The following is a 62,184-nucleotide window of genomic DNA, read 5'->3' as shown; positions in this document are numbered from 1 at the left end:
CATAGAGGTGCCTGCTGTCAAGGCTCTTGCTCTGAGGGATGGGAAACAAACCAGACCTACAGGAGGGCTCCACAGCAACAGCCCTCAAGACCCGGAGGCAAACCACACAGCCGCAGAGGCAGCAACCCAGAAAAGGACCACACACCTGACCAAGCAGATTTCTCCCAGGAATGCAAGGTTGGCTGGTTTAACATTTGAAAAATTAGTATAACAGACAATGTCAATAAAGGACAGAGCCCTTGATCATCTCAGTGGATGAGCATAAAAGCTGACCAGGATCCGGTCTCTAGTCCTGAGAAAGCTCTCCTGCTTGGGGTGAAACGGGCTCAGGGAAAGGGGTTACGGTCGGGCAGACACCTTTCCCCATTCTGTTACAGGGTTTCACAGGCCCCTGGACATGTTTCGTGGGCCCACGCAGCTCCAGGCCTCTCCCTACCCATCTGCAGCAGCAGCCCTTGGCCTGGTCAGGCACGCAGGCAGCCTGGGCTGGGGGACCTCAGGGAGTTCTGATGGCAGGCAGCTGTCACAGAACCTCCCTGGGAAAGCACTGAGAGTCGGAAGGGCAATTGCCAACTGATGGGTGGAGGCAGTGGGTCTGTGGGTCTCCTAGGTTTGCTGGGACTTCTGGTGCAGGGTGAGTCTGGTGGCTTCGTGTGGGGGAGGAGTTAGGGAAAATGTAGGGGACATGTATTTGTCAGGATGAACACACGGTTCCTCTGAAGAACCGAACCAGCAAAGCCTGTCTCACCTTGCCCACCGGGAGGATCTTGCCAATTCTTCTAGAAGACTCTCTGCTATGGATTTTACAGGAAGTCATCTTCCTGGAGCCAGGTCAGGGGCCCAAGAGCAGAGGTGGAAGAGTGGCCCAGGAGCATGGTGGTGTCCCCAGGAGCCCACGGCTGCTGTAGCAGTGACCTCCAGGGGCAGGAGTTCTTGGGGTAGGCCAGAGCATCCAGGCACAGCCAACAATGTGTTCTACACAGAAGCACCAGGGCCAGTGCCGTCACGTGGCCCTGTGCTTTGGAATCAGCTGGGCAGCACCCCAGACCAATTATGTCAGACCTCTGGAGGGACCCTGAGCAGCTCTACAGCCCCCTAGGTGACTTCAAGCTGCAGCTGGGGCTGGGTCCATTTTCAGGGATACCAGTGGAGAGATTTCCCAGGACCAGCCCCCCTTCCCCTCTGGTTCACCTGGGACACAGGTTCCCTTTAAGAAGTGTCCTGTCCTCACCATCCCTCCCATGCCTTCTTGAGTGCAGCAGGAAGTTGGATTTGAACTGGTTTCTGGTTTGGGTTGAGGGGATCCATCTCAGCTGCTGGGTGTCAGAGCAGCCTTGTGCCTGGCCAAGGAGCTGGTGAAGTGAGCAGGTAACCTCTGCTAAAGAAAGCAGATGTCCCTGGAAAAGCACCTGGTGCCTGAGCCCAGGCTGGGTCAGGAACTGTCTCTCAACCCTCAGGTCAGTGCCCCCAGCAAGAGTCACACCAAGACCAAGCTGCTGATTCAGCTGACGAGTCTCACGTGGCGCTGTGCCCAGGATCCCGCTCTGAGTTTCCCTCAACAAACAGCAAGTCTCAGCCTACAGCTGAGACTGTCCTTAGTTTTATCTTCATTAATGGCAAACTGTGCTGGCTCTCCTCTTTTGTAGTGAGTTTCCGTCATTTAAAAAGCGGGGATGAAGCCCACCAGGAACACAGAGCAGCTGCTGAACTGATGTGGCACAAATGACAATGCTGGCTGTGGCCTTGGGGATCCTGGTCCCAGACGGCACCAGGTGGCACCTTCCCCAAGCCTTCAGGTCAGCACCTGAACCCTGAGGGGTTAATTCCTCCGCAGGGTCGCCGTCTTCTGTGAGGGCTGGGCAAGGCAGGCTGTTTCAGTGCCCAGCGAGTCCCAGGCATGGCTGCTGTGGGGTTCTGAAGACGTGTTCAGTACACATGGATTCTGGTGGGTCTAGGAGCCACCTGCCCTGGCAGGAGGTGGTCCAGCCCTTGCTCAGAGGCCCTCCCCAGCAACAGGTGCTCTCCTCCTGGAGAAGCCAACACAGCTTCGCCTACCACAGAGCGTCGCCAGGCAGGTCCGCAGCTGTCCTCTTCTTGCTCCCAGATGCTGCCTGGCGCACACCGCGGTCCCAGCCTGCACACTGGGAAAGCCATTTGTTTCTAGCTGCTTTATCAGTCTCCTTTAAAAGGGCTCCAGTCTGCCGTCAGGAGGTCCATTTCACTTACAGTAACAAGACTAAAGGTACAGCAAGACTTTTATTGCAAAAAACCAGTTGAGGTTTACATGGCCTTAGGCCTTAAGGCCAGATGGTGGCCTGGAGTGGGGAAGGACAGGAACATTGTATTCTGAACACAACACAAACACAAGAGGAAACTACAACAGTGGGGAATTCTGCCCGATTCCATTCAGCGCCTCTGTTCTGGCACGGACCATGGACCTTCCTGCTGGGTCCTCGTCTTGGACAGGGCATTTGAAATCAGGACTTGAGGATTTTCAGGTGGTAATTTTGACTACATGCAACTTTTACCTCAGACATTGACTTCTGAGCACAAGCCCACCTAAGTCGTGGGATTTCAAGCACATTCAAGTCCCACTGGGTGCTCAGTATTCAGGCTGGAGCAAGCTGATGGTGCAGTAGCAGCATGCAGACAATCACCACAGAGTGGCTGTCCTGTGCCACAGGTTTGGATTTGATTTTGAGCCAACCTCCCAGCAGACTGCTGGATCCACCCAGGGTATGGGCTGCAATGTCTTTTCTCTGGACTCTCCTGGTGACCAGTTGGTGATTGTCATGTTGGAAATATCACCTCAGGATAATGAGAGCAGACTTTTCCTTCCTGTGGTCTTTTTTGAGATTTGTCCGGGTGAGATGTCCTTGTCAATATTTAGGTGAGCCAATCTTGTAACCAACCCTTACCATCTTGGTGAGCCGCGGGGTGGTTAAGAAACGCGGGGCACAGCAGGTAGAAAACCCAGTGCCTCACTTTGCTTTATAAAGCTGACACAGTGCGTTCTATTTAATTTCATTAGGTACAGATTTTCCATCATGCAGGCTAAGAGGCACAGTCACATGGAAATGACCTTGGGCCCTATCTTGAGGGGTCAGAGCTGGCAGTTTGAGATATAAGTATAGGAAGACTCCTCAGCACTGCAGCCATCACCTGGCAAGCAGCAGTTGGTGACAATTAGTCAAGTGTTTTAGATGAGGAATTTCAGTCTTTAACAGAGGGGTTTTGAAAAGCAGACCCTTATTTGGTCCATTTCTGAAATGGGCACCTTAGTAAATGGGCAGGCGTTTGGATCACATAGACACAGCCACAGGCAGTAAGAGGGACAAGTCCATTTCTACTCAGATCTTAAGAGGGGACCTAAAGCTGTTGGATACACTCCTCCCCATACCGGCCCAATGACAAAGAACCAAAGATGGGATTTTAAATAAATTGGTTTGTGCTGAAGAGGGAGGGAAACCTTAGTCCTGAGTCTGACTCTGGGACTCATTGCTACAAGAAAATTTGAAGTGCAAAAAAGCAAAGCTCTCTGGGATGAGTAATTAGGTTTCTTTATTAGAAATCTGCAGAATTGTTCTGCCTACAGTTCTAGGCATTCTAATTGCAAGGTGGTTTTAAAGTTAAATGATCACCAGGTTATTCCAAAAGCAAACAGCCGCAACAAACATTCTTTTAAATGGCTTTTATTGAGACAACTTTTAGGGCTTCTGCAACAATTCCAGTTAGGAGTCTGTTTATTTTCAACTTTTTAAGTGGCTGAAACCATTCTCTCAATGGCAGAAGACCCTTCCACCACCAAAGCAAAGAGGCAGCCTCATCTGCTCAATGTCCAACCAGCAGAGACCCTGGGCCACTCACACCCATGCTACTGAGCAAGTGTCTAGTTCTGCATGCAGGACACCCACCCAGGCTCAGTTCTTCCCACGTTTAAATCAGGCAGAGTTAATTCCCACAAACATGAGATGGCTTCAATTCAGCTGCTATTTCTGACTTGGTAATCTAAAGCACCTTAAATTTGGGGCTACCCTGCCCTCAATGTTGGCTGCACACAATTTTGTAACATAGGCGGTAAAACAGATCTAGAAATTCTGTGCTGGCCCCACAAACCCTACATGTTTAGTTCACTCTTAAACTTCTGCCCGCATTGTTTTTGAGAAGCGTTAATAATCTTTTAGGGAGCATCTCAGGCAACAAGAATACTTCTTGGGAGAGAGTGTTAGAAAGTTATGGAAGTCAGCCACTTTAGACCTCTTTAAGTCAATGTCTCCAGGGGTGACTGACTTGCCACGATATGGACTGGAGCATCCCATCATTTTTGCAAGGATGGAAATGCTGAACTAGTCCTGCTCTTAGCCCAAGTTGCTCTGGGGAATCTGCATAGCAAACGTATCAGCTCTGCACCTCAAGGCCCTGAATGTGGCTCTCCAAAGCCTATTAAGAGTCAAAGGCCTGTTTAGCACAACTGTTCCCATGACGAGGTGAAAAGTAACACTTCATTCGTTTAGAAGAAAAAACTAATTGGGCATTAAGATTCTGCTTGCAGATCAACGCCAATTTTTGCTTACATCCTTTTGTGACATTCATATATGTGTGTGTGTATGTATGTGAGCACAGGCTTTGTCCCTTAACAAAAGGGGAACCGAAGAACTAACGGGTGTTTATACTTTTACAGCTGAAAACACAAAACCAAAATAATCTGTAACAAGTGCCTTGAGAGAAAGCATTCTCTATGTAAATGGCAGATCTCAGTTTTCCACAAGTTTCCCTGGTGAATGTGGCTTCTGTCTCTGATGAAAGAGTGCCATAGCATCAAATGGCACAATATATAATAGACATACAGGTCTGTCGTGGTAATAAAGCAAATATTTACATTAAGCACAATACAGCAATTTATTTAGATGCTTAAAATGAATACAAAGGGAAAAAAAGATCACAAAATTATACATACTACAACAGTGTGTCATATATTAGATGGTATAAATGAACGCACCAGGGTGGTGCTTAACTAAAGATAAACTAAATATCCAAAAGGCAGCACTCATTGGTCTGCTGCTGTAACACAACACACTTTTATACAGATCTAAAAGGTGTCAAAATTAGTAGCTGCAAAGTCAATTCTTGATGTGATTTTTAGCTTAAAAGGTTTCAGAAACAGATCTGAAATACCAGTTTTTGTTTTTGACAGCTGTAATGTCAAGGATATTCAGAACAAGAAAACTTCTATAATACAAGAGAGTCCAGATATATATCTTACGTGGCTGGCCTCTGTTGCAAGATTGTACAAGGTTATGTGCAAAAACTAAGTCTGTCCAAAGGTCCATACTAGCGCAGGTTCAAGCTTTTGCTAGGTAAACTAGATATAGCATTTATTACACAGCAAGGGCAACACTAAAAAAAAGAAACAAATCTATGATGGGGCACACAATAACAATATCATAAGCATCACTTGAATAGGTCTAAAAGACTGTACAAATATACATTTCAACTATTCAGAATGAATACATGAAAAAAAAAAAAAAATCCAATTTCCCCAAGTCTACTGTACACATGAGACTGGTAGCTTGTATGTTGGCCCTACACGACCATGTGGATCAGGTAACGCTTCTCAAGGACATCCAACCAAACATTGTACAGAGGGAAAGGAATATTGAAAGGCAGATAAAAGAAACCTCTGCTTTTCCTCATGTGCGTTCGTGAGCCACCAGCTTAGGGTTTTTCACATTTAGTTACCGTGTCTGTCAGAGAAGGTTCTGAAGCCGAGATCAGCCAAACGTGCCATAGACTTAGAAATGACCAGTGGGACTGCAGTGGCCATGTGTCCCCACAGCCTGCTGACCAGTCCTCCCAAGGCAGTACCAGTTAAAGAGCTTTGCAGTCAGACTGAAAGAGAGTTCCTGCCGCTGCAGCGTGTCCCCAATGTGGCCTCCCAGGCGCTCACGCCTGCTGGCTGCTCAGTTTAACTCCGGTTAAGCTGCCGTGCATCGGCTCAGCTACTCCATCAGTCATGTTGTCAAACTGCTCCCCGTCCTCACTGTCAATTGTGCTATTCTGCCACTCAATCTGGGGGTTAGGTAAGCGCTCACTGTTGTCTGGTGTGTTCTTCCACTGTGACTGGTCCTTGGACCAAAACCCTTCCACTTTTCCATAGGAACTATTCTTCCACTTCAACTGCTCTCTGTCACCTTGCACGGGAGCCTTTTTTTTGGCAGCTGGCTTACTGCTCCTGGCATCTTCACTCTGGGAAGACTCATCAGACCAGGTTCCTGGTTTTACCTCACAAGTGTTGTCCTCGAAGTCCGACAACTGTTGGGAGCCAGGCCCACTCTCAGAGGGCGAGGCCCCGTCCTTCCACTCAACCACATCATCTTGGTCGACCTCGCTGTCAGAGGCGTCCTGCATGAGTTTGGCTGGCTCCTCAGTCAAATGAACAGTTTCATATTTTGAACCATCCTCCTCTTTTTGGTCTAGCTTCTCATCAGATTCTAAAGCATCCTCAGGAATTATCTTCGGTACATGCTCCTCTGGGTTCTCATTAGGGATTTTAGGCTCAACTTCAAAAACAGGATCAAAAGGGCTACCACTTCTATTGGAGTCTTCTTCTAAATTTTCAAAACTATCTGAGGAACTGTCATCCTCCTTCCCAAGGTTAAGCTTTTTGTCAACAGTCTTACTAGCATTGACTCTGGAATCCTTCTCATCGTGATTTTCAAACAGCCACTCCGCGTCAAAATCCATCTCATGTTTGACTTTATTTAATTCTTTCATGTTAAATCCAAGCAACACACCAGGCTTGTACTTTTCACAATCACGAACACACTTCTTCCGTTTGTTACTAAAATGGGACGCAATGTCGCTCTTCCACAACCACAAGCTGGCTGCCAACTTCTCAATTTCTCTCCTGGTGGGATAGGGCTGTTTGTTGAAATACTTTGTTAGAAAGCTTTTTCTGGCTTCATAGGAATCATCTTCGTGACCCTTGGGGTCTAAAGCTAAAACGACAGGCTCTTCAGGCTTCTCTTCAAAGCAGCCGGGTGAATCACTGTCATCATCCAACTTTCGTTTTTTCAGCAAGGGAAACTCCATTTGCTCATAGGTGCGCTTCACAGGTGCCAGACCTGGAGACTGATTAAGCCGAGAGGGTGCGTTCGTCTTATCCTGGCCGTTCTGGGTCTTTCCGACACCCCTGCAGTGCACCAGATGTAGAGTGATAGTTGAGGCGGTCATGTTGCTGGTATACACACCCAGGCAGTGGATGCATTTGTAGGTGAGCTTTTTCTCCACTGGATGAACCGTCTGAATAACCTGGTGCCTCTCTCGTAAATGATGTGCAAGTGCATCAGATATGGGTCCTTTCAGGATTGAAAAGCAAAGAGGGCAAAGGGTTTTTCCAACATCTTTCTTATAGGGCACTGCAGCTTGAGGTGAACTTTTGACAGGGATATCTGCCTTTTCCTGAACTTTTGGTTGTGGCTTTGGAGGAACTGGAGGGTTATTCTGGGCATGGTAAGCAACAGATTCAGCGGGGGCGTCCCTCAGGTTATAGGTGGTTACCAGGAGATGGATGTTAGTGTGACTTCCTTGCTGCAATGTCAAATCAAAACTCAAAGTAGAATCCGTTTTAGGTCCCATCTCTTCGTCTATGTGAACCATTCGCATGTGTGCAGCCATCTTTTCCACATCATTGAAAGTTGACCGGCAGTATGGACAAGACAGACCATGAATTAACATATGGTTGAGCAAGGTGTCTGTGGGCAAATAGCGATTACAGTAGAGGCATTTGCTAGTAAAATTGTGTATCTTCATAATGTAATTGGCCACTGCTGGGACTTTCTCAGCTTTATGTTCTTTTTCGAAGTGCACACTATAGACATTTTCAGGAAAAAGCTCATTACAGATTGTACAAATTTTCCACTTTTGAGTTGCAGAAGTATTGGCTGGGGGGGGACCTGTGGCAGCTGCAGGAGGTTTGGAACTGGACTGACCTAATACTCTGGAGGCCTGTGACTGGGAGAGGGAAGGAGACTTTAACTGGCCTGATGAGAGAGAAGAGGCATTAGCAGCCTGTAGGGAGTATCTTGCTGGTGCCTGGGACCTCTGCTCTGTCCCAAGGCCATAAGATCTTCCATTTCCACTGGGGAGTAACTGTTTCACAGACTGAGACTGCTGAGGGATGGAAACTGGTGCATTGCCACCTAGACCCAGTCTCATTGATTGACCAACGCCGTAGCCCTGGCCTACAGACTTGACTCCATAGTTATTCTGCTGCAGGTGAACATTGGACATCATGTTGACTCCTGTGGAATTTAAGTTAGGCTTTGGTATTGACAGTCGATTCACCATCTGCTGTGATGGTAAAGACCGGACATTTCCAGAAGCAAGGGCACCAATTCTTGGTGGGAGTCCCATGCCCTTTTTCTCTTGAGGTTTGGGAGCAATTAGCATCAAGGGTTTGGATCGGGGAACCACCACATTTGTGTGTCCGATCATGGCAGTGACCTGATAGCCTATGCGTTCGTGGTCTTCGATGACATGTTGTACCAAAGCTTCATAGGACTTTGGCATAAAAAGGCATCGCTTGCAGTGAATACTACACTCTTCCCGGGCACTTGAGCCTAAGGGGACTGCACCATTGAGAGACTTTTCTCCTGCCTTTGCTATGTACGGTGCTGCCACATGCTGAAAATGTTCCCTGTAAATGTGCTTCCTAACTATTTCATAAAGAGGATCTCGGTAAGTGCACTTCTTACAGTAATAAACAGCTTGCTCTACACTGTCAGCCTGCTTAGGTTTAAGGCCATCGTTTTTGTTTTTATCTTTGAAAGTGCTGAGGCTGCTACTTGGTGCGCTGGCGTTTGGAGCATGAAAAATTTTAATGTGTGTTTCCAAAGTCTTTTTGTCTGCATTGAAGGTACAGTAGGGGCAATTAAGGAGAATTCTATTTTCAAAGTCTTCACTATGAACATTCCGGAAATGACTTTTGTAGGCAGAAAAGAATTTTGAGGAAAAGGGACAAGCACTGCAGCAAAAAGGTTTTGTCCGATAGTCCTAAAGAAAACAGAAACTGGAATCAGAATGCCAGTTCAGGTAGGCAAAAAACAAGACAACTTGCTACTTTTAGAATAACAACTCTTAATGCACTGATTTCAGCATGGTTGATTTCCTCTTGCAGAATAAATTTATGAAAGAGATACTCATATAAAAAAGCTATTTTAAACCAGCTATTTTAATTTGTGTCCCTACGTGTAAATTAAAAAACTCAACACCAAGTTCTTCCTCACTGTTTAGAAAAGACTAGAGTCATATTTATTGGTTTCTGACAAAACAAAGACAAATGGCTTCAATATAAACATTTTACAGTTAGAAATAATCATGAGTTGAGTGCAGTGGTACATGTAATCCCAGGTCTGCAATCCCAGAGGTTACAGACCCAGAGGCTCAGGAGGCTGAGGTTGGAGAACTTCCAAGTTCAAGGCCAGCCTCAGCAACTTAATGAGGTCTTAACCAATTCAGTGAGATCCTACCTTAACATAATAAAAAATAAAAAGGACTAGGGATGTAGCTCAGTGATAAAGTACTCCAGGATTCAATTCTTAGTACCAAAATAAACAAACAAATAAACAAAACAAACCATGAAATCATCCTCAGTTTGTAAATCAGGAACTTTTAGGGCTTCAGATTTATGATATAGTAAAATTCAGGGCTCAGAATATTTAATGCAATTAAGACAATTTACAAAAAAATATTTTTAGTTGTAGGTGAACACAATATCTTTATTTATTTATTTTTTTAAAGGTGGTGCTGAGGATCATCGAACCCAGTGCCTCACACATGTAGGCAAGCTCCCTACCACTGAGCCACAACCCAGCCCTGCAATCAGACTTTTTTAAGAGATAAAGATATATCATTTTGAAAGTATACTATAGTATTCACACTTCACTGCTAATTAAAAACCTACTGATTTGTAAAGTCAGCTTTTTTCTTTAAGTTTTGCTATTCTTTTTCAAATAGGAGTAGCTTCAAAAGGGTAACGAAGTGACAGCTGCTTTAATTCAAATTAATATGTCAAATAAAAATGTCCTATAGACTGTGAAGGTTGCCTGATGTTATGCATTAATGCATATGGATCACACTGATATCAAATGATGATATGACTATATCATATAATTATATAATTCTGATATCATATGACTGTTTCAGAATTATGACAGTTAACAATTATATAGTTAAGTGCTCCTAAATGGAGACAGGGAAACATGCTCAAGGAGAGGTTGTTTCTCCCTAGAAATCTGCTTTTTTTCAGAGGCCACCTTGAACCAAAATGAGATTCTCTGGTTTTCCTCAAGACTCAACTCTTCTCTAGAATTAGGCTGTGAAACTCTGATTCATAAAGCTGACGTATGGTGTGCCCACCTAGAAAGCTCTCCATGAGAAGACTACTGGTTAATAACTTTCCCTAGAATATGAGTAAGAAAGAACCACCTAAACACCTGTGTTAGAGTCTGAAAGGATGAACTCCCTGTTGAGTATGTTCCAACAGATGAACAATCACTAGTGCAGGGTTAGAACTTTTAATTTGAATTAACAATCATTTTTTCCTACGGATAAACAAACACCGTCTATAATCCCCTCTTTCTTATTTCTTTCATTTATCTGTGATTGTTGGCACCACAATTATTGTTTTTAATGCCAATTTACAAAAAGTTAAATATCTGTCACTGCCATACTACAGTCACCTACCCCACCCTCTCAGAAACTGGGTGCCACCAACAGACAAATAAGAAAACCTTAATAGAAGAGTATGACCTTCCTTCTCTAGCAAACATAAAGATGGCAACACAGACAAGATAAACAGACTGATGGAGAAAACATTTCAGAAACAAAAGTATCAAGGCACTTGTAAAAGGGCAGTCTGCTACACCCCAGGCCTTCAAACTTTTTAAAAACAAAATCTTCTTTTGTTCTTTCACTTGGAAGTTCAGTACAGTGACAAAAAGACAAAAAGTTCTTTACTTTTCCCTACCACTTAGGAAAATACAGAGTTTTGCAATCTTCCATGTTAGGTTATTATCCATCAACACTGCATGACTGTGAAAGGCCTAGAGCCGAAGTTGGGGTGTACCGAGGATTACTGCCATTTGGGGAAGTCTTTTGTGCCACTTACCTGGTTTTTTGTAAGTGAAGGGTCCCACAGTCCTACATCTTCCCATGTAGTGTTTTTCAAATAAAAGTCATTAGGTTCAAACTGCTTAAAATCCTAGAAAACAGTGAAAGAAGTTTACAAAAACATAGTGGCATCAACTTTACATTTACATGTAAATCCTACCTCTTAGCCAGGGTTGGGGAGAAGCACAGGAAAACCAACCCCAAGACCTAAACTAGGAATGGTAAAGCTCTTATGATTTACAGAAAAGCATATGGCATTAAACATTTTATAGCTATACTCCCCTAGTGGTCAGCCAGGCTTCCAGTGAAACTGATGGAAGTTCTATTTAAGTAAAAAATCCAGTCACATGTCAATACCAGTAGAGCACCATGGCTCATCAAGGGTAACACTGGAGGGGGGTCTCTGATGGGTCAAAAGGGCCAACAAATGTTCACTAATAGCTCTGCAGGTGCGATATTCTGGTTCTGTGGGGGGAAAAAAGATATTTTGGGGGATGGAGTGGGAGATCAATCAGGAAGAAAACTCAGGACTTTTAAACCCAAAAAGGAGGAAAGAAAGCTATTCAAAGATAGTAAGCAATGTGATGTTAAGTTTGTAGTCTTCTGTAAAAAAACTAAATCCCCCCAACCCCCACCCCCCGCCCCCACAAGATAAAAAAATCTTAGGATAAAAATCCCCTTGCTTCTAAATGGTTCACAGTTTGGGGTGGAAAAATCAAGTACATGCAAATTCCAGAGTATATAATGTATATAGTAACAGGAGGAACAAATCAAACATAGGATAGAAAAGGTACCTTAATATTTGCATTATTTATTTCTGTGAAGATGACCCCACGGAGTGCAGAGTTGAATGGACTGTTTTATCTGGGCCGATCTACCTGAACTTGAGCGGTTGAAGAGGGGCTACTTCCACACTGGGGACCACACAACTAGAGAAGCCCACTTTTGAGAAGCTTCAGTCTCCACAATATGCCCCTGGAGTATTATTAGTGGGATTCAGGAAAAGAAAACTTGTTCTGTGAATGAATTGCTTTTATACTCCCAATTTTATTCAAACATGTTCCAAGCACCTCATGTATGCCAAGCACTGTGTAGGTGCTGGGGATAAACCGACAAACAAGGTGGTTATGGCCCCTGGCCAGGAGAAACTTACAGGTTAGTGGGGAAAACAGCTTGAAACATTTCTTTTCAATCAGAGCTTCTGACCAATTAACCATAAGATTTGGAGCAATGAGAACTGGAAAAGGAGGAGACATTGTACTGGTATCCCACTGGGCTGTATAAAGCTCACAGAATAAAAAGGCTAGAAAAACAGTTTGTAAAGGCCAAACTGTTAACAAGGGGAAGAAAATAGTCTCTGATGGGTCAAAAGGGCCAACAAATGCTCAAATCCTAAGGAAAGAGACGACAAGCACCCAAACAACCATGCCTCAACAATCAGAAGGTCACCAGAACATTCAGGCCTATCAGAATGAGAACAGGCTCGAGTCTACAGCCCCCTTCCTCAGCTGCTCCCCTCCTCCGACTGCAAACTGTAGATAAGAATTCCTATGCTCCCCCCCACCAAAGGTGGTGTTTGTTTTGAGGACTAAATTCATAGACAATCTTAAAGTACGTAGTGCAACTGTCTGACATGCTCCAGCCCTCCATGACAGCTGTGTCTGCTTCAGGATGCAAAGATCAAAGAGCCCATTTTAGGGACAAAGGAACAAGTTATGCTTAGAGTTTTGGCGAAGCTAATGCTATGGTTAGAATTCAGAATCACACCTAACATTTAGCGATCCTGACCATTGACACAAAGTAATGGATCAGAAGTGGAGTCACGTTAAAATTAAAAAAACGGCATGCTACTTACTTCTATATGTTCTTTACAGTATTCCAACCCAATGTCACTAAGTATTTTTTTCACAGTTTTCCGGGCTTTTCTTAAACTGCCAAGATTGTTGACAGGAAGTTGGAACATAGTTTCTATTGGAAAAAAAAATTTAAGTCAAAGTCAAAACATGTACAACTTGTAATATTTACTAATCCACTGATGATAGACTCCCAAACCCTGGCTCCATCTCACAAAAAAGGTGAGTAGATATCCTTATCTGGTATTGTTTGAATACTTAAAGCAGGCAGGCAAAAATAAGAGCTCTTATTTTTCCTATTTTTAATTTGAGATGGGGCTTTGCAATGCTGCCCAGGCTGGCTCAGAACTCACACTCCTCCTGCCTCAACCTCCCAAGGAGCTGGGATCATAGGTGTGCGCCACCACACCTGGCAGATGTTTTCTATTTTTTGACAGGATATTTTATGCTACAGATTGACTTCTGAGTCTAATCTGGCACAATTCTGATAGGCTTTAAAAAACCATTCCAGTGATGATCTTAAAGTTGAGAATTAGGAAAATTATACCAACCAATTATTTTTAAATCAAGTATGAGTGCTTTTCTCCTTGTGATGTTGAACCTCTGAAAATAGAAAGTGCTCAGCATTCCAGCATGATTACCACACAATTGTGTCATGAAAAAAAGGTTTTTGTGGTTTGGGAACTGTCCTGTAGTTTCTTTGTATTCCCCAAACTAAAGACACCAACAGCTGTGTGACTCACTCCTGAGCTGGCAACACACCTGGACAAAGGCACTCACTATGGCCACTGAATGAATGTTGAGATGGGGAAAGAAAAGGATGAGGGCTGTAGGCTAGCTTAGGGCATCCTTTGGAGAAAACCAAAAGCCTGTATGTAAGGGAATTGAAAAATTGTTTGTCCTAGTACATTTTATCAGAAATCTAGATCCATTTTCCCAAGTTTCTTAAAAACCAAGATTTGTGTTTAATAATAAAATAAAATTAGTAAAATTTAGGCACTTGAAAGATTGTATATTTTCCAAAGTGACCATAAAACTTTCATAAAGTCTGGCAAGAATTTGTCATCAATTTAATAATCCAAATCCAAAGCAATTTTTCAGAATAAAGTAGCTCTAAGAGCAAAACCAGCAAAAACAAATGCCAAAACACCAGGAATTCAAATTTAATATATGCAAATCTGGCCTTCTAATTAATAAAGGCTGTTAGGCTATAATACCACTACCATTTGTAAACTTCAAGTCAACTAATCCAATTGTAATATCATGTTACTTCATTTATTAGTCTACTCCAAAAATCAACATTAAACTATGAAAAATGGAAGGGAGGGGTGGAACCTACTAAAACAAACAACTCCCAGAAATTCTGAATTTGGACATCTTACTAACACTTAGAAGTCTGAAAATATCCTATACACAGCACTAAAAGTTTAACTGAACCCCAAAGAGAAAAGCATTAATTGAAACCACTTCTCAGCCTTATCAAGCTAACTTTAAACAGTGGCTTTGGTGTCCCTGTTTTCTCTGCCATGTCAGTACAGGAATATAAACAAAGCCGGTTCCCTTCTCATTATCCTCCAGCCAGGAGCTCCTCCTCCCACAAAAGGCTACATGCAAACGTCTTAGTCTTTTCTATGCCTACCACAACACAAACGACTCCTCAAGTCTCACCTGACTCTACCAGTCAATGTTAGAATTATGAGGGACCATGTGATACAGAACAAGGGTCCTATATTTTTTCATCCTATTACTGTTAAGAAATCTAAGTTCAAATCAATTGTTGGTTTCAGGATTCATTAATGTTATGATTTTACTTTTGTTTAAATTACCACAAGCCTCAAACCCCTTTGAATTAGAAACTTAAGATACTTCAGTGACTGAGGGCTGGGATCAGAATAAGAAATTGTCTTTGAGATCAAGGGCCCTTTCTTCACTTTTGAAGGTAAAGAAAAACAAAATGTTTACAATCATTACTCTTAGGAAGGAAGATGGCTTACAATAATGTCAGTCTCTATCCTAGAGATGAACTTTTGACAGCAGTTCAGAGGGATAGGTGTATTTTTTCCCTTGGTGGCTAATACACACTCTTTAGCCTTCTTGGTTATCACGATGGTCATTTTTACTATTATCCCAATCCTAATCCCAAGAAGAGCTTTCTTTCATCTTATGGCATTAAAAAAGGAAAAAAAAAAAAATGGATCATTTAATGGAGCTACACTCACTCATCTTCAGAGCACCTACACTTTGCCAGTCACTTTGTTGGGATGAGAGGTAAATGCCACACAGCCTGCCCCTTTAAAGATGCACTGCTGCTGGAAACGGTCCCAGGGGCAAGCAGAAGGCCCTGAAGCAGCAGAGTTCAGACACTTGTGCCAGTGGAGTCTCCTCTTAGAATCACCCTGCACCACACAGATGTGCTGTCAGCTTAGGAGGTCCCCCTCCACTGGAGCAAAATGTATATAACCAACAAGTCTCCTTATTGGGTGACCAATAAGAGTATTTAATCTCTGTAGATACTGATAAAAACAGAGTTGAACATATGCTCCAAACATGACAGTGATGCTAAAGGAGAGTGGGGACCTGCCACCACCTGAAGAAGGCAGAGGGAGAAAAGATGCCTAAAGGACAGCACTCCTCAGTGGCCCTGCCCCCAGGCTTTTCAGATATATGAGCAAGCACATTATCATTTCTGCTTAAGCTTTGTTCCAACTAAGTCTTGGGAGAACCACTGGGCAGTGCCATAGGAGAGGGAGTAATCAAGAGGGAAAATGGGGCATTTTATACTGAAGAGTCGTACTTGTGAATGGGTCTAGTTAGAAGTAGAGTTTGTCAGGAGATGTAGTTATTCTCAAAAATGCCTTTGTTCTATTTCATTAATCCAAAACAAAGAGAGGTATGGAAGGGGTCAAAACACTTCCTAAATTCTAAAAGATGTGGGGGAAAGTTTAATAACCTACTAGTAACAGTTAACAGTCGCAAATGTTGTATTTATGACCGAAAGTAGCTTTCTGGTAAGCATCTGCCATCTGATGAACTAGATTAAAACCATTGTTTTTTGAGAATGATTTGAATACATTTTTTTTGACTGGACTAACCATTCTCTTTCCTATGGATCTTGGCAAATTATACCCAAACCTACAGATGAGGTCCCAGACATTAAAGTGTATTAATCCAGGCCACCTCCTACTCATGGTGCTTTCTTAGAAAGCAAGAGTCAATGGCTGGAGATTCACCTAGGCCCTAAGGTGATGGATAAATGAAAACCACATAAATAATACCCACATTCCAACCCCCCTCCACCCCTCCAAATATCAAAAGCAAAAAGCACTTTTTTTAGTTTAAACACCAAGCAGGTAAATAAAGGTAAAGAGAGCTGGATCAACGGAAATAATCCCTCCGTAGGCCGACATCAATAATCCACCAAAGAGGCCATTAACTGACAAACCTATTGCAAACAACTACTCTGCCAAAAGCTCTGGGTCTAGTCAGTCCGTACTCAGGGTTGAAGGAGGAAAATCCAACAGATGACAGTGCCAATTTGGGAGCTTAGGTTAAGTTTGCAGGACACAATACAATACCACCTGTAAACCCTTGTCCAGGCATAGAAAAATCAATCCAGGAAGAAAAACAAGCCTCCAAATTAAATGTGTCCATAGTACATATTAAGCTATTTCAATTAAAAATCTAATACAGCGTTTTCTAGAATGTTTTCCTATTTTAATGTGCATTCTTACTTATGTTTCCAGAATTTTTAAAAAGTATTTTTTAATTGTAAAATGGATGTTTTAGTTAATTAATTTATATGCGGTGCTGAGGATCAAACCCAGGGCTTCACAAATGCCAGGCAAGTGCTCTTCCACTGAGCCACAACTCCAGCCCCTCCAGAATTTCTAACAGTATATGGTGCTTATTTAATGTCAGTATACATACAACAGCGAATATGACAATGTGTCCAATTATACATTGTAGGTATAATCCGCTCTTACACTGAGAACTACAAGGATGGTTCGTTATTTCTGGTAACACCTAAACACAAGCTGCTTACTCCAAATAAGTGGTTTTCTTTCTTTCTTTTTTTTTTTTTTAAGAGTATATTCTTTTTTAAAAAATATGTATTTTATTTTCTTTTTTAAAAATGTGGTGCTGAGGATTGAACCCAGGGCCTCGCACGCGCAAGGCAAGTGCTCCACCACCCAGCCCCAGTCCTCAAACCAGTGGTTTTTCAATCCCCGACTTTTCTGCAGTGCTGGGAAGGGACCCAGGCAGGGTCTCATTCATGTTAGACAGTGCTCTACTAAGCTACACACCAGTGCACCTTTTTTTCTTAAAAGTTTTGAAACCCTCATTTCCAAAGGAATCTTAAGTGAAATATTAGAGATAAAAAGTGGAGAGAGATGGTTACATTTTAAAGGGAGAGGGAAAAATATCTTGCTTCTAAGCCTCAATCTCCTTGAAACACAACAGTCAAATCAAGAAAGTGGTATAGATTTATGCCAAAGGGACAGTCTACTGAGATGCAGACTCTGGTGCCCAGTGGGCAATTCTACTAAAGCAAAATTTTAACAGTTCTCTGAAAAATCTCTATAAATAAAATTAGTCTGATTAGTTTATGAAGTTGCAGGAGTCCACACAGGAAGCTCAAAGGATCAGAACATACATTTATACTGTGATGCTGTCTCTTTAATATTTCTACATTAAAGTTATAAAGAAAAATACAGTGGTAGAAGGGGTTTAAAGGCTGGAAATGATGCTACTTACTACTAGTGAAGAAAAATGGCAGCTAAACAGAAAATTAAGAAGACATTCAAGTTACTACTTTATATAAACTATGTCATTTTTCATAACATTAGCAACCCAAATTAATATGTAGGAAACTCAGACCCTTGATACTGAACTAAAAATGAAGTACTCCAATTAATGCTGATGCTAGCTAATATCTATCTAAAGATCTCATAACCCCCATTGAGGTTCCAGAGATTTTTGAAGTTTCTTTAAATCAATGGGCTAACTTAAAATGCTAAGTTATGCTGGCAATCTTCTAAGGGGAGGCATTTATAATAAGATTCTTATAAGGAGAATCAAAGCATCAGTTACTTTACTGCTGCTCCTGATAACACTTTCTTCTTCTTCTTCTTGAGAACAGATCTTCTTGTGGCACACACTTGAAATCCCAACTACTCGGGAGGCTGAGACAAGAAGATCCCAAGTCCAAGGCAGCTCTGGCAACTTAGCAAGACCCGTCAAAAAAGGGGTGTGTGTGGATGTAAGCACAATAATGAAGCACCTCTGGGCTCAATCCCCAGTACTGAAAAGGGGGAGGGATGACACAAACCATTTAGGCTGAATAAAATACAATTCCCATATTCATGCAGTCTCTTTCCTATGGCAACATAATTAATACCTGTCAACAAAATCACTGAGTCAAAGTGTGGTCATGGTAACCCGTAAGCCCTTATCATTCTCAACTCTACTGGGACTTGCATCTGAAGCAGCAAGCACAAACACCTATATTTGCTTTAAGAGTGTCACTAAGTGCTACATTTAAACTAAACTATCAGTAAAAAAATGTATATAGTTACATTTTTATGAATGAACCCTATACAGCCTTGCTAGAACAGTCCTCCAGTGAGTGACTAGTTGAAAGCTTGCATCCAGCCTGAAAGCAATCCTCCATCCCATCTTTTTCTAAAACACAGCCCTGGGCAGCAGAAGCTCCTCTTTCACTCTTCTGCATGCAGGCAGAAAGGTGACCTGCAAGATGCCAGCAGTTCTTCACAGAGCGGTAGCTCAGGGGTCTCCTCCTTTCACCACCTTCCAATCCTAAAAAGCTAAGTAACAGATCATTTTTTGACTATCTACAGGCAGAATGATAAAACTACAAAAAGTAAGAAAATAAAGTTTGGTCTCCTCTTTCCTTAAGCTAAGCAGATGTACAGTAGAGCTGAGACTAAAACAGAGGGCTTTCTGGAAAGCCAGGAGGACTAAGAAAAACTACTTTGCAAATGATGACACGTTTGTACTGAAAGCTAAAATCTGAATAGTAAACATTAATTATATTGCTAGGATAATCATGTCTTTAAAGACAAGAGCAGACAGAAAATGTTACTAATTTCCGTTTTCTTCTCTTTTAAATCACTAATGGTATTGGACTTGTACTTTTCTCCCAGTTTAGTAATAAAGGATACTCAATTAATAAAACACTACACAAAATTGCCTACAAACACACACACACACACACACACACACCCCACACACACACCACACACACACACACACTCAAGACCATTTTCTTCACATTTTAAATCTCAATTATTTAATTCTTTACAATTAAGTTTTTATAACTCTTTCTGGAATAGGGAGACTAAGTTTATGCAAGGCAAAATGATAATATGTATCTAAACACAGCATCCTATACAAAAACATTTATAGGATTTTTGGTGATTTTCTGTAATAGTGACTGAACCCCTTCCACCAACAACCCTGCTCCAAAGAGCCATCATCTCTTTGCTGGTCACTGTAGGGGAATACTCTTATACCCAACAGCTCATTTCAAAAGTTTACTTTTTACAATTTATAAACTGTATATTGCTTTTTAATTCAGCTGTTGAATAATTCTCTAGCCACGCGATAGCCTTTCAAAGTTTTAAGACACCCCCTATCCCTGCCCTTCCAATTCTTCCCCCTTCTACCAGCTAACCATGGTTTTTTTTTTTTCCACTCCTGTGATTTTTATAGGCCATTCTCCCCCAATGGCTGGGCTCTCATTTATCAATTTTCCTTGTATCTTGCATAAACTGTTACACTGGATGGGACAAATGAAAGAGCGAATTCTGGACATTATTATTTTTAAACTTTTTTTTATTGTGCATTATAATAATACAGAATAGTGGGATTCATTGACACATTTGTGCATGCACATGACACAATTAAATCAACTTATTATTCTTTAAAGTAGTGCTCCTGAAATATGCATTTGTGTTGCAAGTGGCTACTTCCCATATGACTATAGCCAATTAAAACCTTTATTTATTTATTTTTTAGTTCTTGGTGGACACAACATCTTTATTTTATTTTTATGTGGTGCTGAGGATTGAACCCAGCACCCGGCGCATGCCAGACGAGTGCGTTACCGCTTGAGCCACATCCCCAGGCCCCAAATAAACCTTTAAACAACAACAACAACACTTGAGCTGCCCTTTTCAGTTAGCTTGTTCAGCTAGTAAGGAAAAAAAAAGATACTTTTTTGTTGTTGTTGTAGTTTGCAGAGCTGGGGATGGAATCCATGACTTCATCCATGCCAGGAAAACATTCTACCATGAGCCCCACTCCAGCTCAATACTTTTACTTCAAGAATCTCCAGTCTTTCAGTTTCTCAGCTGTAGGGACATGAGCACTCTGTTAAAATGAAAAAGGCGGCAAAAAGATTCATTTTCCTCATGATATTAATTGAAATCTGTTATCAAAAAGTAGCACTAAAAGAAACCTAAAGGTTGCCTAATGTGAATTTTCCTCATTTTAAAGATTAGCACACAAGCAGGTGAATCAACTACTTGTCTTTGAGAGTGCTGGGTCTTGAGGTCATACCCAGGTCCATGGTGCAGTGGTGCTCCTCCCACTGCCCATGCTGATTAGGTTCTAATATCTAACATTCATTACAAACAGCATGCTATATACTTACATCTGAAAGTACCACAACTTCAACACTCTAAGTTGAAATGGTCTTAAAGTATTGAATAGCTACAGAGCACAAGTGGTGATACAGAGATTAGATGAGATATACATCCAAGGTCAGTTGGATGATCCCATCACATCCAGAAAAGAATGGAAACAGCTCTGTGAACACTTGTCTTACAATGCTCTTATCACTTTGAATGTCAACAGCTACTAGATAGTCACTTATGCAGTACCTTTTTCTGTCCAAATCACAATGGTACTATTTTGAAAAAGGAAAACCACAACCTTGGCATCCTTGACACGACAGTTTTTCAAAAAGCAGATGTCTCTTGCTTGTTCCTCCTTTATCTTCCCATTGCTTATCCTCAGTATGCATGTTCTTCTGAAAGCTGCAGAGGCTCTGACACCCCTTTCCTTTGTTTGGAAGGAGGTATTAGCAGGAGGTTATTCCACTCAACTACCCCAACCTCCTTCTCCCAAATAAAGGTTCTTTTTGTTCCAAATGGATAAGAAAACAAGAACATGCGTCCACACAAGAACTTGTACATGTGTGTTCTCAGCAGCATTATTCATAATAACTCCAAAGCAGAAACAACTTAAAAACTAACTGATGGAGAATATATTCATATAATGGGATATGATTCAGTGACAAAAGGAATAAAATATTAATATATGTTCCAGCAAAGCTGAACCCTGCAAATAAGTCAACGAACCCAGTGACAAAAGGTCATATATTGTATGGTTGTTTATACAAGATGTCCTGAATGGGCACATGTGCAGACACAGAAAGGAGATTATGGCCAAGGGAGTTGGAAAGGAGATTGCTTTCTAAATGGTACTACTAGGTTTCTTTTTGGGGTGATAAAAATGTTCTGAAATTGATGACGGTGCTAGCTGCACATCTCTGGATACTCTAAAAACCACTGAATTAAATGGGTACAATTATATCATATAAATTAATCTCATTTTGTATTTTTTTCCCCTTTTTTTACAATATTGGGATTGAACCCACCAGGGCCTCACACATGCTAGGGCAGGAGGTCTACCACTGAGTTAAATCCCTTGAACTGTATGAATCTCGATAAAGCCGTTACCAAAGTAAACAAATATGCAAAATACAGATGAAGCAAAAAACATAACCTCCACAAATTTACCTGAAGGCAAGCAACAATACAAGGGAATTGTTAATATAATTTATCCTTCCAAATTTTTATGCACGCACGCATATATATATATATATATATTTATTTATTTATTTTAGTACTGGACATTGAACACAGAGCTTCACACATGCTAGGCAACAGCTCTAACAGTGAGCACTACTCACAGCTCTGTTTTCCCTTTCCAAAATAAATAGAATATATGTATTTTAGTGTTTAAGAAAACCAAAGTAGCTTGAAAATTTTGTAAATTATTTTTTATTAAAAAAACGGTGCTTTTCAGTAAGACACTAGCCATAAGAGGATTAATGAAGCACCTGAAATGTGACTACTCTGAATTGACATCTTCTTCTTCTTTTTTTTTTTTTTTTAAAGTACTGGGACTGAACCCAGGGCTACTTCACCTTTAAGCTAAAATCCATCCCTAGCCATTTTTATTTTTTATTTTGAGACAGGGTCTCGATAAGTTGCTGAGGTTGGCTTTGAACTTGTAATCCTGCCTCAACCTCCTGAGTCACTGGAATTATACGCATGAACCATCATGCCCAGCTGAGATATGCTTTTAAAATACAAAATACCCTCTCAATTTCTAAGACTTATTATGAAAATAAGAACCTGATAAGTCAAAACATTTTAGATTATGCTGAAATAATAATACTTTAGATATATTAGGGTCAAAATATTATTAAAATTCATTTCACTTTTTACTTTAAAAAAAGTGGCTACCAGAAACACTGATGAACCTTGAAGACATCATACTAAGTCAAATAAACCAGTCACAAAAGTATGATTCCACTCATGAGGTATTTAAGAGTAGTCCAATCTAAGAGACAGAAAGTAGATTGGTTGCGTAATTTTAATTTTGCAAGATAAAAAATTCTATAACTTAATGCCACTATACTGTACACTTTAAAAGTGGCTAAGAGGAAAGTTTGTTATTAAAATTAAAGACATGGGCTGGGATTGTGGCTCAGTGGTAGAGCGCTTGCCTAGTATGTATGAGGCACTGGATTCAATTCTCAGCACCATATAAAAATAAATAAATAAAATAAAGGTCCATCAACATCTAAAAAATATTAAAAATAAATAAATAAAATTAAAGACAACTTTTTAAAATGTAGCTGTTAAAAAATTTAAGGAAATAGCAATGACTATGAAAGCAGATAAGGTATGCTTCAATTTTAATAGCAGCAGAGCAGCTTGTGTTCAAAACCAGAGGCATTTATCATTGATGGGGATGTGTCAAAGCTATGACTACTATGCATTTGTTAAGATTCCCTGGAACATGATAGATTGTCTAGAGCAAGTCCCTGGATGTAGGATAGAACTGAGGCCTTTACAAATGTCCAGACCATTTTGGATATTGTTAAATGAGTGATTCTATGGAATCTGGGTGGTCCCAAAACTAAGTTCTAAGACAGACTGACTGACTGACTGACCGACCAACCAACCAACAACCGACCGACCGACCGACCAACCAGCCAGAGCTCACTATCTTGGTAAACATGCTCCTCGTCAAGAAGCCGTGTAACACATCACTCTTGGCAACAAAGGTCCTGATTGGCTTTGCCCTGACTAATAGGTCTAATACAGCTGGAGGCAATTCAATGAGAAGCTCAATGCTTTTCAGCCGTGTGTGGCATCACAGAAAAGCACTTTTCAGAGAAGCTCCTTGTTCAATCAAAAATAAATAAAGAAATAAATAAAGAAATAAGCCAGGTGTGGTGGCACATGTCTGCGATTTCAGCAGCCTGGCCAACTGAAGGCCTGAGACTTTGTCTCAAAAATCAAAAAAAAGAAAACCAAAAAAACCGGGGGGGAGATGCCCTGGAGATGTAGCTCAGTCGTCAGGAGCCCCTGGGTTCAATCTGCTGTAGCAATAAATAAATAAATAAATAATTTAAAGTTTCTTTTAGTTACAAGAGTAGAATTATAAAAGGGTAAAGGTCCTGGGGGAGGGTGAAACAGGAATCCTTATGAAAGGTAGCAGAATGAAAAAAAAATTAATGGTTCTTTAAGCAAGGTTTGTTTTTCTTCATGTTGGTGTAGTTTATTAATAGACCAACAATAAAATGGTAAATAACAGCATGGTTCATAACGTTATCAGTCATTAAACTTATAATCATACTGGGATCTAAAAGCTTTATTTTAAATGCTAATCACAGAGATTTAGAAAAAATGACTTAAAACTATAAATTATACAGTTAGTAAAGAGGTACTCATGCCTGTATAATATAATTACAATGTATGTTTTTTCAGCAGATTAATTTTCATGATCTCAATTGATGGACTAAATAGAACTCTTATATGCAGGACAAGGTTGCCATCCCACTATTTAAGAAGGTCCATTAAAAATATACTGATAATCAAGTGTGGAGGCATCTATCTGTAATCCCAGCTACCTGGGAGGCTGAGGCAAGAGGATCCCAAATTTGAGGCCAACTTCCTCAATTTAGTGAGAAGTCCTAAGCTACTTAGCAAGACCCTGTCTCAAAAAATAAAAAGGGCTGGTAATGTAGGCTCAACGGTAAAACACTGCTGGGTTCAATCCTCATGACAGAACAAAACAAAGACACCGCTTGGTTTTTTAGCTCCATCTCTAGAACCCACATGAATGAGGAGTTCTTTCCTAGAAAAGGCATGCAGATGTAATGCTCCATAAATACAGTAATGCATCACCAACTAAGTACTAGGAAGCTTCAGAGGAGGGAAAGTTCTTCCTCAACAGAGAGAGTGGAAGTAGTTACTGAGTTGAGGTTGCTAAGCTAGGTTGAGTATCTGTTCAATATTATTGCAAAAAACTGGCACAGTGCCACAGGGAGGAAATCAGAAAAGTTCTAGGAACTACTGCTGGTCAAGCTTCTGAGTGATCATGACAAGGTTGGAAAGACCAGCTCAAGTTAGAAGGACTTGAATAAGGAGCTGCAGTTCACTGCATGTCTGCAAGGCATCTGAGAGGCTGCAGGTACTGAAATAGAGAAGTGCTGTGACAGGACATTTTCTGGTAGTGGTGCTGGGAACTGAACTCAGGAATGCTAGACAAGGGCTCTACGACCGAGCTACATTCCCAGCCCCAAGAAGTGATATGACTTTAATGGTACCTTCAGAGGATGACTCTGGTTGTGATCAGCAGGTTCCATTAAGAAAGGCTGGAGTGGACACCACACTTAGCCAGAGTCAACCGAGGGAGCCTATACCCACTCTAAACTTACTCAATCTGGAAGGTCCATGAAACCATCACTGTCTTAGGAATGACACAGAGGTCAGAGAGAAAGGAAAAAAGAACCTTTTCAAGGATACCTTTATAGCCTAAATTAAAGTTTGTGTTCTCCTAGAAGATTCCTGTTTTCATGGACAAAAATTTATTTGACCTATGAGCCCCGTGTAAAATTTCTTTCACCTCACAGTCTAACTTGTTTGTGATCCAAAAGCCTAGAGGTCTGTTTCCTTATGTAAAACCAGAAGGACACTACTCCACTGTTCCAATGTCAGAAAGATTAAATGAGATGCTGCAAGTTAATGCTTAAAGCAATAACCATTATTACCTTAAACCAGATCAGATTCTAAAATAATCACTTTGAAAATTCTTAGTATTCTGAGTAAAACACGAGGGTATAAACTTGGACTATTATTTTTCCTGAGAAGCAGATGTGGTCACCATAACATCTGTTCCTGTATACATTAAAATGTACATTTGTATGTACACAAAGCAGTGCTTTTCTGCAGTGTTTTAAATGCACCCTTATGAGGCATTCAAGTTAGTTAGCATATTCTTAACTTTAACAAGCTCAGTGGTATTTAATATGCTTATGCATTAGAACACCAGCAACTTCTGTACATAAACCTAGTGACTTGCAGTTATGTAGAAACCTCAAGGTGTGATCAAGATTTTGCAAATTATTATTTTTTTAAACACACGGGTTACTCCTTTATTAATTTTTATGTGGTGCTGAGAGTCAAACTCAGTGCCTCACATATGCTAAGCAAGTGCTCTACCGCTGAGTGCTAAGCCACAACCCCAGCCCTGGGTTACTCCCTTTTTAAGACATTCATACCAAAAGACCAGTGCCAATAACTGGAAACTGCTATTGTACCGCTGCTTCTCCTGCTACTTTGATTAGATTTCAGACAACAAGCCTAACCATGATCACCAGGAATTTCTAGTACACTGATGGAACTTGTGGTTTTCAGGTTATTCTCACGAAGAAATGTAACATGTACATACTGATGGAGGGGAAGATGACCCCTGAAGGAGAAGGTGAAAGCTGAGCAACCTCTAGTCTGACTCCTTAAACCTTCATCAGTTTGAGTTCACATACAATTTTATATAAAAAGGGTATGTGTGGGCGTGGGGAGAAGAGATGCCTTACTGTTTACAGGAAAAAAAAAAAAAAAGACTGAAGACACTTTCTTTTTTCTTTGTTTTGGGCACTGGGGAATGAACCCAGGGGCACTTAACAACTGAGTCACATCCGTTTCTGAGATAGAACGTCGCTAAGTTACTGAGTTTGGCCTCAAACTTGCCAATCTCCTGCCTCAGCCTCCCGAGTTACTGGGACTACAGGTGTTACTCACAGGTGTTACTCACATGCCTGGATAAGACTGAACACAATTTCTAATACTCCAATCTAGATTTGGGGAGTGTGTGAGATGGGGAACACTTCTCATTTCACTTTTAAACAGGCATTGCAGCAAGGCAGGGATACATCATCAAGAGTGACTTCAGCACTCTGCTACTTAAGAAAGAATTTCACAGGCTTAAGAGAAATGTGAAAAAGGGAAATAACTCACAAGTGGGCTTAAGAGGACAAGCAGATATGCCCATTTATAATCACTATAGAAACATGCCACATCTTTGCATCTAAATGGTATAAGACAAAAAGTTACTCACTGAGAAATAATCTCCTCAAATTAATGGGAAATGAATTTTTCATCATTCTTGAATCAGAGTAATTTTTATAAACCATGCTCTCATTTCTAAACTATATCCCAGAGTCTAGGCTTAACCAAAAGCAGTTTTTCAAAAGCATTTTTTAAAATTGGAAGAATAGTTGTACTCATATGGTGTTAAGTAACAAAACAGGTTACCAAACAATACAACCAACAAGTACATTTTAATAATAAGTGAATAAATAAGTGTTTATTCCTAGGGAATAAAAAAATTTTGTGATGGGATTTCAAGTTATTTTTAGTTTCTTGTTTTGGCTAATCTGTAATTTTTTAAATTGGTTCTTCTACTTATACATGACAGCAGAATCCATTTGGATATAATAATTAAGCATGGAACATATCATCTAGTTCAGATCCCAGTGCCTCTCTTTTTTCTTTTCCATCTCTACTCCCTTCCCTCTATTGATCAGCCATTTACCTATAGTTTTTTAAAAAATTCATTTCTGGGGCTGGGGTTGTGGCTCAAGTGGTAGAGCGTTCACCTAGGACGCGTGAGGCACTGGGTTCGATTCTCAGCACCACGTAAAAATAAAATAATGATATTAAAAAAAATCATTTCTGTTGATGTACTCAATGGAAAGGTTCACTGTGGCATATTCATGTATATACACAGGAAAGTTATGTGAGATTCATTCTACCCTCTTTCTTTTTCCCATCCCGCCTCCCTTCCTTTCAATCCCCATTGCCACTGAACTTCTACCCAACCCATTACTGGGGGTTAGCTTCCACATATCAGTGAAAACATTCAACATTTGATTTTTTTTTTTTTTTGGGGGGGGATTGGCTTATTTCACTTAGCATGATAGTCTCCAGATCCATCCATTTACTGGCAAATATTATTTTTGAAGCAGGCTTTGCCACTTCGTGACTCAATCTTCATTCGTTCCCTGGATAAGTATTTTTCTTATTGTCATTTTTAAGTATAACTGACCTTGAACCAAAATGTTGAGTATTCTTTGCACCGGGACCTCTCAGGCTCAGTTCACCTCTTCATAAGAACAAGAATTTTGTCAACATAAATTTACAATTCCAATTTAATATTTTAATTCTGCCCTGTTTCCAATAGACAGTTTCTTCATTAAGAAGATATGACAGGTTTTAAGAAAGAGGCCACTTCCAAGGGTCTCAACTAAGTTACCAGCTCTCACCAAAAAGGGAGAGGTTTATAGATTTTAAAGGGAAGAACAGGTTTCTCAAATGGAGCACAGAGAGTTGAGAGAGAGTGAGAGAGAAAGAGAGAGAGTGGGAGAGAGAGAGATTGACTGATTCATATAAGCAAAAATAACTGTTCCGAGGAGAGAAGGAATAAGAGTGTCCTAAACCAAAACACTGAGGAAGCAAGAGGCCCTTCATTAGGTTTCTTTTTACACCCGCACACAGGCTAACGTCAAACCAGACATGCTATTTCAACTAAATGCCACTGCACACTCTACACCCATACTTCCCTTTGGGGGCAACCAACTTCTTTAACTGCAGAGCCTACTTGGAATCCTTGAGTGTAAGCTGATATATAAGCAAAAAACGGCATTACAAAAATATGAAGCATTTGTCTGAGTCCTCATTAGCCAAATAGCTCAGAGGAACAGTATAAAGGCCTGTATTCCAAGAACAGGCCTGGGAACCAGCCCAGACATATTCTGTGGCTCAGTTCATTATGGGATGGTGCCTCGATTTCCCTACTTGTCAAACAAGGACAGTACCGAGAGAATTGAGAATGGTTTAAAAAGTACTTAGAAAGTAAAACTGGCAAACCACCAATGTTGTTTTATAACACCATAAAAGCCAGCCAGCAATGGGCCTTTACACTTAACAGACTCATGCTTATTAGATGCACGTGAGAAATGACATATAAACAAACAACCCACAGCTAAGTGATCAATTACAAATCTATACCTTCCTGGAGAAAAGTATTAGAATGTGCAGAGGTTTATTTTTCATTCTAAAGGCTGATCAAATAATGTATGATTCTTTTCAAGCTGAATTTTAAACCTTAACAGTTGTTATTTGTTCAGGAAAGTCTTCCCTTTTGAAAACTATCTTCCATGCTCTCTTATTTTCCAAACCTTATTTCTGAAATGCTGCTGAAATTCTTGATAGGTTCCAGGACTTCTCTAGCAGCTGTCCTGGAACTAAGGCAGAAGTCAATAATCCCAAAGAAGCTAGGGGCTACCTCTCAAGAACTCAAGAGAGAACAGTGAATTCATACACTGAGATGAGGGAACTCAGAACTGAAAAATTAGTAGTAGTTTTTCATTCCACTGAAAAGAATAAAACTGTGCATTCTCAAATTGTCACTCTGAATGTTTATATCCCTGTATAATCTGATACATATATTCTCAGTTTGAGAAACAGGATAATATGTGAGAAGAGCCTTTTCCTTCCAGTGAAGCGGAATATGGATTCTCACTTGAGCCAGTCTTAAACTGGCTGACAGCAAAGGTCAACCACCACAAAAAGCAGGTGTAATGAGTACTAAGACACTGAGAAACTGGGAACACAACCATTCTCCCCTCACTATCTAATTAACAGGACAGGCAAACAACAAAAACCATGAGGTCACAAAGGCAGCACAGGCTGGGCACAACAGGACGGCTTATCATACAAAGTGTCTCAAGGATCAGGATGGAAAGGGCCAATTATGGGATAGAGATAGATATATATACATACACTCCTCCTACCAGGCCCTCTCATGCTATTTTGTTACTCATATATAAAAACGCCTTCACATTCAAATATCAATTCAGTTCATCAGTTCAGTGTGGGGCTTGAGCTTTGCTTTCAAACACCACAAAAAGTGTAACTGACAGCAATACGCCTCAGCAAAGCACGGCAACAGCTCCAGAGTGACACCACAGTTCTCACAAAACTAGAGGAAGAAAACTTTGTAAATTTATGTGACACCAATAACACGTTGAGCGTTCTGAATCTAGTTAAATCATATCCATAGGTGTGTGTGCCCTAACGTATGTGCCTCTCAGGTAAGTATATGAAAGTCTAACTCTCACTGAGGTATTTTACTCCTTCTGTAAGACATAACAGGCTTTATGACATTCCTTTAAAGTTCTCTGCAAGTTCAGGTTGAACTTGTGGCTTATTGCACAACAGTCATGGGCACTTTGTTGAAAACCACAAATTAGATTCTAATGTTAAAAAATAAAAATTTAACTCTTGTTCATGATCATATCATTTACAAATGCTTATTCCACTAAGATTTCAATGGACTCACCCTTCCAGGCTCTCTCATGCTATTTTGTTACTCATGATTCTCAGAAAAATAAATTCCCAAGTGTTTCACTTTATCATCCTCCCTTTTCTACCAAAATTAGTCCCTGCTTTCTCCTTTAAAACAGCCCTGTCTTCCCTATTAAATCACAATTTTGACAACTAAATATGTAATCAGTACATATCAGTCAATAATGAACCAACATATTTCTGAATGTTTTGATTTTCTAAATACAAATAATTATTTTTAATATATTTTCAAAATTTGTGAGCTCTAAAGGCAGCAACAATATCATATGTAGTATACCTTACATACCTAGGCTTTTAGTAATCGAATATAAATAATAAATATAAGTTCATTACAATAAAAATCAAACAGCTATTTTCACTTGATAAAAGCCCACTGGTTGATGACTTGGAAGTGGCGAAATAATCCATTCGACACTGTGAAGTTTTAGTTAATGTAAATAGTACCAGAAATTTTCTTGCATTCTGGCTTAAAGAGGTAAAGAAATTTAAACAAAGCAATTCATAGTGGATATGTTTAAAAATCAACGACTTCCAGGATCGACAAGACCAGAAGTCATCAGAGATTCATAGCCCAACTCACTGTATGTCCTATTATAGGGGCCATAAAACCTAAAAGCCAAAGACTTGGTTAGTTTTAATATACAGCAGACTCTACAGTCAGGAGTCAGGAAATTTTTCAGTATGGGTCAAGATAAAGAAGAAATTTTGACTTAAAGTTCGATTACATACAACTTCCATTTTCTAGTTAACTGAGGTTATGTACTACACTTTAATGAATTTTCAGTTTACCTAATGTAAATTCCAGCCTTCAAGCCCAGTTGTTTTACTGTTTTATTTATGAGCTTAAATACCAGGATACCTTTAAAATTGGTAGAATACATGCCAAACCTCACAACAAATTTTCCTGAAGGGTAAAATAGCTATTACCACCAAGGATATCACTTACCAACTGTATCTTATTTATAATTTGCGAAATCAAACAAAAATATCTTCACAAACTTCACCTCTAACAAGGTGTCTTCAAATTACTTATTTCAAGAACTTATGTTAACCGTATATCAAACATTAAATTCAGGTCAAAATTATGTCTGTTTAACAAATACTAACTGCTCTTACACTACAAATAATACTATTTATATTAAGTATTAGATTCTGTAATTACTAAAAATTTACAAAAGCAATGTAGTTTCTAGAGAAATACATGAACCAAGCTATCTCCTGTTCACTCACCAAAACGTTACTTGGTAGCAATAGTCCAAAGAAAATTTCACTTTAAAACCCAACTGATGAACTATGTATCAAAAACATCCACTGGTTTCCCATAAATGTGTCTTGGCATATCTATTTAAGATACTTGTAACAAAGCCTTAAAGGATCCATAAGTATCAACAACCACCATCAATCTTTTGTAGAAAGGAGGAGTTCACAGAAAGGCATATTCTCAACTTTCTACACACCCCAGCCCATCTCATCAGCTTTTAGAAGCTTATTGACTCTTGAGATTGGTTATCAAAGTAGCAGTAATTGAGAACTCAAACATTATACATAAGAATGCATAATGCAATTATTATAATCTTAGCAACTTTAAAATTTTCTTCCAACAAGCCATATGTTATTTCTTACATTAAGTGTTTAAAACCCAACTACTGCAACCAGCTCTAATAGATTCCTTGAGGAATCGTGGCTAGGCTGAAATTTTGGAAGTGTTGGCTTTGGTGGTGACCAAGGAGGAAGAAATCTCTGGCTCCCCTGTTGCTGCAGTCCCCACCCTTCAAAATGAATATACCCACCGGTGTGAATTGACAATGTAGTCCAAAGAGCAAGGCAGGAAACGAAGTCCAGATCCTCAAAATGGCAGTACAGGGCATAACCACTAGGCCACCTATCAGTTCAGTACAAAAAGTACAACCCTGTGCATCATGGTGTAAAAGCTGGGGCCTAGGTTTCGCAATGTGCATCTCACACCTATGGAAATAATAAGAGGAGTAAAATCTATAGAAATCAACACACCCTAAGAAAGTGGGTGCTCACAGAAGACTGGTGTCAACACTTGCAAAGGTGGTTGGCTACTGACATAACGTATGGCAAGCACAAGTACAAAGTTGGAAGGAAGCAAAATTTTACAATCAGCTGTTGAGTCTGACAATGAAGAACTCAACATGGGCTTGATGTTTACCAACAAAGCTTTGCAAATCGTGACACCCATCTATCATGCTTATGAAAATTAACACCCCACAAAAACCTAACATCCCTCAAGGATGACTTTTAACTCTCAAAGAGTTGGAAAAGATTTGAACTACAAGGATTTGAACCAATCAGCAATGCCCCAAACCTGTTCCTCTCAGATTTAAAATTTTCCCTTTTACCACCTGACCCTGGAAAGATATTTTGACAGGGAGAATTCCAGAATCCCAGAGAAAGGGAATCTATGACCCAAGGATGTGCCAAGGTGATTCATCAAGAACAAGTATGGATTGTCTGAGGGTCAACAGTTTTGAAAAAGTAAAGAGAAAACTTTCAAAATGCAGAGTGGATTTCTTAAAAGAAGTAAAATCACTGCTCTTGACTCAATCCTTCGCCATGTTGCTGTCAGCTCACCAAGTAAGAGTGCAAATTGTGTGTCTTGCTGGGCCCATTTTCCCATGGTCTGTAGAAGGCGCTGTGAAGCACATCCTGTTCTAGCTCTGGGGCCCTTCCCCCCTCTGCAGCCTTACCCAGTGCAGAGAATGCGCCCCCTACTGACTCCAACACTCATCGCCTTTAGCCGACTTGGCTGCGGTGCATTTTGGGTGGGGGCTGGTATTTTCTTCATGGCCATAAACCAGAAGCAACAATGCAGATTTATAAAGAAACTGTATCAAGCTATCCAAGAGATTTTCCCCCTCTTCCCTCCCAATTTGAAGGTACAAGACACAGGCACAAGAAGCATCAGGGATGGGTACTGGGTGTGAGGGGATGGACAGCATTAAAATGGCAAACACAGGAAACAGTTTGGTTCTTTTCCCTCCTAAGCCTTTGTCTGTGAAATGGGGTTATGGCAAGAACTGTCCAGAGGAACTGGTGAATGCAAGAACATTAAGAAGACTTAGTGTGGGTGTGAGTGTGTGGCTAAAAAGGATATTAGACTTTAGACCCCGATCTTGGACAGAAGAGGAAGAGAAGCAATCGCGCCTTTTCCAGCAGACAAGACATCTAGGGTGGGGGGCGGAGGGGGGGGCAGGGAGGTAGCCCAGAGAAAAACAGGAGAATAAGAGGGTGCTCAAAAAACTTCCCATTCATTTCATTAAAAAAAAAAAAAAAATCTTTTCGTAGCTTTTTGAATTTCCATTTTCTGCCATCTTACTGCAAAGTTGGGGCTCAGAAAGCTTCTAGGAGGCCGTGCTGACCAGGCAGCTGAGATTGAGAAAGGGGGTGGCTGACTGTGGTCAGGACTGGAGGGAAGCTGGCATGTTGGGGAGGCAGGTTTGCTCTGGGGAGGCAAAGACTTTCACTCCATGCCGTGCATGCTCCCCGCCCCCCAACCTACTCCCCCCTCCCCCAGCTAAGGGTGGGCAGATCTGGCAGAAGGCTCGTTCCAGGCACTGGGGTGTGCGTGGGGGGCTCGTTTGGGGGAGGGGCGGAAGGGATTAGTTCCAGGGATGGGAGAAGCTCGGTCTGGCTGGGGGCGGGGTGCGGGGAGATGCCATTAGCTGCAAAAGCCCCGGGTGGCCAGGCTGGCCGCCGGCCTCGGCGAGCCAGCGGGGCGGAGAAGGGGGTCGGGCTGCAGGAGGAGGCGCCTGGACCCCCGACCTGGGCCGGGGTAGCGGTTCGCGCCTGGACTGGCGGCCCGCGGGCAGTGGAGTATGCAAAGGAGCGTGTGTGTGCGTGGACGGTGGCAACGCGAGCACAATGCGCCCCGCGCCCGGGCCGGGCGGCAGGGCAGGGCAGGGCCGCGGGTCCGCGCGCCGGCTTACCTTGACTCGGCCTCGAGGCGCGCGCGGGGCCGGCGTGCTCGGGGGCCGGGCGGCGGCGGCGGGCGGATGGCGGCGGCACGGCGGTGGCGGCGAGGGCGCGCCCCGGGCCTCGTCGCGCTCTGGCTCGGCGGGCTCCGGCTCGCGCCGCGGCCGCGGCTGCTGCCGGGGGGCGCGGCGGGCGCAGCAGAGCGGCGGGCGGCGGCGGCGGCGCGAGCGGCTCCCTCCAGTCCCCGCGCGGGCGACGGCGGCGGCGGCAGCGTCGTCGAGCGGTGCAGACAAAGGAGGGGCGGAGGGAGGAGACGGAGGGTGTGGGAGCGGCGGCTTCACCGGCGCGGGCGGGCGGGCGGGCGGCGGCCGCGCTCTTCTCGCTCCGCGGCTGCGGGGACCGAGAGAGGGAGCTGTGTCTGAGGAGACGCCAAAATCCCCCTTAGCGCTGCCTGCGGGAGGGGGAGGGGGCACAAGATGGCGGCGGCCGGGGGGCGGGAGTTCAGCTCATGGATCCCGGCGGGCGGCGGAGGGGAGACCGGGGCGGCGGAGGCGGCGGCGGCAACAGGCGGGGGAGGGGGCCGATCCCGCGTCTCCCCTCGGCAGACAATACAAGCGCCTCGGAGCGAGTCCCCGAACCTGCCCTAGCCAAAATGGCGGCCGAGAAAGAGCGGAAGTGACGTAAGTACCTCATTAGCATAAGAGGACTCATTGTCCAGCTAAGTGGGGGGGGGGAGTGGGGGACAGTACCCCTTCCCCCTGTGCCCCCCAGGGACAACTCTCCTATTCCCATCTGTGCTTACACCCAACTTTTCCTTAGGGAGTGTGCCCCAGCACCCCACCCCCGCCTAGGGGAAATTATATAATCCCCACTGAGGGGGAGCTCTCGCGAGAACCAGGAGGATTTGCCACTGACCCACTAGGAGGCGCCGCGGATAATGGCCGCACTGCGCTCTCGGGGCCCGTGTGCTCCGCGGGCGACTTCCTCTGGCCGCAGCGCCGGCGGCGGAGGCAGAAGCAGCGGGCCGCAGCACGCCCAGCACTCAGTCAGGTGGCCGTGCTGGGGATCCCTGCGCGGGCCCAGCTGGGCCTGGACTACATCTGGCGGGAGGGGTGTGCGGGGCAGCCGGGGCGGCTCCACGTGCTGGGAGGCGCGCGCGCTCATGGGCTGGGCCACAGTGGGAAGGGGCAGGGATACCTGCCAGTTGCGCCTGACGCCTCCTGCCTTTAAGGAGGTGTGAGGGCCTCGTGCTTCGCACACCCACTGGAGATGAGACAACCCCATGGACGTCTGGACCCGTCTGTGGGTGGGTGGGGCACTCGTGGACCGGGCTGAGTTTTACAGAAGGCCTGCTCTTGACATTCTTCCAAGTCAAAGTGATGGACTCTTCTCTTTGGCCTGAAGAAAACAAGTGGGATCCCTAGTGTTTTGAAACCACCCAATGGTGAAGCCTAAGGATGCAAAGTGATGTTGCCTCCGAGTTTCATCAAGAACCTTAACACCTTGAAGTCCTAGAGCCAGTGACTTCTAGTGCTCGCATAACATGACAGCACGACAACAGGGATGCAGTTTGTAACTGTAGGTCAAACCCAACCAATACATTGTCTCAACATTTTAAAACCCATCTTTTATGTGCATCTGAGAATATATAATAGGTTAAAAGTATTTAAAAGTAATAAATATCAATTGTAAAGATACCAAGCCCATTGTTTTCCAATATGTGGTCTGTAAATATTGTAACGTTACAAGCTCAGAGAGTTTCCAGTCATACTTACCATGCCCAAAGAATCTGACTTAAAGAAGTATGATGCCTAAGACTGGTAAGCAAGTTTAACAAACCTTCATTTAACATGGTCTTCCATTAATTTCTGCAATTGTGATAAAATACATCTTTAAAAGTGAAATCAGTATTTCAATGGAAAACAACAGCTGGAAAATTTTGCTAATAAAAGGTGTGGGAAGGAAGCACGTGATTGAGAGGACTAGAGATAAAGAATCTAATTACACATCGCATAAGACAGACAAATACTAATACGAAATAAGCAAAATAAACTTATCTTTAGTTTTCCTTAGATATGCTTAGATTTCATGCAGGGATAAAACAAACACAAAGGAAGAACATCTGGATTTCATCCTTGGTTTCATTTATGAAGCAAAAAGGGATGCTAGATTCAGATGTAAATGTTTAAAATGATTTCAGTGTTTAAGTCACCAGATTTACTACAAAAATCATCTAAATAGTTCAAATTCTTTTCTAAATGATATCCAAATGGTGAACGAATGTTCACTGCTCAACCATTCTTGGTAAATTCCAATTGATAGTGCTATAATGATTGTGAGAACAAGAATTGAAGATTTCTACTCTTGTGAGGCATGAGAAGGCAACACTATCTCTATAGTAGGTTCTCTGAGATTGTTACTTAATTTCTGTTCCATGTACTTGATGCTGGAAACTCCATTTAAAGAGAATAGATTCTTAACTCTCCAAGAAAAACAACACAGGAAGAAAAAAAAAAAGAAACTTTTGAGAATATCACAATTGTATTACAGCTTAAAACAATTTTTTTTTTTTTTTAAATCAAGAACTGTTGAAGTTCTCGTTCTTAATGATGAGACAAGTTATTTCCTAAGGAAAGTTGGTCCCTGGTGGGCTAACCAAACAGCTTTGGGCAGAAGAATTAACAGCAGTAGTTCCCACTGGAGTGTGTAGTTTTAGGTTCAACTATGGGAGTTGGGGAGAGACTAATGTTCAAAATGACACCAAAGGTTTTAGTCTAGTATTCGTCTTTGGTAGGATCTGAGAGTAAGGCAAATGAAAAATCAGACTTTCAGTTTCTTTAGCACAGTTAAATTAAGTCAGTCAATACTATTCACTAGATACAATTAAGTACGCCTCCTCTTCCTTTTATTTGCAAAAGAAAGTCAACTAGATATTAAGCTTATTTGCTCAAAGTATGCCCTTACTCAAATGTTAAGATACTGCATGACCCAAAAGCTATGATACAATTAAATCACCTATGATAGACAAGGTAGGTAAACGGAATATTTGCCCTGGCTTTACAATACAACTTATCCTTCATTTTAACTGGCAGAACACTTTCCTGGTGATCTGCCACAGAGCTACAGGGAAGAGATTTTTGCCACATTAATAAAAAGACATGAGCTTTGTTGAGGGGTTTGAAATAAAATGTAAACAAAGATTTTGAGATAAAGCGAGGCAAAATGTTTTTCCATACTGACAGGGTTATTACTTAAGAGAGAAAAACAAAAAACAGCTATGCAATCAACTGCTGCCAATTGTTTTCCAATTCACAATATGTACTTCAAATACACTTGCTCTAAGTAGACAAAATGCTTCTTCAATTCAACCCAAATGCTCTAAGTATATTATCTAGCTTAAGAAATTTGAGACTTTTTGAAGAAAGGGCAGAGACTTATACTTCTTCAACTGGTAATGGAAACAGCTTTACTTATCTCATAAATACAGTTAACTTTCCCCTTACTTCTGACATCTCCTAGGTATAAAGAGCTAGGAATCTAGTTTTCATGACAAATACTTGAGATTCTGTTTCATGTCAGAAACTCTGCATTCACATACTGTAATGAAAGCAGCAACATTTTGTGCAAAAAAAGTATACATTTATTTATAGATCTTAATACAGCAAAATATAAATGAAAATTGAAACACTGCTCATTGAACCAATAACTTTTATAATTATTTAATATGAAATATAAAATGGGAGTTTCTCCAGAAAAAAAGATTTGCATGAAAATTTCCTTACCTCATGGTTTATGCTTTAAGAGTACGTTTTACAAAAATCAGTAACCAGGCTTCTTTTATGTTTACATTGAAATGACCATGGTAAGCATAAATGAGTAACTTTCTTTTATGTAGTAGCAAAAAGAGTCAACAATCCTTTCAAGAAAGAGACTATTTCATTTCCTCCCAACTTGGATTCACCATAAACACGATCCACAAATGATATTGGAACCTGGTTGAAAAAATGTACATTAAAATCAGTTTTCAAAAAATTAGGGACCAGCAGGTATTCAACTGTTATTAATGGAACAGAAAAATTCAGTCCCACAATAAGTCCTTTAACTGAGTTCAGAAGTAAGGGACTCAGGAAGTAATTGCATGTACTGCCAAGCCTTTAAATTGAACACACATCTATCATCTAAAAATAAGTCACAAGAATCAAATCTACAACTGTTAGAAAAGCTAAATTTCAAGGAAAAAGTACACTTTAAATGTATAATGGCCCTTCACTGAGCTGCTTCAGTATGTCCAGTTTAGCTGCCACTGTTTGGCATTAAGTTGGAAACCTTATAACTTAAACAAGTGGCATTCTAGTGTAGTGCAGAGCTTCCCTAAGAGCTCACTGCTACCCTGAAATATCACAGGACTCTTACTCTGGCCACTTCCACTTGTTCACAGGAAATGGGCACATGGGTTTCATTATTCATGACAAAGTATGGTGGTTGCTGGCTCTAAGAGGAAAAGCAGCTAAGGCACTCAAAATGAGGCTGACTGGTCAAAATAAAGGCTTCAGATGAAGGAGGTACCAGTGACTTTAATTTTCAGTAGGTCACGTGTATTACATATGAAAGGGATTCACCCTTTAGTGCAGAGACATTCTAAACAACTGGAAACCCACAACATTAATTTAGTAGTTATCAAAGTTAAACTTTTTATTACAACATGTCCACACTGTACTGTTCCTTTATGAGGAATATGACATTACTACATCAGTTACATACCTCACCAATAGTATAATTCATCTGTCTTGCCCGAACAATCATCTCCATCTGGAAGACATAGCCCTTAGAAACACATTTTTCTATTAATTTCTGTAGAACTTCCTTTCGGTATAATCTGTAAAAAATCAAAATGTACATGAACATCTGGATAAATATCACTTGCCTACATGTATATCTTGAGTTTTCCAAGAGTTCACTGGTATTTATACAGCCTGACTTTCACTAGCCACTGGCACAAAGAAAAATTCTCATACTTGATGACTCTGATACTTCTGGTCCCAACCAAGAAAGGCCATGAAATATGTACCACGTAGTCTGGAATAATCCGGAAAAACGAATTCTCAGTACTTTTTAGAGAATCATCTTCCTATCAGACACTAACTACTGGGAATTGTTAAAATATGGTAAAATGAAGCATTTGATACAGAACCACCTATTCTTAAATTTCCTAAAAGTTTACATTTAATGTTGAAAGGGGAAAAAAACTATTCCAAATATTGGAAAAACAGAATTGACATTTACAATATATATATAAGACAAGAAAGAATACATAACTGATTGGAACTTCAGCATACATGTCTATTTCCCGAGATTTACTTAAGACATTTCCTAGGATAATATGATTCCCACTAGGATAAGCAGTGCATCTACATTAGGACAGGTACTGAGGCATTACAGGAAAGAGGGGATCCTGGTAGGATTTATCTATTACGAGTGAGGTCACAGACATTTATAGTGGGCTGGCATACAGCCTAACCTTTAGATGGACTGCAGGTCAAACACAGAGCTCAACAGATTTACAAAGCCAAAGAGAGGAATTGCGAAGTCCTGTGGGTAAGCCAAATCACTTTCTTCAGTAACTATGAATAGCAGGGAGTTATTTCCAAAGAGATTTTGTTTGTTTGTATCAATGAGTAAGATGCCAGAAATTCCTACCTTTACTAGGAGAGGCAGTTTGGCATAACTTTATTTCTCACCAAGTTAAGACCACCTGGACCTACAATGTCTATTGTTACCTGGAATCCAGATTTTACTCCAGGATTTTCTAAGGTTATCATTACCTTTTGGCTTTTAAGTGTGTATGACACAATAGACAGACAGCAGAGCCCTTGGAAGAACGTAAGAAGAGAGTTTAGTGTGTGCACTCCTTTCCCACAAAGGTCCTGAATGAATTCAAAGAAATTTGAAATAAATATGAAGAGTGAAAATATGATGGTAGTAATACTCATTAACACAATTAGCAATATGTCTTACTATGTTTTAGGAGTGAACTAAAAACTAAAGATATATAATGTCACATGATGTTAAGTGAGGGAGGGAGGATATTAGGATGATGGGATTGGAAGGACTGACAGTGATGGGACTATTCCAGCCTTTACAAGTAGAGTGGGCTACGATTTCTTTCCCTTTAAGAATCATTTTCATTTTCTTTCTTTCTATTGGTACTGGGGATTAAACCCAGGGGCACTTAACCACTGAGCCATAACCCCAGCCTCTTTAGTCTTTTATTTATAGACAGGGTCTCACTGAGTTGCTTAGGGCCTCACTAAGTGGCTGAGGCTGGCTTTGAACTTGCAATCCTCCTGACTCAGCCTTCCAAGATGCTGGGATTACTGGCATGTGCCACCACGCTTGGCTCTTTAAGAATCATTTTCTAAGATACTTCTTTTCAGTACTACCTTCATCTTCCCCATTGCCCCCTCCCATGGTATCTTCAAACATATGGCTAATAAATTAAAAGGACACAAATGTAAGACTTTGTTCCCATACGTATGATCAGCATCCAGCTGGTCTTTGCTATTAAATGGCTTTATGTCAGATTGCAGCTTTCTGAGATTCCTTTTTCTAAAAATATTTGTATTCCTTTTTCTTCTAATTCTAGGGACCTAAAGACAAAGAACCCCACTGAATGATAAACGTGCCCCATCACCGCTCTGACTGTGTAGATCCAGAACTCCTAGGCCATTCTTTAGCTTAAGCCCCATTTGCTCTGAGGTAGTGAGGAAGCCTCATGTCATTGCTGTTTTTCTTCCCAACCTCTATCTCCATGACTCAGGAGCTACCCCGGGACTTCCCTCAAAACCATCAAAATTGTGGCCTGTGAAATCCAGAGAGGGAAGTTCTGTACAGAGATTTTGTGAGTGCCACTATTCTTTGTATTACTGCTACACAGCAACCAGAGATCTTAATCAGATCACACAGGATTCCTTTGCTTTAAATTTGGAATTAAAAGGATATATTTATAGAACTCCTTTCTTTTATATACCAAGTTTTTTTTTTTTTAAATAATTTTGAGACAGGGTCTCTCCCTAAGTTGCTGGCTTCACACTTGGGATTTTCCTACTTCAGCCTCCCAAATTGCTGGGATTGATTATAGATATGCACTAACATGCCTGGCCCAATGTCTAGTTTCTAATCAACTTACTTTTCAGCTATAGAGGTTTATTTTTTCTTTTTATTTCCCTTCAAGAGTCAGCAACTAACAATGAATTCTGACAAACAACCTAGATTTTTCCATTAAAGTAGAACCTAACATTATTTAATAGAAAACAATAAACAAGTAATATAAATTAAGTAATGCATGGGGTTTGGGACCTTAAGATAAAAGAGCAGGCATTTTCTAGTTTCAGAAACGGGGGAAAAAAATCTGGCAATCTTTAATTGTAATTTGGCCCAGTCATACAAAGCAATTCACACGGCTGGGCACAGGGCTTGGTGGTTAGTGCTTGCCTTGCACATTTGAGGCCCTGGGTTCAAAATTCCTAACGTGTGTGTACACACACACACACACACAGCCAAACTAAAAAAAACCACGTTATGTGTATAGATTACGTGTGCATGCACGCATGTGTGTGTATATGCCTGGAGAGTAGCTCAGTGTAGATCACTTGCCTAGCCTGCCTGAGGCCCTGGGTTCGATCACCAGCACTGACACCACATTCCCCCCCCTAAATTTACATGGAGAACAAAGTAACTAAAAACTCTACCTAAATAGTAAAGATTCTAAGTTTTTTTTTCCTGTAGGTAATGCTGTAAGTACTCATAAAACTATAGAAAATTACTGGACTATGTGTTGTTGTTCTCAGGAGCATATTCCCAGTCACTTAACAGCAATGTTCTACGTGAGCAATTGAGCCCAATACTAAGGTAAGCACCACACTGACCTAACTCCTGCTCTCAACTTTTAAAGAAAAAGTACGATATTTCTCCTTCAGAGACATTTAGGCTACATAAGCAACTTCTGTCCTTCTAGCATTCCAGGACAGAAACAGGGTAGAATATAAAGCATTTCTTTAAAATAGCTATTGTAACACAAGAAATTTAGGCAGGAAGTTATAAATAGTAGAAATTTTCACTGTACCTGAAACTTCCTGTTAAATCAGATGCGCCTGGTCTCAGCAAAACCTGAGTTATAAAATTGGCCCCACGGCTGCCAAATAAAACAATCATTTTCTTAATTAAATACAATTGATATACAAGAGAAACATTTCCAAGAGCACAATGCTAAAAGTGCTAATTTCATAAATGCAGCATTAATTACACAAAAATGTTAATTCTCTACAACAAAGAGAAATTTTTAGTGAAATGAAACTTGACACCCATTTTTCAGAAAATAGGGACTCTTGTTCTTTGAAAGTGAACTTAAGACCCATAAAGCAATCATCCCTTTAAACGATAAAGAATTTAACAGATGGAAAAAGACAGGGATCTGGTAAGGGGTTTCCTTTTCAGATTCTAATCTGCACAGAGATTGAATTTTTGTTGGGAATGTATAAAAATGGTACTTTTATGATGGTATGCAGGTAGAAGAGGATGTTGGCTTTTAATGATCTCTGGAAATTGATTCACTTTTTTAGCCTTAAATCTGCTTTGCCACTTTAACAAATGCCTTATACTAGGTTGCTTAAACAACAGAAATTTATTTCTCAGTTTTAGAGGCTGGGAAATCCTAGATCAAGATGTTGGCTTTCTGTATTCTCACACAAAGGGAAGGAGAGTAAGTTCTCTAGCCTCTTCTTACGAAGGCACCAGTCCTACCATGGAGCTTATCCTCTAGATACCTCCCAAACTAATTACTTCCTAAAAGCTTTTTCTCCAAATACCAATGTATTGAGGATTCTGGATTCAAACAAGAACTTTGGTAAAACACACTCAAGTCAACAACAATGACTTCAAACACAAGAGTATCATCAATTATAAGATAGTAGTGATTAATAGCTATTATTAATCTTTCAAAAAGATGCCAAGTGTCTAAAGAAAGTGACTTTTGTATTGCACCTATTTTAGCATGTGTAGATTCAGAAAGTTTTCTGGGACAATCTGAAGTGAGTGGCTTTCTTCCTAAGCCCAAGCCTCCCTAGCTAAGACTGTATGCAAACCACCAAGATTAGGGTATATGGGATGATGGCTAACAAAAACATTTTCCCTTCAATTTGCTTCTAATACCTATAAAAATATTATATAGTTTATCCCTTTATCACAAATGGGTATAAACAAAGGAATATGTGTATGTATGTGTATACTTTTGTACATCTACACAAGATAGTATATTTATTTTTGAGAGGGTCTTGTATGTTGCCCAGGCTGAACTCAAATAATCCTCTTACCTTAGCTCCCAAGTAGCCATGAATACAGGTGTGTCCCACCATGCTGGGAAATATGTTAATTTTAAAACTGGGGTCTTTTAATTAATTAAAATGTTGTAAGAGCCACTCAATCTTGAGGGGTTTTTTCCTCACATTTTTTATTGGTGCATTATAGTTATACATAATGTTCATAAATGCACACAATGTAACAATATAAGCTGTCAGCTTTGGGTTTGAATTCTAGATTTGAATCATACTGATAAGAACTAAAGTTTATACTCTAGGACACTGCAGATGATATTAACAGCTACTAACAGGTACAACTAAAAGGTGTAATGTATCTGTGATTGGGAGTCCTTAATTTTAAATAATAGGTAAATGACCCGAGTGCCTTTAGAGATCAAGTTCACTTGTTTTCAACACTGGCTCACAACATTCATCTAGGAAGTCTGTGAAAAACGCTGAAGCCTTTGGCCCACTTTTGGAGATTCTCAAATGGTCTGCAGTGTGTGTGAGGAAAGGATGACAAATAGGTGTAGTTGTATGAGATTTTCTCTCTACATGATTCTAATATTTAGCAGGACTGAAAAGCACTGCTTTATCCAACTCCATGTTACAGAAGATAAGATTCTTAAATGTTCTACATGGCAGGTCCTAGGTTCTAGTAGAGGCAAAACTGAGATGAACTTAAATGAATCTTTAATAGGAGTGAAATGGGTGGTAAAAGATATCAGTGACAAGAAATATATCTCATCTTCCTGCTACCCTGAAAAAGTACGTTAGATAGGTAAAATATGAAAAATATTTTTTTTGTGGTCTTCCCATCAAAAAAGGGAATTCTCCCACCCCCATCTCTTGTTCATGAAATGGTTTGACAAAAAAAACTGACCCTGTGTGAACCCCCAGGAGCCTAGAATTCAAGTGGTCTTGCAGCTTCCACTGCTGTACTCTTGGATGTTCCCTGAAGGCGCCTGGCAAAGAAGCTGCTCCAGCTTTCTGGAGATGAGAGCCCTGCAGAGAACTGAGAACAGCAACAACTGCCAAATGTTGCAAAAACCCCAACAGAAGCCTGCCGAGACGCCAACAGCCAATCCACAGAGTTGTGAGAAATGATGGATATTTTGACATTGAACTTTGGGATGGTTTGTTAAGACAGTAATAGAAATTTGGAACAGTAGGTTTTGTTTCCATCTTAAGATGAGGAAGGTAAAGGTCAGAAAAAGTAAAATTGGAAGCAAATGACAAAGAGGATATCCCAGGCATATCTGACTCCAGGGCCCTATATTCCCCCAAAATAGAATATACTAGTTTATGTTGCTTAGTAAAAGTTGGCATATTTTTTTTACTTAAAGTAATAAATATAAACATGGGGGGAGGGATCCTACCTATCCAGCCTCAAAATATAGATGAATAACTCAATCAAATCAAAACTGAGGTCCAGTAGAGTAACTTTTACTGAACCAGACCATTTCTACCAAAATTTCGTAAGTTTTTGATAATTGTCCAAAATAAAACACACTGAGCAAAGGAAAAAGTGTAGGTAAGAAGCTACACCTGGGAATATTTATTGGCACAAATGAAGGCAGCATGTAATTTCATCAAAATAATATATTTCCAGTAGTTACATTGAGAGAAATTATAGTACACATATATACCTGATTATTTTTCTTTTCAAATCCCAGCCATATACACCACCATTTCCTTTGTAGCGAGTTCCAGAGACAATATCAAAATTACCCTCTTTTTGCTTCCTACAGGGGGAAAAAATGTCAATGAGAAAAAGCTACTGAGCTCAGTAGGTATTTCCATAAACTACACAAACAGAACTTTTAACAGAAAAAGAGAAAAAAACAATGCTAAGGAAACAGATGAATTATTTACCGAAAGACCTTCCAGAATGAGAAATTCAACCCTGTTTTTCTTTTATTTATCTTAAATAAATGAAGGAAAAACTATAACATAGTACTATTTGCTGACTATACCATGTAAAACTATCCTTAAAAGTGTTAGTAAAATTATAAACTAGTCCTTCCACCACCAAAAGTGAACACAATGCTACAAAAGTCTGTTCCTTCTAGATCTTTCTCTTTACATATAAAAATTTAATCAAAGGGGTGCCTCAAAGTTTTTGGTCACATTTACAAAGATGAAATCCAAAAAAGTCCACCTTCTGACTTGCTTTTTGTCAGCTAATAATATATATTGCAGAATCACAGATACCTCCACAGGTCAACAGAAAACTCCCCTCTTTTTAAAAGCCACAAAAATAGTTCCAATCATTCAAGTCAGACATCTGTGATTGTTTTCACGGTAGGTTCCCTACCCCCAGTGACCAAAAAACCCCATAATGAACAATGCCACAATAATCATTCTTAAAAACATTTACCATGATGCTTAAGATTCCCCCAAAATGGAATATACTAGAATTACCAAACAAAAGCTTATTCATATTTCTGATACTGCAGAAATCATTTTCCAAAAGTTACAACTCATAACTTTATTCAGCAATATTTGAATGTGCCCATTTTTTTTAAAAACCTATTAGTACTAGATGTAACTGCTCTAAAAGTTTTAAATTTTGAGAAACTAATGGATAATAGTTACTTTATTTTGCATTTCTTTGCATCCTATGGTGAATATTTTCTCTTAAGTTTATTAGCTGCCAGGCGCAGTGGCACACACATGTAATCCTAGCGGCTTGGAGGCTGAGATGGGAGGATGTCGAGTTCAAAGCCAGCCTCGGCAACAGCGAGGCACTATCAGTGAGATGCTGCCTCTAAATAAAATACAAAATAGGGCTGGGGATGTGGCTCAGTGGTCGAGTGCCCCTGAGTTCAATCCCCAGTACCCCGCCCCCCCAAAAAAAAGTTTATTAGCCATCTGAATTTCTTCTACATGTGGCCAGTTGAGTCCAAAATACAATAGAAAATCTATTCCCAGGGTTCCATTTCCTTATTAGGTCAAAGGCGGCTTTGAGTGTTAGAGAGATAAGCAGAAAAGATCTAAGCAATTTTATGTAGAGATCAAAGGATGAGCAGTAGTTGGCCATTAAGGTATAGTGAAGACAGCTTTTCAGCTCTGTGTATATTGAGAAACAAGAGGACTATGCCCAAGGTCTGAGAGCATCGGGTAGTGGCACAAGATCAGGTCAGAAAGAGGCAGGAGCCACTTATATAGGAGTTGGAAGGATGAGGGAGTTTGGATTTTTTCCCTCAGGTGTTGAGGGTTAACTCTGTGAAGTATTCTAAACAGGGAGTGATATGATCTGATTGTCATGCCAGAAGTTTATTCACAGAGGTTTTGTCATCTCTTGGGTTTTTTAAGATTATATCACCTGCAAACAAATACAATTTTGTATCCTTTACCAATATCTAACTAAATTCTTATCTTACTGTATTACCTAAATCCATGTTTAATGTGAATAATAAACTTATTGGAAATGATTGATAATTTCACTATTGGGCATAACATTTATGTTAGGACTAAGTCATTTTAATCATGCTTAAGTAGTTTCCTTCTATTTCAGTTCTTATTAGAAAATGTAACAAATAATACAAACAAAAAATACCTTTTAGTATCTATACACAATCATGCTACTTTCTCTATTAACATGAGGAATGATTTATACTCCTAGAGTAAACCCTATTTGCTGATAGTGTCTTACTCTAATGATTCAAGGCTTCCTTTAATCTTTCTCTGTGCTCTAAAAGAATTTAGATAACAAAGGAATGATCTGTTCATTCATTTCTCAGGGCTCCTAATTTATATCAGTCACACATCTACCTACATTTGTGAGTCTCAAATCTATATGTTGGTTATATTTTAAAAGAAAAGTTAAAATAACATGTACATTTTAAATTCATGAAAAAAAGTCCAAAATCAATGTAAGAAAAATGATTTCAATCGTAACTCTTTTCACATATTAGAAACAGTACCTACCTAATGAATTCAGGAATAAATTTTGGCTGAAATTTAGAAAAAATAAACAGTAAGTCAGTAAAATAGGCTGAAAGTATCATAAACAGCTAATAAAGAAATATGCCCCTTACATGGTGTGAGAGATCAGCATCCATAATAACTATGTAGTTTCCTGTGGCATGTTCCATTCCATGAATATATGCAGTTCCTAAAAATGAAAGCATTTATATCCATTAAAGAATATCAGTAGATACGCATTGGTATACTTTTGAATAGGGAGGAAATTGCTTAGCACTTGAAAAGCAGTATCAGTTTTTTAAAAGTATTACTAATTAAGTTGGTCAGTTTCCATCTTAAGTATATAGCTGGGTATCTACTCCATATTCAGATGTCAATTTACTAGATCCCATCTATATTTTAGTTTAGCATAGAAATAGTAAGATAGTCTCAGAATATATAAAAATTATCATATTCTCATGGTTTAAAAGTCATATTTATGTTGATACTTCCAAGACACTGACAAGGCCAGATACTTCTCAGAGCTCCATATTCATACAGCAGCCTATTTGCTATCTCCACTTGCATATTAAGAAATCTTACATGTAACATTCCAAAATCACCCCTAAATACCCACCACTTTAATTGGCCACCTTTCAGGAAATTACCAACTATTTGAGTGTTCCGCTCACAGGTCTAGGGGTGATCTTTGATTCCCTACCTTACCCCAAACTTTAATTTCTAAACTATTGTTAAGTCCTAATGATTCTATAGCCAAACTCTTTCTCAATTCCCTTCTTTCCATGCACTACCTTCTGATGCCTGGGTTACTACTACCTAATGTGCTTCTCTGCTTCTGCTCTTCCCAGCAGTCCAAGTCCATTTTCACAAAGTGGGAAGAAGCGACTATGGTCAGTAGTTTTGTGGCAGCTTTCATGGAAGTTTCCAGATTATTTCAATCCCCAAAATGTTGACAGTATGTTTTGAAAAATATTTTTAATTGTAGATGGACACAATAACTTTATTTTTTTATGTGGTGCTGAGGATAGAAACCAGACTTTCACATGTGCTAGGCAAGTGCTGCACCACTGAGCAACAATCCCAGCCCAATACTGAGAATGTTTGATGATGCCAGGGAACAAAAGGTCTTCTGAACGGTAGCTTTAGCTCGTAAGAACTGTTTTCTCCATAATTCCCTGATTTTTCATTATGTATACCAATTCTCAACATGAGCAACTGCGGGCAGTGGCAGAAATAAAGGCATTCAGGGTTTCATCTCAATTACTGAGCTCATTTGAGATATTCTATAATACCCTATATTTAACTGGAAAATCTTTCTATTTTAGAAATAAAAAATAACTTTTAAACTTATGCCCAAAGGTGCAGCTAAAGCAATATGCTGGTCCATGATGTGTTCCCAGACTCATTTTCTGGCCCTTCTCTACGCTATATTGTAGAAACCACATTTTCCAGGTTCCCTTATCATCTGCTTACAGACAATTAGTGAGGTACAGATGCAGACTGTTAGGAGGGAGAAGGACAGTCTACGTGTCCTCCATTGACAGGTTATTTGGCAGGACCACCTCATCATTCTAGCTCCCTCTGGGCAGACCAGGTTTTGGGCTCTAACCTGCCCCCACACCCCTTCATTGCTCCATCTACAAGGGCAGCAGTAAGGAGCCTCCAGTTGTTATTGACTTCTTAGGAACCTCACTGTTCCCTTTGGCTTCTCAGCAATTCCTTCATCTGTGCAACCAAATTCTTTGTATTAAATTCCCTATACTCAAAGAGCAGTTTGTTTTTCTGAGTGGGTCCTGACTGACAAAGGTAACCCAAGTTAAACTACTTAAATGTCATAAAGATCACATTAAAATCCACCACGTTGCTATATCTGGTCCTGTTCCAAACTGGGAAATTACACACTGGATGATTTTACCAAGGCAAGTTGCAGGTATGAGGGGGTTAGAGGGTCTACTTACCTAATCCCAGTTTTTTCTCCCGTGGTCTTAGAAGCTGTAGGAAAAAGAAGCAATACTTCAATAAAAAATTTGACTAAATTCTATCTTACCCCTTCCTGTAAGTGCATGTTCGTTTTAACAGAAACAATGCATTTATTAGCCTTAAAGTAGCGTATGCTTAACATTTTTTGCCAAAGTAAAAAAAAAGGTGGTAACAAACCAAATACATTAACACAGCTTTTTAGAAAAAGCAACATTCTTTATCCCCAACCCTACAGGCAAAGCATTTTTTTCTGGCACTATCCAACATATTTTAAACAATATTAATTTTATATCTATTACTACATCTGTCATTTAAAACAATGATGCCTTCTGATGCCTTCCTACAAAATTGATGCTATAACTCATTGTTCCATACCTTTTCAGAATAGCTGATAGCCACGTTACTCTCCTGATTCCCTGTGATTTTCAATGCTGACATCACCCTTCCTCCATGAACTTAATCTTAACTTCACACTTGGATGACTTCATCTCATTCTCTACTGCTCCAATAACAAATTATGTTCCTAACAAGAGGTGAAGTTTTCCTCCTTCTTAATAGTTTTCCAATTACTTAGTCTTGTAAACTTTTTGCTTCATATCTGGCCCCTGATTTCGTTGTTTAGCATTTTCCTCTGGCTGGAAACTAGTGAGCATATCTTGTCCCCTTCTGAATTTGGCTGTGAATGAGCAGGTCACCGCAGACTGCCAAATCTCTAACAAAGCCTTCCCAGTTCAATTCAAGCAGGACAGATGTCTTTTCTTTTTGACAACATGCAAAGGTCTTGGGGAAGAACAAAGATGGATACAATTATTCTTGTCCAATAAGAGCTTACAGGGAGGAGAAATAGACACCCACAAGTCATTGGACAGAATCAGACAAGACATGTCAGATCTCAAATTTTGATTCTGTGATTCATAGTTACTGACAAAATACGAGTACCTGCTCTAAATAAGCAAAACTTTTAAAGCTCACGACATTTTCTATAACCTTGTTTCAGCAAAGGTTTATATCCATTACTAAACAATATTATGAAATAGTTAAAGGTAATGTGGGAATATAGTAACCTCTTCAAGATATCATTAGAAGTACTAATGATTATATTTGTGTTTATAAAAGAAAACTCACTACCTAGTTCTACAGGCATATGCACAAAAATACAAACTGTTGACCTGAGTCTTTTCTGGGGGAAGAGACTGGAATGCACATTAAAAAATGCTTATCAAAGGCAACTTCAATTTTACAGGTAATATTTACATTTTATAATATGTTTAAGCTCAAATTGTTTCCACCTAGTGTGCTTTACTTTCAACCCTTAACCAACCCTACCTCTCCACACTCTCCAGATCCTTTTCTGCCTCCTCACGTCAATCTGACAGCTCCTTTTTATGTAGGGCAGAATAGAGTGGCAGATAGGACCTGGACTCTTGAGCCATGAGACTTTGATTTGAATCTCAGCTACACTGCTCACTAGCCATGATCCTGGACACATATAGTGGCACGACGAAACTATCACGGGGCTGGAATGAGGAATAAGCAGTGAATTCCTGTAAAATGCCTGCAAGAGTGCCAGGGACATATTCTGTGAAATATGCTTACTTATAAAATACTTCATGAGGGGCTGGGGTTGTGGCTCAGCGGTAGCGCACTCGTCTAGCACGTGTGAAGCCCTGGGTTTGATCCTCAGCACCACATAAAAATAAATGAATAAAGTACAGATACTGTGTCCAACTACTTCTAAATAAAATAAAATACTTCATGAAATACTATAATTTGAGCAACAAGAAACCTTTGCAAGATATTCTTATGAGGAAATCTTGGAAAAAAAAAGATAATTAGTAAAAAATATTCCAAGTAAGCCATGTGACTGCATTTAAAAACACATGCAGTTTTAAAACCCACTGTATACTTTAATACCATCAAAAGTAAAGTATGAATATTTTGAGGGTTATGACATTATTGCCAGCTGAGATTTCAGAAAACTATGTCAACCTATTCTAGGATCAATAGATTTGAATCCAACCATTTACCATACTTTCAAAAACACTGGTTTAAGGACTGGGGCTGGGGCTCAGCGATAGTGTACTTGCCTGGCATGTGTGAAGCACTGGGTTCGATTCTCAGCACCACATATAAATAAATAAAATAAAGGTCTATCAACAACTAAAACAAAAAACAAAAAACACTAGTTTAAAAAAAAAAAATAGAAAAGAAACCTTCCACTAAGAAAGGCTAATTATACTCTTCTATTGTGCAATTCTTAGTGAGGCTCATTTTTTTCCCCCACATTGACTGGTCATTTATAGCTCTTATTTTATGAATTATCTGGTTAGGTAATTATTTGGTTAGGGTACTAATCTTGTTAAATATAATATTTTTGTATTTGAGGATAGAGTTTAATTATTTTAAAGTAACCAAATCTCTTGAATGTATAGTTATTTGATGTTTTAAAATATAACTGATGTCTTAAAATAACAAATATATTACATTTTATTATCAGAACATTTTCTAAAAATACAAAATATGTTAAAATATAAAAATTAAAATGATAAGTGTTCTGAAGTTATTTATGTTCCACATATAAATAGTCACCTTTCTAACCTATAATCACCTACCTGCAAATAGCATTCTCTACTAAAGAATGAGTACCCAGAGAAAGGGCAAAGAAAGACTCACACAAATTGCAACTTGATTCTTTGATATTACTTGTCAATTCAACAACATGTTTTAATTTTGCCAAAGAAAGCTCATTGCAGTAATCAGTCACAAAAACAGCATTCATTCAGGGGCTGGGGCTGTAGCTCAGTGGTAGAGCACTTGCCTACCATATGTGAGGCACATAAAAAATGAATGAATGAATAAATAAAATAAAGGCATTCTGTTCATCTACAACTATTAAAAAGATGAAAAAAAAGTATTCATCCTAAAGCTCACTCTTTTGCTATAAAATTATCACTAACGCAACACAGCAATGATATGTAAAATTTTAAGCAGAATGAAAAAGCATTTCATTCTCAAGGGCATAAGTTGTTCTTTTTCTTTTCACTTCTAGGCAAATAGATTATATTTGAGCATTGTTCATTTGTCATCTTTTCCATATACAAACATAATTCATATGACATAAAAATGCTCATGTAACTTACAATTTTGTCGGATCCATAGATCTTTTCCAACTGTTCAGCAACATCCTTTGTTCCATCTGGACTTCCATCATCTATGATTATAATTTCATAGTTGATTCCACTAAAATTTAAAAATTTGAATTTGTATTAATGTTTGGAGAATTTTTCAAATTTAAAAATAATTTAATAATTGATTTCTCACTAGTATAAGTGAAGACTTACTGCCATATTAGTCACTAAAGAAAACTTCAAGTATCAAATTAAATAAATGCCAAACATTTAATACTTCACCTCCAAACCTAGTAAATTGCTGGAAAATGCTATTAGGATGACCCAAGATACCAAAAAATTCTTACACAGAAAAAATACACTTTAGTTAGAAAATCTTATATACACGTATCATACATACATATCACATATGATATCCTATGAAATTTTATTTACCTACTTTCCAAGTGAAAACTTGGAATCTTAATATCAAATCTTAGGTATGTAAAATGTTTCAAAAGTACTTTAAGTGGCAACTCAAAACAAATTGAGTATTTTGAGATTATGCTTTTTAGTTTAATACAAGCAGATTTAAATATCAGGAATAAATCTGACTTAATTTCACTCTTAAAAAATGTTTAGAATAGTGTTCACAATCTTTTAAATGCCTGTTTCAAACAGTAGGACCCATTAACTCACACTACAAAATAAAAAAAAAAAAAAAAGCACAGTAGATTTATAAGAGATTTTACTGTGCTTCAACATTAATATCTGTTACTTTCTATTAACTTCACATGATAGTTTCTTTTCTATTTAAAAAACGAGCCAACACAAAGTATTTATTTGGTGAATAAATACTTTGTGAATGCATACTTAATCACCACCCTGCTTCCCTCTATCTCCACCTTCCCCTTTAATAAAGACATTGCAAAGTTAAAGGGGAAAGGAAGAACACAACACTGCTACCTCTTGATTTTGCTGTAAGCAATATATGCAAAGAAATGAAACAGACAACACATCCCACTGCTAAAGGCCTAAAAAAGCCAGCCCCAGCAAACTTAAAATATAAAACAGCCAATCTATTCCCCTATAGGTATGGCTACTTCGCTTTCCCACTGAGCTCTTAACTTTGGGAACAACTTTTAACACCCCAAACAGTAAGATGAGCATTCTAGTAGAATGCTAAAAGAAGTATCTCTCTCAAACAAAATGGAGTTATTCATAAGCAAAATTCTCCGTGTTCAAATCAGCCAAGTCACCTTAAGGTGAGGCAGCGTAAATAAAGCTGAGGTGACAACGTAATCTGCACCTACAAAATGGTTTCCTTCACTAAACTACATTTTGATTTTTAAAAGCATGCCCAGAAACCATTACAAAAATTATAATAAATAAACTGTGTAGGGGCGACAGTAATCTCAACTGCTCTGCTGGGGAGGCTGAGGCAGGAGGATCGCCAGTTCCAAGCCAGCCTCAGCAAAAGCAAGGTGCTAAGCAACTCAATGAGCCCTATAAAATACAATATAAGGCTGGCGATGTGGCTCAGTAGTGGAGTGTTCCTGAGTTCAATTCCCAGCACTCCCATTTAAAAAAAAAATTAGAATAAATTGAACTTCATAATATACCCACTGACATGTACGCACATATACCTGTACGTGTGATGAAAATCAGACTATAAACCTAGAACAAGATTGGCTACATGATTAATTTTTAATCTGGAAAGAGCGTCGGAATAGAATTAAAAACACATACATCTAAAGTGGAAAAGAGATACGAGTTAAATTTTGAGGAGCCTTAAACGTGCAGATAGTTATTCCAAGAAATACGATCAAATCAGCAATGGTTTCCACCAAGGGTTTACAACAACGTAAATCTGGTAATGCTCAGGTTGGCTGATTGTAAAGCAAAAGCCAAAACAAAAACCAAACCTCTGGAAATAATTTGGTTACTGACATGACCCGGGTAAATAAATGATAACATAGCCATAGTGCTATCGCCTAACTTTTCAAAAATAATTTGCTACGATTGTACGTGTTGCTATGGAAAAACGTTTACAGATTTTCGCAGCATGATCGCATTTGTCTAACCGTCATACAAATTACTCTGAGCCGCCAAGATTCTCTCTTTTTTTTTTAATCGCACAACACTTCGAAATTCAAACTCCAAAATCCTCCTTTCTAGAAACCCCACCAAACACCCCACAGGGCTCGCCGAGGCCGCCCTGCTCGCTCCTCTGCGGAAAGGCGATCCCGCCCGCGGCGGTTCCCTACCCCACGGGCCCAACCTCACGCTTACATAAGCCCTCGGCGCCGGGGCGGGGAGGAGGGCGCCCGCTCGGGCCCTGGCTCCGGCGGCGGCCATGACCACCGAGGGGGCGGCTCAGGCTTTCAGCTGCGCCCCAGGTAAAAGTGGGGGGTCAGCCTTTTAAGAAAAAAGCGGCGAGCGGAGGAGAAGACGTTCGTCACCAGGACCGCGAGCGTCTCACAACACCCGGGAGCTGGACCGAGAACCAGGACACGAGAACACTCGGCAAGTGTCGGTCTTTCCTTCCTCGCGGGGTGGCCTCCTCCTCGAGGCTGCCTGCGTGAGCCCGGGGAAGGCTGGCAGGGCCGCCTCGCGCAGCCAACCGCCGCCACCCAGGCCGGCGGAGCCAGCTCATCCCGTTCCTCGGGGAGGAAGGTCGGGCGCGCTACCTCTCGGAGAAGCTCTTCACCAGCAGCCACACGATGAGCGGCAGGTTCTCGCGCTCGTTGTAGGTGGGTAAGAGCACCGAGTACTTGTCCTGGCTTCGGGAGCGCCCCTCCGGCTCCTGCCGAGAGCTGGCAGGACTCCGACGCGACTCCACGGAGGCCATGGCGGAACAGCGCAGGACGCCGGAGGCGGAATTACGTCACGCGGCGCGGAACGTACCAAATCCCGGAAGAGGTGGGTGGCCTGTGTGACTGAATTGCACTTCTTCCAGGCCTTGTGCGTGGTTCAGTTGGAAGTAGGCAGGATTTGTGAACCTTTTAAATTGAGTCGGAAGACTTCTTCAGGAAATGCCTACCTATTTGTCGCCTCTACTCAAGTTTATGAAGTTGTTTTAGTTTATTCCAGTCGCTAGGAGACAGTAAGCCGGATACGGAAGTGCTTCTCAGGACCATATCCGGAGGAGGTCGCCATGGCTGCCCCTGAGCAGGTGCTCGCCTTACAGGCTGAAGTTGCCCGGCGTGAGGAGGAGCTGAGTTCTCTGAAGCAGCGGCTGGCGGCAGCTCTTTTGGCAGAACAAGAACCTGAGCCAGAACGGCTGGTTCCGGTGTCGCCGCTGCCGCCCAAGGCCGCCCTGTCCCGAGAAGAGATTCTGCGCTATAGCCGGCAGCTAGTACTGCCAGAGCTGGGCGTGCACGGACAGCTGCGCCTGGCTGCCGCGTCGGTGCTCATCGTGGGCTGCGGTGGACTCGGCTGCCCGCTGGCGCAGTACCTGGCCGCAGCCGGCGTGGGCCGCCTTGGCCTGGTGGACTACGACGTGGTAGAGATGAGCAACCTAGCCCGCCAAGTGCTGCATGGCGAGGCACTGGCCGGACAGGCCAAAGCCTTTTCTGCTGCCGCCTCGCTGCGCCGCCTCAATTCGGCGGTGGAGTGCGTGCCCTATGCTCAAGCGCTTACCCCAGCCACGGCCCTAGACCTGGTCCGCCGGTACGACGTGGTGGCCGACTGCTCCGACAACGTGCCCACTCGTTATCTGGTTAATGACGCCTGCGTGCTGGCCGGCCGTCCTCTTGTGTCGGCCAGCGCCCTGCGCTTCGAGGGTCAAATCACAGTTTACCACTATGACGGTGGGCCTTGCTATCGCTGCGTGTTCCCCCAGCCACCCCCAGCAGAGACGGTGACCAACTGTGCAGATGGTGGGGTGCTCGGTGTGGTAACTGGGGTCCTGGGCTGCCTGCAGGCGCTGGAGGTGCTGAAGATCGCTGCAGGCCTGGGTCCCTCCTACAGTGGCAGTCTGTTGCTCTTTGACGCTCTCGGAGGGCATTTCCGCTGTATTCGGCTGCGGAGGCGCAGGCCCGACTGTGCAGCTTGCGGGGAGCGCCCCACTGTTACCGACCTGCAGGACTATGAGGCCTTCTGTGGCTCTTCAGCTACCGATAAGTGCCGTTCCCTGCGGGTTCTGAGCCCAGAGGAGCGTGTTTCTGTCACTGACTATAAGCGACTTCTGGATTCTGGGGAACCCCATTTATTGCTGGATGTCAGGCCTAAAGTGGAGGTGGACATCTGTCGTTTGCCTCACGCCCTTCACATCCCTTTGAAACATTTAGAACGGAGGGATGCGGAAAGCCTGAAACTCCTGGGAGAAGCAATCCAGGAAGGGAAGCAGCGTATTCAAGAAGGGGCTGCACTCTCCATTTATGTGATTTGCAAACTAGGAAATGACTCCCAGAAAGCCGTGAGGATCCTGCAGTCCTTAACAGCAGCCCAAGAGTTAGACTCTTTAATGGTTCAGGATGTGGTGGGGGGACTCATGGCCTGGGCTGCCAAAATCGATGGGTCATTTCCACAGTACTGAAGTGACCGTTGTCATACCTCAAAGATATATTTATTTACATCCTTCCAATAATATAGAGAAGAATCCAGTATTCTTTATATGACTACACAACCTCCTTTTTATAAGGAGCTTTTTGGTTGTAATGTAATATTAATGGATTATAATACCCTCTCTGAGAACTTTCTTGAGTTTTCAGCATTTAGAGGGTGCCTTGAACATCAGCTATAATGTGATAGGATTTTGTTTTACTTTTGCCTCACTTGCATTTTTCCACCTCTTTAAATCAAAACTCTAAATCATACATCTAGAATTAAGATGTATACTTAGTCTTACTGAGTTGATCACAGATGATATATTTGGTGTCGGTTTATTGTTAATAAGATATTATTTGGGTCTTATTTCTACTTCAAATAATAGAATATATCCTACAGAAATAAATGTTTAATAAAACTATATTATTGTTTGGTTTGCTTTGAAATCTTCTAATCCAGGCCCTCTTTTCACCCCTCCTCCTCTATCTGCCTTTTCTGTTTTGATTTATTCTAGTATTTTGTAACAGTGTACAATGTAGGTGTTTTATGTTTGTTTACTTATTAAAATTATTTTTAATGAAAGGCAGATCATACCCAGCTTACAATGTATACAACAAAATTAAAAGTAAAAATTTGGTATACTCTTGTATATCAGTGGCCAGCTGAAGAACACATGGCCTGTCAAAGGGGGGCTTCAACCCTCCATCTGCTTGTTGAAGGCAGGCCATAATCAGATTTTTTTGTTTGTTTTGTTTTAAGAGCAGAAATCACAGATGTAATGTGAACTCTCTGTATCTCTGGCAATAAATATACTTTTTTTTTTAAAAAGTTTAAAAACATTGTTGCAGGACAAAAGTCTTACACACTTAACACAGGCCAGGTTTATACACCAATTTGCAACTGCTGGTACAGAGTCTTGTTATTATGAAAGGGTGATATTGTTTAAGAATCACATTCAGAATTAGAATAGTCATCACTTTAACCGTGGAACATTGTAACTCATTCTTTGAACAGGTATAGTCTTTGTCAAGAGGTTGGAACAGGTCACTTTTTTTTTTTTTAAAAAAAAGAGAGAATTTTAATATTTGTATGTGGTGCTGAGGATGGAACCTGGGCCGCACGCATGCACGCTACCGCTTGAGCCACATCCCCAGCCCATGGAACAGGTCACTTTTGACTGCTCCTCTGGAGGCCTCACTGAGTGCCTGAGACCTGGAGTGGAGCACAAAGGTGGCCAGCTTTTGCCTCTTACCTGTTGTTCAGGGGAAGCCGACTAATGCAGATCTGGAAACAGATTCCTGTCCTAACTCCTGTCTGTTGTGGCTGTTCCTGCAAACCTGATTGTCAGTGGGCCCAGGCAACAGAAGCTGACTGTTAAGCTAATTAAGTGGGGAAAGGGTTTTTAAAAGTGTTGGGAGGTGCTCTTGAGACTTTTGGGAACAGACTTGAAGCTGTACTTCCAGGAATGATGATCCAAAACCATGTGTAGAACTGGGCCCAGAAGAACAAACTGCACTGCCCCATCGAGCACTAGAGGAAACTGCGTCCATGCCATCGTTAATCTTACTTGAACCAGCCCCTCCTCTCTTAGAAGACTCAGCATCTTTCTGCCACAGACCTTTTTGATGAGAGTTGCTCCGTGTTTACCTGGTCAGCAGAGCCAAGTCACATTCCTAATCCCAGCTGGGTTGAGCCCCGATGTCTACAGTGGGGAGGGCAGAGCTCCTGATGTGCCGTTTTCCCAAAGAGTGGGAGGCTTTTCAAACAGATGCTCTGTGAAGACTGGGACAAGCAGGGTGCAGAGGCGCACCTATAATCCCTGCCACTCAGGAGGCTGAGGCAGGAGGATCACAAGTTCAGGTTCAGCCTCAGCAACAGTGATGCCCTAAGCAACCTAGTGAGACCCTGTCTCAATATTTAAGAAAGAGTTGGAAATGTGGCTCAGTGGTAAGACACCCCCCGGGTTCAGCTCATGGTACAAAACAAAAACCCATTTGTATGATCATAATGTTCATATAATATGGATACTTTGACAACATTTTGTTAGAAATAAATGTTTAAAAGGATAAAATTATTTTTAAAGATAATCATGAATATATATATTTAGTTGTAGATGGACACGATACTTATGATACTTTCATTTTATTTCTGTATTTTTATGTGGTTCCAGGGATCGAACCTGCTGCCTCATGCATGCTAGGCAAGCGCTCTACCACTGAGCCACAATTCCGGTCCATGAGTCATCTTTTAGTATTTTTTTTTTTTAAATTTAATCCATTCCCTCCTATCCCCGCTGTTGTTAAGGGTTAATTTATGGGTTTAATTCAGCCTGAAACACTACAGGTACAAATTTCCAAAAGTAACCATTTGTAAGCTTGGTTCTTTTACCCACTCCCATCTTCATTCTGATTATCATGAAGGTACACTCCAAGAAATTACATGTAATCACCAATTCATCAAAATACTACGAAAGGCAAAAAATATATAGATTAATTAAAAATGGAAAACACAAGATGCACGTGTTAAATTGTTGAAGCATCTTTAGACCTCCCCCGACCCTCCAGGGCCACCCAAATAAAAAAGACCTAAATCATAGTTTGTGGTGGTTTCATTTTGCCTTATGTTTGTTTGTTTTTCTATTTAAGCCTAAGTGTTTCTTCCAGCCTATGGCTGTTTCATTTGGTTTTGGCCTTTAAAAACTAGGAGATATGAGCCAGGTGCAATGGCACACATCTACAATTCCATTGAATTGGGGGGTTGAGGCAGGAGGATCACAAGTTCAAGGTCAGCTCAACAGCAAGACCCTCAGCAACTTAGACTCTATGTCAAAATAACTTATGACTGCCACAGTCTGGCTGGGCACAAAATAACCGAGCTGCCACACAGCCTTGTAGGTTCAAAACAGGAACTCCTTTATTCTCCACACTCCTGCGAACGCCACGCACGAGGCCTTCTCTCGGGACACCCCACACACCAACCGGAAATCCCTCTCCCAGCCCTTCCCCAACCAATGGGAACTCTCCGGGAATCCTCGGGAGAACTCCAAAGTAGCGGCCGGAGGCGGACAGCAGGGGTCTAATATACACAGCTTAACATAACCATTATCATCTCAATGGCTTGCTGGCGTCACCTCTCAACCAGTCCGTTCTGGCAAAAATGCCATGCATCATTCGGACTCGTGGCTATGGCTCTCAGCGTATGATCTTTTTGCCTCAGCCTCCTGAGCTGCTGGGCTTACAGGGATCCTCCAGTGCACCCATGCACATTTAGTTTTTAAAAAATGTTTAGGCTTTTAAAAGTAACTCATGCTCAGGAAAAATGATTAGATTTTCATGCTCAGGATAAAATTTAAGCAGTTGGAAAGTATGTTCAGTAAGTGCTCTGAGACATCCAGGCTATATCCTGGGGCACAAGATCCATAGGAACAGCCCTCAACTGAGTCAAGTCTGTAGTTTCATTTATAATATTGTACCAGTGTTCATTTCTTGGTTCTTACAGACGTTATCGGGGATTTACAAGATGTTAAACTGGGTCAAGGGTATATGGGAACTTTATCTTGGAAACTCAAAATTATTTCAAAATAAGAAGTTTTAAAGTGAAAAATAATATATACAAAATGTGGAAGTCTTCTCTCTCATAACCCTTAGTCTTTCAAGGTCCTTCTTCAGACAATCCCTGTAATCAGTCTTAATATGTTCTTATGCAAGCATATTTGCACATATGCCTTTTTATGTTTTTGAGACAGGGTCATGCTACATTGCCTAGACGGCAGTGATTCCTGACTCAGGTGGTCCCCAGCTTCAAGCTCTGAGTAGTTGGATGTACAGGATTTTATGCCCAAGTCCAGTGACATATACCATTTATTAATGTTTATTTTTGCATTGCTGGAATGGATCCAGGGCCTACTGCTACATTCCCCATCTTTACATATATTATATATTTTAGTTGTAGTTAGACCAATACCTTTATTTTATTTATTTTTATGTGGTGCTGAGGATCGAACCCAGTGCCTCACACGTGCTAGACAAGCGCCCTAACCACTGAGCAACTACCCCAGTGCCCCCATCTTTATTTTTTGAGACAAGCTCTAACTAATTTGCTCAGGCTGGCCTAGAACTTGTGATCTTCCTGCCTCAGCTTTCCCAGATTGCTGCCTGTCCTACATGTTCTATTTAAAATGCAAATAGTAACATTCTGTTCACGTTGTTCCCGAGGCTCACTTTTTGGTTCCAATTGTTCTTAGTTCCTGTAGACCAACCTCCTTTTTAATGCCAAGAATACATGCTCTACAATTTCTTTAATCAGATCCTCATTAATGGACACTTTGAATACTTAGTATTTCTGCTATTAGTAGCAATGCTTCAAATAACATTTTTAAAAAAAATTTAAAAAATTGGTTCATAAGTTATACATTAGGATTTATTTTGACATAATCATAAATGCATGCAGTATAGTTTGTTCCAATTAAGTTCCCAGTATTTACCCATCCCCTCCTCCTTCCCTGTTTCCTTTCCTCTGCTGATCTATTTACTTACCTTTTTTTTTTTTTTTTTTAAGAATTGGTGTCTGTGGATTTAAAAAGTGGTGGGATTCACTGTCGTATATTCATATATGTACATGGGAAAGTTAGGTCAGACTCATTCCATGTTTCCCCTTATCCCGTCCCTCTTCTTTCCCCATCAATCCCCTTTTTCTATTCCTCTGATCTTTCTCTTATGACATTGCCCCCCTTTTATTTTCTCTCTTCCCTCCAACTTTAGATTAGCTTCTGCATATCAGAGAAAACATTCAACCCTTGACTTTCTGAATCTGACTTATTTTACTTAGTAGTCTAGTCTCCAGTTCCTTCCATTTACCATTTGATGAAACGACATAATTTCATTCTTTTTCATAGAGTAATACTCTATTGTGTATATGTATCACATTTTTCTTTATCCATCTGTTGAAGGGCACCTAGATAGGTTCCATAGTCTGGTTATTGTGAATTGTGCTGATATAAACATTGATGTGGCTGCATTCCTACAGTATTCTAATTTTAGATCTTAGAGATATATAGCAAGGAGTGGAATAGCTGGGTCATAAGGTGGTTCCATTTCTAGTTTTCTGAGGAATCTCCATACTGCCTTCCAGAGTGGTTGCACCAATTTGCAGTCCCACCAACAATGTATGAGTGTACCCTTTTCCCCACATCCTCACCAAATACTTTTTATTGTTTATATTGATAATTGCCATTATGACTAGAGATGAAATTTCAATGTGATTTTTA

At 40.7% G+C, this 62,184-nt stretch overlaps 3 protein-coding genes and 1 long non-coding RNA gene across 9 annotated transcripts; 2 read left to right on the top strand and 2 right to left on the bottom strand.

Moving 5' to 3' along the window:
* Positions 1 to 3,539: 3,539 nt before the first annotated feature.
* Adnp (activity dependent neuroprotector homeobox) lies at positions 3,540 to 34,073 on the bottom strand. Of its 6 annotated transcripts, XM_071608987.1 has the most exons (5): positions 34,012 to 34,073; positions 31,849 to 32,023; positions 13,028 to 13,140; positions 11,171 to 11,263; positions 3,677 to 9,054 (listed from the first exon to the last, which is right to left on the bottom strand). In XM_071608987.1, exons 3-5 carry the CDS (start codon positions 13,133 to 13,135, stop codon positions 5,944 to 5,946), a joined length of 3,312 nt encoding a protein of 1,103 aa, XP_071465088.1. In that variant the 5' UTR covers positions 13,136 to 13,140; positions 31,849 to 32,023; positions 34,012 to 34,073; the 3' UTR covers positions 3,677 to 5,943. The 6 variants fall into 6 exon arrangements, with proteins under 6 accessions (XP_071465090.1, XP_071465089.1, XP_071465087.1 ...); XM_071608989.1 differs by lacking the exons at positions 31,849 to 32,023; positions 34,012 to 34,073 and adding an exon at positions 18,602 to 19,670 and having other exon boundaries at positions 3,540 to 9,054; XM_071608988.1 differs by lacking the exons at positions 31,849 to 32,023; positions 34,012 to 34,073 and adding an exon at positions 18,117 to 18,178 and having other exon boundaries at positions 3,540 to 9,054.
* A 395-nt stretch (positions 34,074 to 34,468) lies between these two features.
* On the top strand, positions 34,469 to 35,698 carry LOC114101455 (uncharacterized). Its single transcript, XR_003584317.2, has 2 exons — positions 34,469 to 34,677; positions 34,817 to 35,698. It is a non-coding gene; the product is annotated as an uncharacterized lncRNA (long non-coding RNA).
* A 2,002-nt stretch (positions 35,699 to 37,700) lies between these two features.
* On the bottom strand, positions 37,701 to 55,236 carry Dpm1 (dolichyl-phosphate mannosyltransferase subunit 1, catalytic). The gene is made up of 9 exons (XM_027946461.3): positions 55,058 to 55,236; positions 52,401 to 52,500; positions 49,239 to 49,272; positions 47,394 to 47,470; positions 47,284 to 47,309; positions 45,000 to 45,095; positions 42,120 to 42,188; positions 38,759 to 38,873; positions 37,701 to 37,989 (listed from the first exon to the last, which is right to left on the bottom strand). The coding sequence occupies exons 1-9, from the start codon at positions 55,216 to 55,218 to the stop codon at positions 37,885 to 37,887; spliced, it is 783 nt and encodes a 260-aa protein (XP_027802262.1). The 5' UTR covers positions 55,219 to 55,236; the 3' UTR covers positions 37,701 to 37,884.
* Positions 55,237 to 55,363: 127 nt separating this feature from the next.
* On the top strand, positions 55,364 to 57,339 carry Mocs3 (molybdenum cofactor synthesis 3). Its single transcript, XM_027946413.2, has one exon. It carries the CDS (start codon positions 55,525 to 55,527, stop codon positions 56,905 to 56,907), a length of 1,383 nt encoding a protein of 460 aa, XP_027802214.1. The 5' UTR covers positions 55,364 to 55,524; the 3' UTR covers positions 56,908 to 57,339.
* Positions 57,340 to 62,184: the final 4,845 nt, after the last annotated feature.

The sequence above is a fragment of the Marmota flaviventris genome, chromosome 2, assembly GCF_047511675.1.
Source record: "Marmota flaviventris isolate mMarFla1 chromosome 2, mMarFla1.hap1, whole genome shotgun sequence".
NCBI lineage: Eukaryota > Metazoa > Chordata > Mammalia > Rodentia > Sciuridae > Marmota > Marmota flaviventris.
This window is presented reverse-complemented; position numbering and strand designations above follow the sequence as displayed.

What these genes read in the sequence shown, in the direction of transcription:
- Adnp (XM_071608986.1), bottom strand. Translation starts at nt 13,682, where the DNA reads ATGACACAATTGTGTGGTAATCATGCTGGAATGCTGAGCACTTTCTAT. An exon ending in ACTGTAAAGAACATATAGAA is followed by an intron (nt 11,264 to 13,027) that starts GTAAGTAGCATG and finishes ACTGTTTTCTAG; the next exon opens with GATTTTAAGCAGTTTGAACC. An exon ending in CTTCACTTACAAAAAACCAG is followed by an intron (nt 9,055 to 11,170) that starts GTAAGTGGCACA and finishes TGTTTTCTTTAG; the next exon opens with GACTATCGGACAAAACCTTT.
- Mocs3 (XM_027946413.2), top strand. Translation starts at nt 55,525, where the DNA reads ATGGCTGCCCCTGAGCAGGTGCTCGCCTTACAGGCTGAAGTTGCCCGG.
- Dpm1 (XM_027946461.3), bottom strand. Translation starts at nt 55,218, where the DNA reads ATGGCCTCCGTGGAGTCGCGTCGGAGTCCTGCCAGCTCTCGGCAGGAG. An exon ending in TCTATGGATCCGACAAAATT is followed by an intron (nt 49,273 to 52,400) that starts GTAAGTTACATG and finishes TTTTTCCTACAG; the next exon opens with CTTCTAAGACCACGGGAGAA. An exon ending in TTGAAAAGAAAAATAATCAG is followed by an intron (nt 42,189 to 44,999) that starts GTATATATGTGT and finishes TTTATTTGGCAG; the next exon opens with CCGTGGGGCCAATTTTATAA.